This window comes from Papio anubis, chromosome 9, assembly GCF_008728515.1.
Source record: "Papio anubis isolate 15944 chromosome 9, Panubis1.0, whole genome shotgun sequence".
Classification (NCBI taxonomy): domain Eukaryota; kingdom Metazoa; phylum Chordata; class Mammalia; order Primates; family Cercopithecidae; genus Papio; species Papio anubis.
The window spans coordinates 16029405-16101493 of record NC_044984.1 but is presented as its reverse complement, the minus strand read 5'-3'; the positions used below and the strand labels follow the sequence as shown (position 1 = coordinate 16101493).

General features: G+C 35.6%; 2 pseudogenes across 1 annotated transcript; both read right to left on the bottom strand.

Moving 5' to 3' along the window:
- Nucleotides 1-38264: 38264 nt before the first annotated feature.
- Nucleotides 38265-40613, bottom strand: LOC101026011 (annotated as a pseudogene). The gene has a single exon (XR_002515570.2). The product of XR_002515570.2 is annotated as an elongation factor 1-alpha 1 pseudogene (transcript).
- Nucleotides 39947-41554, bottom strand: LOC101025664 (annotated as a pseudogene).
- Between the last annotated feature and the right edge of the window lie 30535 nt (nt 41555-72089).

The window sequence follows — 72089 nt, the reverse complement described above, 5'->3', positions numbered from 1 at the left end:
ATTTGAAAAACCAGCAAATGTTTTATAAAGAAACTGCATACAGAATGTAGGCAAATATTTGTGTGTGTGTTTGTGTGTGTGTGTGTTTCTTCTGAGATCTTGGTGTTTCAAATCCTAGATACCTTAATAGTCTCAAATTTCAGTGTTTTTCTCCCCAGACCACTGAGATTACTGAAAACTCTGGGCCACTAATTTCTGCTAGGCCTCTGTGCTTTATATTGTGAATCAGCAAATATCCTGAGGGGATAAGCAGGTACAAAAGTATGGCTGACATTAATAAAGTCTCCTTCTCATTAGAGTGCTGGCCCTTTAAGCCCTAAATGCCTTAAAATTTCCTCATTAAAAAAATCTAAGTATGTAGTGAGCTTTGACAAAATTAGTCTGATAAATACTACTCCATAATAATCAAATTGCTTTCTCTTTGGTTCCCTTCTCTCTTCCCTATTCTCACTTCCGTCCACATACCTCCACTCTTCTGAGTAGTACTATGACTTTTGTCTACTACTGCTACTGTCGCAGGAATATCACCTTTCTTGGTGGGCACCATCATATCTCCAAGACAGCTCTTCTGCTACTATTAAGTACCTCTGCTGATGCACCAGAAGAACTCTCAAAGTGACATGTGATAAAGCAAAGGATAATTTGTGTCATCTTTTTATTTCTTGAGTTCTACTAACCTTTGGTAGAGAAATGCTAAGGCAAGAGAGATGCACACTGCCATCTCTTTAATGAAAATAAGTTTCTCTCTAATGCCCATGGGCATATGCCCAGAGACATAGGCCCAGGAAAGAACATACCGATGTTCTTTTATTCACCCTTAATATTAAGACCACCATAAATCACATTTTGGTGTCATACTCTCTCGTTCTCAAATTAAGGTAAATAGCTCAAGAATTTCAACAGACTTAGGCAAGCAAAGATTTGGTAGCCTACTTTCTAAGTCAGCTTGGGCTGCTATAATGTAATATTTAGACTGGGTAATTCATCAACAATAGGAATTTATTGCTGACAGTTCTGGAGGCTGGAAAACCCAAGATCAAAGTGCCAGAAGATTCAGGGAATGCTGAGGGCCTGTTCCTCATAGATAATTCCTTCTATGTGTCCTTACACGGCAGAAAGGGTGAATGAGCTCCCTAAAGCCTCTTTTATAAGGGTACTAGTCCCATTCATGAAGACTTCATCCCCTAAAGGCCCCAACTGTTAACACTATTGCACTTGGGTTTGGGTTTCAACATACAAATTTTGGTGGGGCATAAGCATCTAGACTATAACACTGATTATATAATTTTACTAAACCTTAACAAACATATATAGCAATGGTTACAGCCTAGAATTGTGGTTCTCAACCTTGGGTGATTTTGCCATTATGTTCAGAAGAGATATGGCACTCTCTGGAGACATTTTTTATTTTCTCACCTTGAGAGGAGAATGTTGCTACTGGCATCTAATGAGAAGAATCCAAGGATACAGATAAACATTTCCTAAACATGTATAGGACAGTTTTCAGCCCCTTCATTCTCCTCAAAGGGTGATCTGACCTAAAAGGTCAATAGTGCCAATATTTAGAATCCCTGGCCTAGAGTTAAGTTGGATTCTTTCTGCTTGATAGTAACTTGGCAAGGCTTTTTCAAAAGTAATTGGGAGCCAATTATCAAGCGCTTTTGAGTGACAGAGAATAATAATAACTACCAACATTTCAAATTGTCATAATACAGAGTACTAAGTGCTGTTATGTATAACAGTAGTGGTGTAGAATTCTAAGAGCTCAATTTTTGCCTATAAATGACTGACAATACTTGATAACTACTTGATGTTGGACATAGCAAGTTTACAATATACCCAACATTGAAATTTACGTATGGTTTTTATAATATCATTCAGCATTTGAAATATGTAGAAGGAAAGAATACTGATAGTTGGATCGATCCAAGTTTGAGAGCTTTTAGAGCAGATGTGATGAAAAGTAAGGCGGTTTAGGATGGTCAATGTGCTGACAGCGATTGAAATGATGCACACTGGGATCAAGGGTTAAAAAAAGTAAAGCTTTGAAGTCAGATTGGAAAACAGACTAAGATTAAAAATGAAGGGAGGAAGTCTCAATGAGGTCAAACATCAAGCATTTTGAGGAAATTAAAAGTTGGAACAATAAGAACATGTGATAAAAATTAATATATGGGAATTTAAGAAGTTAGAAATGGTACACCTCAGATGATAGCAGCATTCAATGTTTGGCCAGGAGACTAAATTGATAAAATTGAACAAAAGTAAATGCTTATATTTATTTGAGATCTCTTTGACTAGGTAGTTGGATGGTGTATTTGTCAGATAATGATGCTTAATAAATCACCCTAAAATTTAGTGGCTTAAGCAATAAGTGTTTTTCTCTCTCATTGCTACAGTCATTTATGAGGCTCTGTTTCAGGTTGCAGATTGGTTGATTGGCTCAAAACTTTGGTTTTGAATGAGAAATGTTTCACATATGTTTTCCTTTTCATTGCTTCAGCAGCTATGCAAGGCATTTTCTCATGGAGAATGGCGACCACACAACAGAGCAAGCAGAAAAACTCTATCATGGATAAGTAACCACCCAGGCTATCAAACACACTATGTTAGACACTTAAGAACTTTATTGGAAGAAGTAACTATGAGGGGAAAGGGAAAGGGGAAGGAAGCAGGGGTAAGTAAAAAGAACTTCAGACCACAGTGCTGGTCTGACACATCTAGAAAGAGAGGGGAAAGGAAAGAGGATTAGGTCAGAAGAGTCTCACATCAGTCTAAGAAAGAGATGGCTGGAACAATGGGAAGTCTTTGAGACAAAGCTTCCCAGATGAGCCTCACTTCCCATAGGTATAGCTCAGTTTTTGCTTAGGAGTAGCCAGGAGAAAGCGTGGCTTTAATATAAAGTCAAGGATGGACTGAAAGAGTTGATATGTGGGACTGTCGGTCAATTCAACTTCCCCCATTAGAAAATCTAAAAGGTGTGTTTTCATGACTGCCATAGTCCCGCTGTACATTGGTGTGTGGGAATCAACAAAGTTCTCAGTGAAGGAAGGAAATGTACCACCAAGTAGATGAAGATAATAGTGCTGACAGTAATGAGAATGATTAGGGTAAAGTACAGTGATTTGATATAGAGCTCACAGAGATTTTGAATAGTTTATTTGAATGAAACCCATGATGGCTACAAGTGATCTCTTCTTAATAGTTCACGTTATCAGTTTAATAATATTTTACCATATTGTCAACAGATATTATCCATTTCACCAATTTTCATTTTTTGCCACTTTCTAGAAAAGTCAACATTGATCTTTTATTCATTTGTAAAAATCACACTTATCTAGGAATACTTGAATATTAATCTTGAAAACTGTCTGACTAAATATTGCAAATATTCCTTAAACTTAGCTATAATGTATTTGGATATAAAAACATGAGCTTATTTAAGCACAAATCCTTCTTAATAAATTAGAACTTTATATATTTGGTGTCTTTGTATAAATTTCAATTTTCAGAGTTGGTTCATCCAATTGTAGTTCTCTGCTCCAAATTTAAACTTGCGTGACTGAATCATTAGCATTTTTCATAAGTCACAGTTCATTCTGAGATTAAGTTTTAAATGTGTTATTGAATATACACTATTCTTTCTGCCTTTTACATATGCTTAGCACAATGGATGAAGGAGCACAATGGATGAAGAAATGGGATTTGGAGTCAGACAAACCTGTGCTTGATACCTGGCTCTGCCATTTGATAGGGCACGCTTCCACTTGTCCCTTATATTCCTTCATTGGAAGGAAACAGTACTTGCTGGCATAACGCACACTCCTGGCCTCTTCTATAGGAGTAATTCAGTTAGTAAGTAGAAGGAGAAATCGAGGATCCACAGCCTAGCTTCTGCCTTCATCTAGGGAAATGACCTGTCTCTCACATGTCTTAGTTAGCTAATCTTTGCCATGCAAAGGAATTGCATTCCTAAAAGAACAGCCTGTGATAGCCCAGTAATGTCTGCAATTGCCTGAATTTAAAATGTTGTGTCTAATTATAGGACTGAGTTTCACTAAGTTCACTTGCTCACAGATATATTTTGCTTCCTTTAAAATTAGCTTTGCCAGTAATAAAAGTAAAAATTGAATTTACTACTTGACATATTTCACTGATTGTAAACTACACATTATTTTGGGATTTTAATACCTCTAAAGTTAACTGAATCTTACCATCACTCCTAGCTACCCTGTTTTTGTGTTTATTTACCTTTGAACTTCTCTAAAAATTTCATGAATCTTAACACTCATTGGGTCTTAAATTTGGTGAAAGATGCCAAATCACTATATACTTCTTGACGTTCCTTCTCCATTGTCTCAGAATTCAGACAGAGGAATGTATGCTATTCATTGGCTCTTTATTAGCTACATCTCAAAACTTTAAGGAATATTAATTTACCTTCACCTCAATGTTCTCATACACAAATGAAAATTTATTACTATATGCCAGATACTGTATCATGTGGTCCACCTATTTCAGCAAATGTAATCCCTCATAGCATTACCATGAGGGAACTAAAGAAATGAAAAATTTAAACAATTGACTTGAGGGTCACATGGCGAGTAAGTAGAAAAGTCAGGATTGGAAACCAGGCTATCTAGTTTTAGATAAGAAACTTTTACCTAAGAAACTCTATCTCATAGGGTTATCATAAAGGTTAAATGAAATAATCTATGGAAAGCATTTAACACATATTACACAGCACAGAGTAATTGTTTCATAAATGATATGATGCTTATTTTTGTTATCAGTCCTTTTATACACTGAGTTGATCAGACGACCTCTTGGTATAAAGAGAAAAAAATATGTTGAGGTAAGAGAAAGCAAAATCCAAATTCCAACTTTGCAATTAGTTACACTATAATCTTCAAAAATTATTTAAGCTTTGTCTTTTTCAGTTTCTTCTGCAGTAAAAAAGATTTATAAATGTCATAGGATTGTCACAAAGATAGACTTTTTTTTAGCAAATATTTACCAACTTAGATTATGTAGCACACACTACATAATTCTAGGTGCTGATGGTATAGGAAAACATATATTCTAGTAATATAAAATAAAACAGACAAAAATCTGTTTTTCAACATTCCAGGGGTGATAATGTATGACATACAATAAGTACTCAGATTTACCTTTTAAATATTAACATTTTAGGCCCCCCTTCTTAACTTAATGAGTAGTAAATCTCCTAGTCTGTTAAAATATAAAAGGACAATATCCATCTACCTACATGATGTAGTCTTTTCTGATCTGCCTTTTAATTGTATGACTTTTATCTTTCAGATAAGGAAATAACACTCTATAATAATCTTTACCAGGTAATTTTACTTACTGATTTTTTATTCTTTACTTTGTTTCCCAAAGATTTATAGATCTTGTTTTGCATATAGTCATATTTGTAAACTTACCGAAGAATCATTTTTATTTTTTCTCAGTTGAGCTATGATTTGATATAAGAACTTCTGTGATAGCAACAATGGTCTTGTAGTTTGATGTGATGTTTGCTCTAGGTACCTGCCAAGTTCAAATATATTCTCTGATCATTCTATTGTGCCTTATTAGATATGCTTTGAGTAGTGTCACTTTAAACTTTAAAAAATACCAGCCTTATTAACATCAGCACTGACAAACTTTTTCATTACGCTGCCGATCCCATCAATGATTTAGTTAAGAGGAGCTTAAAAATTATAAGTTGTGAACATTTTCCTTCCACTATATTTTAAGCTTTTTAAATATTATAGACTCAAGTGGTTGTGTGCGTGTGTGTGTGTGTGTGTGTGTGTGTGTGTATATATAAATTTTGAAAGTATTTAGTTCTGAAAGTGACTTTTGGAAGTCCTCTAATTTCACCTTCAGTTTTTGCCATTGAATCGTGAGGCTCCTTGCAAGGTCACCTAGGAAATAACAGGAACCGGGACTTGACCTGAGTTCCATGCCATTTTCTCCCTACATTCTGTATACTCTGTACTTTTGTGGAGATCTACCTTTTTCTCTCTTGCTGCCCTTTTCTTCTTGATTCTCACTTTTTTGCCCTATTTCTGTTCTATGTAATTCTATTCTATGTTTTAAACTCAAAGCTTTGTGTCTCTTTTTGCCTCTCCTTGGTTTCTCTGTCCATAGATTACATTTATTTACAGTACCATATTTGTTGTGTGACAAATTAATTGTAAGACTGTTATGAAGCAAATTGATTCCTTGTGTATGAGTTACCAAAGTAGCATAAAATAGCTGTACGAGAAGTTTAAAATCAAACCAAAAAGACTGGATGCTTATAAAATTAGTTAGAATATAGGAAGCACATGAGTTAACTAACAATGTAGGAAAACATATACAAAAGAAAAAAAAGCAAAAAATAAAGGATCTTGGCTTTCAGCTACCTTATTAGCTCTTTGCAAAAACTATTCAATCAAATCCTTTTGTAACACTCTCAGGGAATTATTATTGAGAAAAATAATCTCAGAAAAGTCAGTAATAGATTACTTAATGCCATGAAACTACTTGTCAAGGCTGAGAATTAAATTCAAGTCTATGTGTCTCCAAAAATCCACGTTCTTTTTGAGCTGTTTGCCCTTTCCAATGGTGGTCCTAATCAGTTCCACAGGGGGGAATATAGTAAAGTTGGTTATTTGGCTAATTATATTTCCTAAATCATGTTCATTGAAAGTGAAGAGAAAAAAAATCAAATCAGTTAAATCAAGTTGATCACTTTTTTCCTTTTGATCTTGATACATTGGCTTTATACCTAATTGGCTAGTGGTTAGAACTGATTGGCAGGTGTGATAAAGCTCATTAAATCAACTCTTGTTAAAAAAGAAATGATTGCTATCTAAATATGGTATCAAGTTTAAGGATTCTCATATGTGTCACCATTTCCTCAATCTTCAGGGATGTAAGCCAACTTTGCATATAAAAATTTGCACATGTCGCATGATGGCAATTTCCAGTCATTAGGCTCTGACACACTTTACATGATAGTTTCTAACATATACAACATATAATGCATTGATAATGAGAATCCTGAATTGTGCATATGATTTTTTAAGTAACAAATTAGAGAAGATTAGAGTATTCCTATAACAAAGTCACTTGCTGTCATTTGTAGTACTGAATCTTGAGAGATAATTCTCTTGTGTTTCTGCATATCTTGTGAGCAGATGAAAGATGATCTGACTGCTCTTTGCTCTGGACTATCTTTTAAAGGGTAATTGTATAGTGATCAGCCGTGGAGCGTTATGATAGAGTCTCTCTTTTAAGCAAAGGACAGATTTACAGCCTTGGGAAACAGAATCAATGATTCCCTCTAAAGCAAGGAGAAGGCATATTCATGGTGCAGTGTGAAGGATTCAGAGTCCATGAAAGCAGAAGCCCTCTTGTGAACCCTACTTGTGAGTACAATGGTTACCTGGTAGCCTTCTTGATGCTGTTCTGTAGGAATTAGGAATCAGGGAACCAGAGCAAAAATATAATAATGTGGCTATTTCTATTCTATGAGTAGTAACCTATCCTTTGTCTCTGACCCAGGAGACTTAAGTCTTTTGCCAGCATCCATGAAACTGTGGCAAGCTAACATGTTAGCTTACAAGTAGAGGAAACCCTTGCACCTTCATAGTTACACACTGAACAGAAACTTGCTCCTAAAAATACTTCTAGAAAATAAGAGCAAGCCCCTGCCAGAGGAAGCAGCTTGGAGAGGAGATAAGCTTAAAATTTGTTGATAGGGTTGTTTTGGTGGAGAGCTTGTGGTGCTAGACTTGTTTAACCTTACTTTGTCTGAAGGTTAACTTAAAAATGTTTCATTATTTAACATGCTGTTATTGTATTTCAAACTTTTTTTGGTGTAATATTTTAGGGCCAAATTTAAGCATTAAGTCTAAATTTCTTTTTTAAAATCTTCCCTTATACTTTTTTATTTAACAAAATTTATCATAGTTTAACCAATCTACCAAAGACTGTAACTCCTTTTCAGTAGAAAGACTTAGAAAAGTTCAGACTTCTATCAAAATCATTATTGTGAGACAATATATAATAAATATTTGCAGTATAATAAAAGTAAATTAAACCTCTTGTTTGAAACTGCTATCTTCATTTTATATTTTACAATTCAGTAAAATTTTTATATATTTGAATTCACTATTTTTTATTAGTCATTGCTTTAAAAAAGTAATTGGCTTTTTCTTTAAAAATGTGTCATTTAATGCTTAGTTTTTAAGAGAAATATCATGTGAAGTCAGGATATTTAGAATATAAAATATAACTGGCCTGAAAAAAAATCAGCATAAAAATTAAAATGTTAATTTTTTTAAAACTAACATTAACATGGAACAGAAAAATAAAAGTTTGATTATTTATAATGTCAGATTGCAGAGAAACAAATGTGTTTTTCCTGTTTAGATCATTAACACTTAACATTCACTTATGGTAGATTGTAGTCTCCAAATAAAGTCAATTGTACAGAGAAAATGTGACTCTTTTCTCTGATATAAGGTTTGTTAGAATTAGAAAAATTACAGATTTAAATATCTAATACGAAAAACAGCACATAGTTTCAATCAAAAATTACCTTTCCTCATGATGACATTTGAAATCTCAATGTACTTATAAGGAAGAATTTAATTACCTCCTTAACACTTTAACCCTAGTTTCTGCTGCATTTTTCTGTAGAATGGTTATATAACACTAGACATTAGTGAGTGTGAGCAGAACCTTAGAAAGTGTGACTATCACTTTCATAGATTTTTCTTACAGTGTTTCTTTGGTGCCTGCTATTAAACCCACTTAATCAGCACCCTGATAAATGGTGCATCCACTTAATTGGAATAATTTTCAAGGAGGAGAATTAGTGTAGTTCATTTCAATGACTCCAAACAATGGATAAATTGCACACAGAGTCCATTTAAATAGCACCCCTGATGTTGTCTGTAGGCCTAAAACAGGTGTGAATTGGTATTTGCCAGCATGAACTTCCCACTGTGTAACCTTTTTTCTGGTGTCCTGCTGCTTTCCTGTTCTACTACAGCTGTTAAATTAGGTTATCTTACTTCGGATGAGATCGTTAAAGGTTAAAGTCACTGAAGCTCTCATTCCCCAGTAACATGAGAAATATACCAATAATAAAGGAAAGAAGTAAGCAAATTGAGACAGATAATTGAGGAATTATATTCTGAACAAGAGAAATGAAATGCAGTCAACATACATTTTTTTAAGCTCACGCCACCACAGTATCGGAATAATTCTCAAGCTAATATGAAAAGAATATCAGGACCCTTACATCTCAATGTATACATCTTCTGAAAGATGTAATAGAAGCTTGGAATAGTTTTTCAAGTGAGGAGCTAGGTGGGAAAATATCTTGAATTTCTGGTTTACATGTTGTTGCATATATGGGTATGACCTTTTGGTAATCAAGACAAGCTATTAATTAACACATTTATTTTTTCAGAATCTGTGCTAATTAAACATATTCTATTTTTCCAGTTTCTTTTAAAAGTAAATCCATATGCAAGATGTCTCTTTCTACATGTTTGTTTATTTATCTTGTGAATCTGTTTGTTGAAATCTGTTCATAAAAGAGGTTGAGACTAGGGATCTAAGAGTAGGAGTTAGGAGAATTAAGACTAATTTCCCCTCAATCCCTGATGTACATTCTCACTGTAAACTTTGGCACCCTTCAAAGTGATGAACTTCATGAAACTCTAGAAGGAAGGGGTAGATGACATGCTAGAGATCATTTTATGCAAGTTCTTATTTTGCACATGAGAAATTTAAATCCTAGACAGATTTAGGTTTGTTTCAAGTTGTCTCAGACAGTTGGTGGTGGAGCCAGACTTCTTGGGTCTTTTTCAAGACCTTTCTCATTCTATCCTTCCTGCATATGACAGTGTCAGTTTTATCAAACATCAAGTAGATAATGGGAATTGATGAGTATAAACTGTTTACATGTGCATTGATCTATGGTAGTATTTCTGCATGCTTTAGCATTCTAAGTAATTATTCATGCATTCACCTACTCATTCATTTATTCACCCTTCCAGAAAAAATGCATGAGTTCTTGCCATATGTCAAGACAGTGATAGGCCCCAGAGATTCTAAGAATTTCCATATCCCTGCCTTCAGGGATTTCACAGTGAGATCAGTCCTAGTATTTCGAGAATTATACATTTAATTACTACCCTTTATGACTTTGCTATATAACAGTCATTGTTTACAGGCTTTGCATATCATCTCATTTAACTCTCACTACAAACTTAGGAAATAGATATCATTGGCTACATTATGCAGGTGAGAAAAATTAGATTCAGAGAAGGTGAGCACCACCCTTTTAAACCTGCTCAGCCAGTAAGTCACAGAGGTAAGATTCTTATGTATCTGAACTCAAGGTGCAGGCTCTTCCTGCCTCCTATTCCATCTCCCATGAAGAATGACTGGAATTCAATATGTATCTACCTCATGGCATTATAGGAAACTTTGGTTGTGGAAAATGAATGCATTGATCCTATGAGAAGCTAACCTCAGTCGTTCAAGAGTGGGAGTAGTTTGCCCTAATAGTAGAGCAGTGCTGTAGCTCAGGACGCAGAGCTGAAAGAAAAAGGCAACTCAGGTATTTCTTTTCACTCTAATTAATAAACTCAACCTGAGTATGTGTTCCTCTCAAACCTTTCCTTTTCAATTTTGGAGAACCTAAAAATATGACTCTGAAAATAGAGGCTTAACATTGAAGTAGGACATTTCCCTGGCCCTTTTGCAGGCAGGAACTGGAGTGCAGGGGCACTGGAACTAGCCAGCCACTCTGGTGCTGGCAGGGGCAAGTTCCACTCACTCAGACCCTTTGCACTTCACCCCTCTCAGGATGGGGAGTATGCCAGTGAGTGGGTGCAGAAACTAGGGTGAGCACATTTGGGTGCCAGCAGGAGGAAAACTCTGTTGGCCCCACAGCAGCATCTAGTGGGGAGTGCCCATGACCCCAGAAGTCCCAGAGAGACAGTGTGACAGTCAGTGTTCTTTTAGCTTTGCTGTCTGTGAATGGCTGAAGTGTTAACAGCTCAGTGGAGGTCAGTGTGACAGCCTTTTGCACCCACACCCAAGTTCTTGCCCAGCATCCAGGAGGAGCGAGGTCACACAAGTGAATTGAGGATAGTAAATGTGGGGGATTTTATTGCTGATGAAAGTGGATCTCAGAGGGAGGGGAAGTTGAAAGGGGGACAGAGTGGTTGGAAGGTAATCTTCCCCTGAAGTCAGGCTGTCCCCAGCCAGACTCTTCTTCAAAGCTACACCATCAAGCCATCTCTCTGAAGTCAAGCTGCTTCTCTCTGACATTCAGCTGTAGTGTCTGACGTCTGGCTGCTTCCCCTCTCTCTGCTGGTTGAGCCTGGGGTTTTTATGGGCACAGGATGAGGGGTGGTGCAGGCGATGGGTGGTTTTGGAAAGGAAACATTTGAGCAGGAAAAGAGAGATGTAAGTTGTTCCTTTGGGCACTGGTTCTAGGCTTGAAGGTGGGGCCCTTGCCAGGGACCTGCCCTCTTCTGTCTAGAATTTCCCTGCCTTCTGTCCCTATTAATATCACATTTTTTAGCCTTTCATTCAGGTGTCACAGTTATTTCTTGAAGGTGTAGAAAATGAAATAAATCATCATTACTATTGCTGAGAACATTTATGCGGGTGAACAACAAAGGAACAATGCAAAAGAATTGGGCTAAGGCCAGGCAAGATGGCTAATGCCTGTAATCCCAACACTTTGAGAGGCCAAGGCAGGAGGATCACTTAAGTCCAGTTCAAGACCAGCCTGGACAACCTATTGAGACCCCATCTCTATGAAAAATAGACAAAACTAGCTGGGGGTGGTGGTGCACCCCTATAATCCCAGCTACTCGGGAGGCTGAGATAGGAGGATTGCTTGAGCCCAGGAGACAAAGGCTGCAGGGATTCAGGATCATACCACTGTACTCCAGCTTGAGCCACAAAGTGAGACCCTGTCTCTAAAAGAACAACAACTAAAGAAATGGACTAACAAGAGGGCAACATGTACACCTGAGCAGAAAAAGTGGGCCTGGTTATAGGAACATGGCCCATTCACATATATACACATATATGAAGATGAAGCCTTTGGAGCAAGAAATCACAACATCTCAAGAAGTCACCGCATATCACCTAGAGTGGAGCAGGGTGTAGGGGCTTGGAGTAAGAACTTGAGAGTCAGGACCCAAATAACACTTCTGATTGACATTTCAAATGTAAACATGGAAACAATATTGTAGGTTTAATCATACAATCTATGGAACTGAACAAATATTCAAGGCATATAACATCACACAGGCCGTCACCAAATCTAAATTTATACCCATGGAACATATCCCTCCAAATTATACTTTATCTACTTCAAATATTGCCCCAAAGTAGGCTGTATTGCCTTACAACATTTCAATTCTGATTCCTTAACTGTATATTATAATTTTGGTACACAAAGTGTATCCATGGTTTTAAAAAAGTGAAATAATAATAAAAATGTATTAGGATTAAAAAGAAATTGTAAAAAAAAATCTAATGTAATGGTGTCTTTTTTGAACAGATGGCAAATCTTAACTTTTATTTTTGCAATGCACATATTGTTAACACTTGACCTGGTATGTTCCCTTTGGATAATGATCATAACATGTTAAAGCAAAGAAAAAACAACTAAAACTGTTATCCCGTTAGCAACTAAGATTCATTTGATATAGCCAAGCATCGCTAAATTATCTGGCAAAACATGAGGTATTTTGTATATCTATTTTAGGAACATAAACTAGTCATTACAAAGGATAGTGACAAGCAGGTATGTTGCAAATTTCAGATTAATTAAAATGCTGTTTAACAAGCCCTATTAGAATGCAAATGTTTTTCATGATTGCTGTCACAAGCTGGCTTTTTTTTTTCCCCCTGCGTTTCCTATCCATTTATACCTTTCTATTCCCCCATCCCCAGCCTCCATTCATTTGCATTGAAGTGAACCCAAGCAAAGCAACATTAGCCTAATGCATGAGAACAATGAGGTGAAGAAAAAAAGACAGAAGAAGTAAGTCTAATTACTCTAGTTTCATAGAATAAGCTTTTAAGGCTAAGTTCACACTAGGGCAATTACCCACCTAATTGCTCTAGTTTGAAGCTAGTTTGAATAGATGTTTTCAGCAATGTGAGGAGAAAACATGCAAATTCAGTGGATTGGTTTGATCCCTATTGCCCTTTTTATTAAAGAAAAGCCCCTTGAAGTAGTGAGATGACATTCCTTGAACATACTTCTAATGTACCACAAAGCCTTTCCTGATAGACTGCGAACCGGTGTGGAATCACATCTAAATCCATGTACTAACTTTAATAACCCATCAGGGAACAGAAAAACAAAAGTGTTCCTAAAAGTACTTTGCCTCCATTTGCAGAGATGTATCTAGCAACATGAAATGTAACAAATGCATTATTCTATATTTCAAAATACTTTTATTGTTTGTTTAAAAGAATTCTCAAAAGTGATGTCCTAACATAACTGGTTATAACGTGGCCCTCAGCTGCGAGCTTGATGTATTTATGAGTTGAAACTGATTGATAAAATATTCAATGAGATGCAGTTCTTAAATAATAGCTGATGAAAGAGTCTTTCATTAACAGGCAGGAAGGGAGAAGGAAGGAAGGGAGCGAGGGAAGGAGGGAGAGACAGAGGGAAGAAGGAGGGAGAATGGGTAAAGTGGGTTGAGTAAAGTGAAAATTAAAAATGGTGAGGGGAAGTGAGTCCCGAAGACACTGAATTTCAGACTTCTGGCAAAGCATAAGTTGCTATGGGTTGAAATCTCTTTCAGAATCTTCTTGGATGTGAAGGTACAGAAAGATACAAAGGGAATCATTCAAAGCTTGAATTAAATCGTCTAAGCAAACTTCCTCATTGTAATAATAAAAAAACTACATTTTAGAGAACTGTCGGAGTCACATAAATAATTAATTATACCCCCTGCTCTTAAAGCTAGGTCTTCTGAATGCCAGTCTGTCTAGTAGAGGTTTACACATGGGAAGCTCAAGTAGAACCCCGCCCAGGTCAGTTTACTGGGCTAGGGAGAGAGCAGGGATGCCTCTAAACTGCAGCCTACCTTTAGGGGACCAGAAAGTGAATATCAAAAAAGTAAAGCAGGGCTGCTTAGTCCTATAAGTCAACAAGCAAGAAATACTGAAGAAGACTTATAGAAGCAATGTTACAGAGAATGAAGAAAGTTGAAAGAAAGTATCAGGGGGTCCGTGACAGAGGATGGAAGGATTCTGTTCTTGTCTAATGCTGCAGTTTTATTTTGTTTTGTTTTTTGCACATTATCAATACAAGATTATCTGGATGTATTGGATGCTTTTAAAACAGTAAAGATAGGATGTTTAAAATATATACTTAAGTCCACTCCATCATGTTATCACTTTTCTTCCAATGTCCGCCTCTGTAAGAAGTGGGAGAAAAAAAAGATAGATTATGGCACCAGACAGACAGGAAAAGAAGTGTTTGGCTCTTTAATTCATAAAGCCATGTCTTTATAAAAAGTAACTAGAAAGGTACTTTGCTCAAATTTAAGAGTAAGCAGGAAAAGCATCTATGGTCCATAGTAGTTAAGAAATCATGAGAAAGGCAACAAATTGAATTTTTTTGTCCTTCTCATATTATTTTAAAATGTGTCACTATGCTTAGCTCTTTCAAAGATTTAAGGAAGAGGAAATTAACTGACTTATTTTCTTTGACTCAGTTGGTAATTATTAAGGAAACGCTATTTTAATTTTAGGCAAAGGATGGCAAATATCTAGCCTAAATGTCCCCATAGCCTATTATTTCACCCATCACAGACTTCATTAATTAGTCACTGTAATAATGACATTTGATTGATTGCTGTTAGCTTATCATCCCTGCTTTAGACCAGTAGTCAGAAAACTTTCCTCTAAAGAGTCAGATAGTATACATTTTAGACTTTGAAGGCCATAAGATGTCTGTTGCAATTACTCCATTCTGTTGCTGTAGCCCCAACACAACCACAGATGCTATATAAAAGAGTGCTATTTTATTGCCACGAAACTCATTTACAAAAACAGGTGTTGGGCCAGATCAGGCTGGTAGCTCATAGTTTGTGGACCCTTGATTCAGAGGTATTAAATGTTACTATTCACCTGATAGAAGCAATATGTTCATTTCCGTTAAAAAACTGATGAGAAAACCATCATGAAAACCAGAATCTATAAGCTGACTGCAACCTATCAGTTTCTCCTAATCAGCAGCCCTAAATTTAATGTGGTTAATGATAGTAATGGAAATACTTCACCTATGACAATGTACCTATCCAATAAGCAGGGCCACATGATGACTTGCAAACTGTAGCCACTTTTATCTTTGTGGGCTGTTTATCTGACTACCATATTCAAACTCATAAGAGAATCAGAAAGAGAACTGTCTTTCAGAGAACTAAAAGAGAGAAGTAGAAATGAAAAATAATCACCAATAAGACACGTTCTTTGGAGACCTTTAAATCGTTAGAGAAATAAATGGAATAATTGCTTTCCTTTCTTCTCAAGTAACCCTCACTGCAAATCAGCTCACCTCACATATCGTCAATTCAGCAGCTGATCAAAATCCTGAAAGACACAGTCTCGATTACCATAATTATAAATGTTGAAATCCTGAAAGATTGAAATCCCAAAAAATGTAATTCTGGAAGAAATAATTTTAAAACAGATTTAAAGATACTTTTAAGAGGTGATTTGTTTGACAGTTGTACAAAAATGACAGAATGCGGCAGGGCGAGGTGGCTTATGCCTATAATCCCAGCACTTTGGGAGGCCGAGGCAGGCAGACCACAAGGTCAGGAGATCGAGACCATCCTGGCTGAAACAATGAAACCCCATCTGTACTAAAAATACAAAAAATTAGCTGGGCGTAGTGGCAGACGCCTGTAGTCCCAGCTACTTGGGAGGCTGAAGCAGGAGAATGGCGAGAACCCAGGAGGCAGAGCTTGCAGTGAGCCGAGATGGCGCCACTGTACTCCAGCCTGGGGACAGAGGAAGACTCTGTCTCAAAAAACAAAAAAAAAGAAAAAACAAGACAGAACACTTTGTAGGCCACTTTACACAATAAAATGGACAATAATAATGTACATATTTTTGCAAATTAATGCTCAGGTATACTAATTATGATCTCATGGGTATAACAGTTATAAACAGACAAGTCATATTCATAAAGAAATAGGTCAGCAAGTAAATGTAGAAACATGTATCGCTATGATTGGTAATTTTGTGCTCCCAGCTTTATAATTGCAGTCATCTGAAACACCATGACAGACAACCTAAGTCTTTTGATGAGATTGATCCAAAACCCACAGTGAGTCACCACCACATATGCCATCACTCAAAGAGCAGAGATCTTGAGAAACTGTATCTTCACAAATATAGTTGTACGAAAAGAACATCTCTTTGTTTACTGAGGAAGTTTTCACTTTTTACCTACATGCACAATGCTTGCACACAAAGTCAACATTGTGATCATGTACTTTCGTGGAGTCAAATTCCTGATGTCTAAGGCAGCAGAAGAAAAGCCCATCTCAGCTCTCAGGGACAGACAAATTATCTTTCTGCATCTGTTCTCTCTATGTCCCTGGCCGATTGGATGGTGCCACTCAACAATAAGGACACATCTTCCTTCCTAGTCCACTCAGACTCACACGCTAATCTCCTCTGGAAATACCCTCATAGACCCAAAATGACATTTTATCAGTTTTCTAGGTAACCCTTAATCCTGTCAAATTTTCATTTAAAATTTAGTCCACAAGTCCACTCCTTGTCAACTAGGCACTCAAATGCATCTCCTTAAACAATACTCAATTTCTAAATAAAGATAATAATTGTTTTTTGGCTTTTCCCCCCAAAATGGTAGATTGGAAGCACTGTTAGCATGCTTCCCCTACTTGGAAAAAGAAAACAGTATATAGCGATTCACACTGTGAACATTTTCCAAGAAGCAACACAGGACTAAGAGGGAAACTGAAAGAAACAGCAGACCCTTTGAAATAAGCAGCAGGCTATAGTCCACACTGTGATCCAGGTGGAAAACAAAGTCCCAGAGTGTGCGAGGGCAATAACTGCCTCTGGGATACACACTCCCACTGAGAAAATTCAATCCACAGGGAAAGGTCTTAACCCTACTCAGCGCTGAAGCCGATTTAGTAAGTGGTGGGGAGGATATGAGAAAGGGAGGATATGAGGAGAGGCTCTGGATATGCTTTGCACTCACTCCCCGTCTCCAGCAGGGTTGGAGAGAAGCCATTCCTGATCCTACCTCACAGAGGACCTTGGGGAAGTCTGCCAGCTTACTCAGGCAGCAGTCACAGGTTGAGAGAAGCTCCCAAATGAGATTCACAGTATAATCTTGCATGGGGATGAACCCCCACAGCCAGAACAAAGGAGCAAGTAGGAACTGCACAATAACCATTGGTGTAAGAGGTGGGCACCACTGTTCCGCAGGCACACTGGGAGGAGCATGGCCTAAGAGTTGTGGTTTCTGTCTCCATTGGGGCAGTTTTGAGTTCTGAGTGCAAACTGTTTGGAAACCTAGCTAGCTGTAGTCAGTAGAACACTGTGGATGTGAGGCCTGCCTTGACAAGTGCCTGGGAGCTGGGTGGGGCTTATTGCTGCCTCCTACTCCATACTTCCTGTGTAGACTCCTCTGGGCATCAGAGGCAGCTGCACTCCTCCTTGGAGCATTACTTCAGCAACCAGAGAATTACCCTCTGATGACCATTGAGGCCACTGCTTGTACCCACAAGTAGAGAACCAGAGTCCAAACTAGCCTGAACCAGCCCACACTTGACTTTGCCTCTCCAACCACTCTGGTAGCTTAACACAAAGAACGGAAACTTTTGGAGCTTTATGGCCCTGCCCATTGCCTGAAATAGCAGAGTACCTCCACTGGGTAACAAAAGGCAAGCACAAATTCCACCACTACCATTGCAGCTGGTGCTTCTTTGCAAATGCTGCCTCCTGGCTGGAGGCCAATTGACACAGCCTATTACAGCATCCGCAGATATAATAATACAGTGCCCAGGAAGGAGAAACCTCGTGGAGTGACCTCAGCTGTCACCATTGCCTACGGCACCCTGGATAATCAGGAGGTTCTGAATCTGCTCCTGTGGCCAGTTCATTAATATTACAACTGGCATTTGAGAAAGGCGACCCACTAAGGCTATGTATAACCAAGGAATTTCACAGAGTCTATGTCACTCCCCTGCCACACTTATCAGAGCTGGTACTGGTTAACCACTGCTGGGGGACTTGCAGACAGGTCACATCACTGGATCCCATGCAGACATTCCCCAGCACCAGCCTGAGGCGTGACACTCACTGGTTGGCTGGATCAAAGGAGTAGCAGGATTCACAGTAGTCTGGCTTTCAAGGACTCCTACTCCAAGGGGAAGGAGGAGCGCACCCATATTAAGGGAGTAAGCAACCCATGAGATAAAAACATTCAGCCAGCAGGCCTTCAGTCCCAGAACTTTCTTGGTGGGAAGTTTCTTTCAGTAGAGGCACAGGTGCAGCACTGTGCTCAGCAAAGTTCATGGCTCTATCCCAACAGTCAAGCAGCCCTGGTGCCCATGAAGGATCTTGGAGAATGGTACTTCTTTTTCCATTTGCCGACCACTGCAGACAGTTGGGGATTTTCCCATGGGACCTTGGCATGGGCGCACCTATAGACAGCCCTTGTGGAGCACTTCAGGGTGACTGTATCCTCACAAGAGGAGTGGCCTCCAGATTCAAGCTTCCATAAGGGGTAGAGTCAAAATTCCTCAACATGAACATCAGCATTTCTGCAGATGAAAAACAGGGGCCTGTCTGAGCTGAATAGCCAGAACACTCGGTCAGGAGTGTAACTGGGAGGTGTGATCCCTTTCCTCCTAGCCTGGCAGAGGACCTGAAGTGGCTCCCTCACTTACCTTTGACAAGACTTCAGTACATTTCACCAAGAGCTCCCCCAGCTACTCTGTCAAGGCTAGGATCTCTGCCTACCCTTGATACCCAAGATGCATTCATCCACCTACTTTAACCACAGTTTTTACCCTAGAACACCTTCTCTACTGCCTGAAACCTGAATTGTTCTATCCAGTAAATAAAATACTGGGGAAAAAGTAAATAAATAAAAAAAGCAAACCAATGAGGAACAAGATAAGCTTCAAGAGACTTCTGTATTACAACTCCACAGAAGACAGAGAACCTGCACACACACCAAGCACATTGCTACCACAGTCAGCATCTGAGAAAGTCATCATACAGACAACATAACCAAGGAACTCTTAATGAATCTTCACCCCTAATAGCAACCAGAGCTAAATTAGGTTACAATAAACTATAATTATTAAATTCACATCCTCGAGGGGGAAAGATAATTTTTTTAAAAACACAGTTGAGCAAAAATAAATTTAAAAATGTTTTTTAAAAAAATAGTCAAATGAAGTGAGAATAAACCAGAAAAATAATTCTGGCAATAAGACAAAACAGGGTTCTATAATACTCAAAAGAACACATAGCTCTCTAGCAATGGATTCAAACCAAGATTAAATCTTTGAAATACCAGATAAACAATTTAAAAGGTTGATTATTAAGTCACTCAAAAAGATACAAAAGAAAGGTAAAAACTAATATAGAGAAATGAAAAAAATCAGGATATTAATGTACAATTTCTATAGAGATAGATATTTTCAAGGAAAATCAATAAAAACTTCTGAAAATGAAAAATCACATTTAGGGAATTACAAAATGCAGTGGATAGCTTTAACAATAGATTAGACCAAGTAGAAGAAAGATTTTCAAAGTTCAAAGGCAAAACATTGAATTAACCCAATCAGGCAAAAATAAAGAAAAAAGAATTGAAAGAAATAAAGTCTCCAAGAAATATGAGATTATGTAATATAGCCAGACCTAAAAATTATTGTTGTTCCTGAGGGAGAAGAAAAAGCAAAAAGTGTGGAAAACTCATTTAAGGAAATAATTGAGGAAAACTTCTCCAGCTTTGCTAGAGATGTAGACATTTAAGCACAAAAGAAATCCTGGGTGATTCACTGCAAAAAGGACATCACCAAGGCATATAGCCATCAGGTTATTTAAAGCCAATGTGAAGAACTTTAAGAGCAGTGAGATAAAAAGCATCAGGTTACCTATAAGGAAAACCTATCAGATTAACAGCAGTCTTCTCAGTAGAAACCTTACAAGCCAGAACGGACTAGAGTCATGTCTTTACTCTCTTTAAACAGAGTAACTGTCAGCAAAGAATTCTCTATCCAGCAAAACTAAGTTTCATAAATGAAGGATAAACAGTCTTTCAGATGAACAACATGCTGAGGGAATTTGTCATTACCAAACAAGCACTATAGGAAATGATAAAAACAAAATCTAAATCTTGAAACAAAAGATTGATATGCACCACAATAAAACTTCATGAAAGCATAAAATTCACAAGCCCTGTAAAACAATAACACAGCTGCTCTGCCTATGGAGTAGCTATTCTTCTATTCCTTTACTTTCCTAATAAACTTACTTTCCCTTTACTCTAAAAAAACAAACAAAAACCGCTAGCACAATGAAGAAAACAAAGAATCTGGGTAACAATCAACAAGATGACTGGAACCTCATATCTCGATAATAACATTGAATTTAAATCGTCTAAATGCTCCACTTAAAAGACAGAGATTGGCAGAATGGATTAAAAAATTACAAACCAAGGCTGGGCGTGGTGGCTCACGCCTGTAATCCCAGCACTTTGGGAGGCCGAGGCGGGTGGATCACAAGGTCAGGAGATCAAGACCATCCTGGCTAACACGGTGAAACTCCGTCCCACTAAAAATACAAAAAATTAATTAGCCGGGCGTGGTGGCGGGCACCTATAGTCCCAGCTACTCGGGAGGCTGAGGCAGGAGAATGGTGTGAACCTGAGAGGTGGAGCTTGCAGTGAGCCGAGATCGTGCCACTGCACTCCAGTCTGGGAGACACAGCGAGACTCTGTCTCAAAAAAAAAAAAAAAATTACAAACCAAATATCTGCTGTCTTCAAGAGTCCCCTAACATGTAATGATTTTAATAGACTCAAGGTAAAGGAGTGGAAAAAGATATTTTACGAAAATGGAAACCAAAACCCAGCAGGAGTAGCTATTCTTGTTTCAGATGAAACAGACTTTAAAGCAACAACAGTAAAAAGAGACAAAGAAGGTCATTATATAATGATAAAAGGATCAATCCAACAACAAGGTATTACAATCCTAAATATATATGCACCTAACTCTGGAGCTCCCAGATTTGTTAAACAATTACTAGTACACCTGAAAAAGAAATAGACAGCAACACAATCATAGAAGGGAACTTCAGTCCTCCACTGATAGCACTAGACAGATTATCGAGGCCGGAAGTAAGCAGAGAAACACTGGACTTAAACTGCACTCTAGAATAAATGTACCTAACAAAATTTACAGAACATTCGACCCAAGAACTGCAGAATATACATTTTTCTCATTAGCATGTGGAACACTCTCTAAGATAGATCCTGTTATAGGCTGCAAAACAAGTCAATAAATTTTTTTAAAAATCAAAATCATATCAAGTGTCTTTGCAGACCACGGTGGAGTATAAAACTATAAATAAATTCCATAAGGGACCCTTAAAACTACACAAATACATGCGAATTAAACAATCTGTTCCTGAGTGGTTTTGGAGTTTACAATAAAATCAAGATTGAAATTTTAAAATTCTTTGAAATGAATTATAATAGTGACACAAGTTGTCAAAGCCCCTGGGATACAGCAAGAGCAATGCTAAGAGAAAAGTTTATAGCACAAAATGCCTGCATCAAAAAGTCTGAAAGATCACGAATAAACAACCTAATGTCACACCTCAAGGGATTAGAGAAACAAGAACAAACCAAACCCAAAGCTAGCAGAAGAAAAGAAATAACGAAGATCAGAGCAGAACTAAATGAAACTGAAACACATAAATAATAAAAAGGATCAATAAAACAAAAAGCTGGCTCTTTGAAAAGATAAACAAAATTGATACACCATTCACTGGATCAACCAAGAAAAGAGGGGAGAAGATTCAAATAAACTAAAATAGAAATAAAAATGGAAGCATTACTGCCAACACCGCAGAAATACAAAAGATTATTTGAAACTACTAGTACTTTTTCTATTTGAAACTACTAGTCCTTTTTCTTTTGTACCCACTGGTAGGACCTAGTAGTACAAAAGATTGTTTGAAACTACCAGTATAATTTGGCTGTGAATCCATGTTCCTTGTTTTTTATTTTTGTTGTTGGTGGTGGTGGTAATTTTTTTTTTTTTATATTACTGATTGAATCTTTCTCATTCTATGAAGCTAGCATTACCCTGATACCAAAACCAGGAAAGGACAAAACAAAAAAAGAAAACTGCAGACAAATATCCTTGATGAATACAGATGCAAAAATCCTCAACAAAAATCCTAGCAAACTGAATCCAACAGCTTATCAAAAAGATAACTCACCATGATCAAGTGGGTTTCATCCCAGGGTTGCAGGGTGGTTCAACATCTGCAAGTCAATAAATGTGATCCACCACTTAAACAGAATTAAAAACAAAGGCCAAATGATCATCTCAATGGACACAAGAAAAAGCATTCAGTAAAATCCAGGTTTTCTTTATGATAAAAACCCTCAACAAACCAGGCAGAGAAGGAACATACTTCAAAATAATAAATACCATGTATAACAAAGCCTCATGATTTAGTTTGGTTCTGTATCCCCACCTAAATCTCATGTTAAATTGTAATTCCCAGTAGTGGAGGTGGGGCCTCTTGGGAGGTGACTGGATCATAGGGTTATTTCCCATGAATAATTTAATACCATCATTTTGGTACTGTCATCGTGATAGTGAGTGAGTTCTCATGAGATCTGCTTGTTAAAGGGCTTTGTCTCCTCTGCTCTCTCTCCTTTGCTTCCACTTTTGCCATGTGATGTGCCTGTTCCTTCTTTGCCTTCTGCCATGATTTAAAGCTTCCTAAGGCCTGCCTAGAAGCAGATGCCACTATGCTTCCTATACAGCCTGCAAACCGTGAGCCAATTAAAGCTCTTTTCTTATAAATTACCCAGTCTCAGGTATATATTTATAGCAACACAAGAACAGCCCAATACACCACAGGCAACATAACACTGAATGGGGAAAAGTTGAAGGCATTCCTGCTAAGAATTGGAACAAGAGAAAGATGCCTACTTTTGTCATGTCTAGTCAACAGAGTACTGGAAGTCCTAGCCAGAGCAATCAGGCAAGAGAAAGAAATAAAGGACATCTATATTGGAAAAGAGGAAGTCAAGCTATCTGTGTTTGCCAATGATCTGATTATTTACCTAGAACATCCTAAAGACTCCTCCAAAAAGCTGCTAGATTTTAAATGAATTCAGTAAAGTCTCAAGTTACAACATCAAGGTATGTAAATCAGTAGCACTGCTACATGACAACAACAATGAAACAGAATCAAATCAAGAACTCAGTTCCTTTTACAATAACTGCAATAAAATGAAATAAAATACCTGGAACATACTTAACCCAGGAGGTAAAAAATCTCTACAAGGAGAAGTACAAAACTCTGCTGAAAGAAATCAGAGATGACACAAACAAATGGAAATACATCTTATGCTCATGGATCGAAAGACTCAGTATCATAAAAATGGCCGTATTTCCCAAAGCAATCTACAGATTCTTTGCAATTCTTATCAAAAAATATTATTTCTTGCAAAATTAGAAAAAAATTGTGAAATTCATATAGAACCAAAAAAGAGCCCAAATATAGAAAGTATTCCTAACCAAAAAAGAACAAATCCTCAGGAATCACATTACCTGAGTTCAAATTATACTATAACTCTATAGTAGTAACGAAGACAACACGATAACTGTATAAAAGCAAAACATAGACCAATGAAACAGAATAGAGAACCCAAATATAAAGCCAAATAGTTACAACCAACTGATCTTTGACAAAGTTGACAAAAATAAACAACAGGGAGAGGACACCCTATTCAATAAATGGTGCTGGGAAAATAGGATAGCCACATGTTGAAGAACAAAACTAGATCCCTATCACTATATACAAAAATCAACTCAAAATGGATTGCAGATTTAAATCTCAGTCCTGAGACCATAAAAATTCTAAAAGAAAACCTAGGAAAATCTCCTCTGGACATTGGCTTAGACAAATAATTTATGACTAAGCCCCAAAAAGCAAATGTAACATAAAAAATACATGAATTGGATCTAATTAAACTGAAAAGCTTCTGTACAGCAAAAGAAATAATTATCAGAATGAACAAATAACCCACAGAATGGGAGAAAATACTGGCAAACTATGCATCCTGCAGAGTTCTAATATCCAGAATCTATGAGTAACTCAGTTAGTAAGAAAAATGAATAAATTATCCCAACAAAAAGTAGGTATATGGCATAAATAGCACCTTCTCAAAAGAAGATATACAAATTACCAACAAGCAGATAAAATAAATACTCAACATCACTAATCATCAGGGGAATGTATTTTTTTTTCTTTTTTTATTATACTTTAAGCTCTGGGGTACATGTGCAGAATGTGCAGGTTTGTTACACAGGTATACACGGGCCATGGTGGTTTACTGCACCCATCAACCCATCATCTACATTAGGTATTTCTCCTAATGCTATTCCTCCCCTAGTCCCCCAGCCCCTGACAGGCCCCGGTGTGTGATGTTCCCCTCCCTGTGTCCATGTGTTCTCATTTTTCAACTCCCACTTATGAGTGAGAACATGTAGTTCTCATGTTTCTGTTCTTGTGTTAGTTTGCTGAGAATGATGATTTCCAGCTTCATTCATATCCCTACAAAGGACATGAACGCATCCTTTTTTCTGGTTACATAGTATTCCATGGTGTATATGTGCCACATTTTCTTTATCCAGTCCATCACTGATGGGCATTTGGGTTGGTTCCAAGTCTTTGCTATTGTGAACGGTGCCACAATAAACATACGTATGCATATGTCTTTACAGTAGAATGATTTCTAATCCTTTGGGTATATACTTAGTAATGGGATTGCTGAGTCAAATGGTATTTCTAGTTCTAGAGCCTTGAGGAATCACTGCGCTGTCTTCCACAATGGTTGAACTAATTTACACTCCCACCAACAACATTAAAGTGTTCCTATTTCCCCACATCTTTTCCAACATCTGTTGCTTCATGACTTTTTAATGATCACCATTCTAACTGGCATGAGTTGGTAACTCATTGTGGTTTTGATTTGCATTTCTCTAATGACCAGTGATGAAGAGCTTTTTTTCATATATTTGTTGGCTGCATAAATGTCTTCTTCTGAGATGTGTCTGTTCCTATCCTTTGTCCACTTTTTGATGAAGTTGTTTTTTTCTTGTAAATTTATTTATGTTCTTTGTAGATTCTGGATATTAGCCCTTTGTTAGATGGACAGATTGCAAACATTTTCTCCCGTTTTCTAGGTTGCCTGTTCACTCTGATGATAGTTTCTTTTGCTGTGCAGAAGCTCTTTAGTTTAATTAGATCCTATTTGTCCATTTTGGCTTTTGTTGCCATTGCTTCTGGTGTTTTAGTCATGAAGTCTTTGCCTATGCCTATGTCCTGAATGGTATTACCTAGGTTTTCTTCTAGGGTTTTCATGGTTTTAGGTCTTACATTTAAGTCTTTAATCCATCTTTAGTAAATTTTTGTATAAGGTGTAAGAAAGTTTCTGCTTTCTGCATATGACTAGCCAGTTTTCCCAACACCATTTATTAAATAGGGAATCCTTTTCCCATTGCTTGTTTTTGTCAAGTTTGTCAAAGATTAGATGGTTGTGGATGTGTGGTGCTATTTCTGAGGCCTCTGTTCTTTTCCATTGGTCCATATATCTGTTTTGGTACCAGTAGCATACCGTTTTGATTACTGTAGCCTTGTAGTATAGTTTGAAGTCAGGTAGTGTGATGCCTGCAGCTTTGTTCTTTTGGCTTAGGATTGTCTTGGCTATGTGGGCTCTTTTTTGGTTCCATATGAAATTTAAAGTAGTTTTTTTCCCAATTCTGTGAAGAAAGTCAATGGTTGCTTGATGGGAATAGCATTGAATCTATAAATTACTGTGGGGAGTATGGCCATTTTCACAATATTGATTCTTCCTATCCATGAGCATGGAATGTGTTTCCATTTATTTGTGTCTTTTCTTATTTTGTTGAGCAGTGGTTTGTAGTTCTCCTTGAAGAGGTCCTTCGCATCGCTTGAAAGTTGTATTCCTAGGTATTTTATTCTCTTAGTAGCACTTGTGAATGGGAGTTTACTCATGATTTGGATCTCTGTTTGTCTGTTATTGGTGTATAGGAATGCTTGCGATTTTTGCACATTGATTTTGTATCCTGAGACCTTGCTGAAGTTGCTTATCAGCCTAAGGAGATTTTGGGCTGAGATGATGGGGTTTTCTAAATATACAATTGTGTTATTTGCAAACAGAAACAATTTGACTCCTTCTTTCCCTAAATGAATACCCTTTATTTCTTTCTCTTGCCTGATTGTACTGACCAGAGCTTCCAATACTATGTTGAATAGGAGTGGTGAGAAAGGGAATCCTTGTCTTGTGCCGATTTTCAAAGAGAATGCTTCCAGTTTTTGCCCGTTCAGTATGATATTGGCTGTAGGTCTGTCATAAATAGCTCTAATACCACCTTAACCTTGCCAGAATAGCCACCATCAAAAAGTCCAAAACCAATAGATCTTGACATGTGTATGGTGAAAAGAGAACACTTATACACTGCTGCTGGGATTGTAAATTAGTACATCTACGGAAAACAATTTCTCAAAGAACTAAAAGTAGATCTAGCATTCAATTCAGCAATCCCACTCTTGGGTATCTCTTCAAAGGAAAGGAAATTATATAAAAAAGACACCTGCATACATATGTTTATTGCAACACAATTCACAATTGCAAAGAAATGAAAACAGTCTAAGTGCCCATAAGCTGATGGGTGGATAAAGAAAATGTGTGTATATATACACATACACAGACATGCACACACAGAGACACATACATACAATGGAATACTAATCAGCCATAACAAAGAATGAAATAATGTCTTTTGCATCAACTTGGATGGAGCTGGAGGCCATTATTCTAAGTGGAATAACTCATGATCAGAAAACCAAATACTGTACGTTCTCACTTAGAAGAGGGAGCTAAGCCTTGAGTATGTAAAGGCATACAGAGTGGTACAATGGACACTGGAGAATCAGTAGGTGGGGAGGGGAGAAGAGGATAAAGGATTAAAAAACTACATACTGAGTAAAATGTATACTAGTACTCAGGTGATGGGGGCATTAAAATCTCAGACCTCTCCACTATACAATTTATTTAAGCAATCAAAAACCATTTGTACCACAAAAGCTATTGAAATAAAAAATGAAACATTAAAAACAAAAACAAATAAAGACAATAATAATTTAATAGTTGCGCCTAACATGATGCAACTAACCTGAATACAACCTTAACCATCCTAACCCTTTTCCTGCAATTCAGCTTTCAGGATTTCAACATTTGGGATTTTAATCTTTTGGGATTGTAATTTTTGAGATTTTAGATGTTAGGAACTTTAAACTTTAGGGATTTTGATTGTTGGGGATTTCGACCTTTTGAGATTTCAACATTCAGGATTATGGTGTTTGGGATTGTGTCTTTTAAGATTACGATCCAAATCCCATTCATTTATATTGATATAATGAAAGTATGTAATCTTTATCCAATATGGTGTCAAGTAAATGGCAAAAAGGTTTGAGTTATTTCTTTAATTCTGTGGATAACAGCAAAAGATTATTTAGATATACTCAGCCTTGATTGAATTAATTGAATCACCTATTAAACTGCAACATGTTAAATAAAAATATTATTTCATTATAACTCTGATTTGTTAATAGCAGCATATTGTGGGCAGTGCACGGCTCACTAACAAGGCTCAAAGAAGTCAATCACTATATGCAGTAACAAACAAATAAGTTAGCGCAAGTGATAGTTGCTACTTTCACCGATACCTGGTTTACATTGTAGATAGCAGAAACAGTGGTATTCCCTAACAGGTACCTTTGGAAGATCAGTACAAACTCGATGATCAGGCTATATGTCTCTTAGGTTTTAGTGGTATATGAAGGAAAGTCAGCCACCACAGTGGGATTGACAAGAAAAATGTAACAAGTAAAATAAAAAGAATCTATCAGGAAATTTAGAGCAATGTATAGCCAAGAAATGAATTGATACTTGGCAATTATTAGCAGACTAACCTTAATTGATATCAAGTTAAATATACTAAATGCTTTTTTTGTGTGTGTAGGAAGCTTACAGAAGGAGGAAGCATTTCTTTTTCACACCTGCTTACTTTTAAGGCTGTTATGACATACCGTAGTCCTTGTATATTGAAAAAGCGAATTTTGTAATCAGTGGTCTGAAAAGTAAAGATTAGATAAATAAAAGGATGAAAATATAGCATTCTTTTATATTTAATGGAAGATCAATTCTATAAGACAAGAAACTAAAATAAAGCATAATAATTAAAAAGGAAGAAAAATAGTTATTTACCAAAGAGAATAAAGTTGTTTCTGTGGAAAACTGAAGAAAACCTAAGGACATAATGAGAACTAGTAAGAGAGTTCAGCAAGATTGTAAATGCAATATTAACATAACACAGTTCCATTACAGAAACTATACAATGAAAAATGTGACTCCCCATTAACATCTTTTTCTTGGCACTCCCACTGAAGTGGTTGACTTTCCTTCAAATACCACTAATATACTAAGAGGTGTATAGCCTGATCATCAAGGTTATGTATATCATCAATAATGTTGCCATGCAGAAAGCAAATATAAAGTAGCAAGTACAATAATTACTTTTTAAACCATCCAAAGAATAAAAATGATGTTATCTAAGAATAAATCTGAAAAATAAGTTCAAAATTATATGGATAAAACTACAAAATTTTATTCAGTATTATTAACAACACCTAAATAAACGGAGGGTTATACTGTGGTCATATATGGAGTGCTTAGCATTAGAAAACATCAATTCTCACAAAAATAATCTGTAAATACAAGAAAAATTCCATCAAAATGCCACTAGGACTCTCTGTAAAACATAAAAATTGACTAAAATCCACGTAAGCTGAACATTTGACCAAGAATAATAAAGAATATTTTGAAAAACAAGAATGAGATGGGAAGAAATGTTCAATAGATATTGAAAGTTATTGTAATTCTAAAGAAATTAGAGGTGATTAATACTGAGTCAGAACAGGTAAAACTATGGAACATGATAGAAAATTCTGGAAGAGAGTCGCATAAATACTATACAGAAACTGGTGTAAGTTATAGAGTGGTATAAAAAATGAGAAAGAAAAACACAGACATTTTGTAAGCCCTTAAATACTCATTCAGGAAAAAACATAGACTTATAAATAAATTGAAATTGTTGTATCTATGAAAAGTAAACAAACGAATAAATAAATTAGATTATTATCACAAATAGTTACAAATAGTAATATTACAAACAGTTCTAATTAAAACTATTTAGAAATAAATTACAAGTAAATTAAAGATAGATGTGGAAAACAGGAAAAAGAATAAATGAAATTAAGAAAATTATTTTTATGGGATAGGATTGCTCATTTAAAAAAATCCATAAAAGAAAAATTGATTATATAAATTTTAAATTTTTGAATGACAAGCATATGAGAATATGTAAAAATTTACCATACACTGAGTTCATTAATAAAGCATATAATCCACAGAGGAATAGTACTCAGGATACACCATTAGTAAAATCAAAGCAAACAACAGCCAAATGAGAAAATGATTTGACTTGGCAATTCATCAAAGGTAAACATGTATGGTCTATAAATATGTGGAGATAATTACAAATTTATTAGAACTTAAAAATACAAATTGAAACAATAATGAAGACTTTTAACACCCATTGAGTTAGCAAATTTGAAAGTCTCCTGATGTCAACAGTCCAAAGGGATATGAAGAAATGGAAATGTTCTGAGTAAGTAAATTGTTAAAAATCTATAGAGATCCATTACGCTAAAAATGTATAAAAACCTAAAACTCAGGAAGCACATTGCTAGATATATAATCTAGGAAAAGATCTTGCTATATAAAAGAATGTTTGTTGGTTTTAATGGTGAAATCATGAAACTGACTTAATGTAGAATCATAGAAAAATCACATATTCACACAGCTGAATACAATACACTTAACAAAAATGAAGTAGATTTACATTAATCAACAAGATAGATACTTATTGAAAAAATCCTAAGCAAATAATCTTTAGGTAATTTTAAAGCATATATAGTAAAAATATGAAAAAATAAGTTAAGATGATGGCTTCTGCCCAAGAGAAACAGTGGGAAATCAGAGAGCAGGGAATAAATGTATGTTTTAATTTGATCTATTGTGCTTCGTTATGGAAGGAAGAAACGAAGGAAAGCAGAGACAGTGGAATGAAGCAAAAGAAAATTATTTGTGTCATAGATACAGGAGTGCATATAATATTCTTTACACGTCTGAAGTATATCATTACTTTAAAAATTCTTATACATAAGCCCTGTGTTTGCAGTATTCACATACTAAAAGTGTAGTTAAGACAATGATGCAATAAACTGATACAAGTGTTGGGGCTCAGAAAACAATATACCAAATGAAGGACTCAAAAGCGGAAGTTTTTCTGTGACCTTCTCCTGTCCCACTGTCTCTGTCACATTCCTTCTCAAGGCTAATCGTAGAAGCTGGAATCTTTCTTGCCCAATACAGGTCATAGAAACCAGAACTCATTTTCCCCAAAGCCAGCCATAAATCCTAAAACCGTAACATTTTTATTTTCTATTTTTTTCCTCCACCTTTCTATGTAAAAACAGGCCATTAAAACTTATCTGACCAACTTTGTTTGACTGTAGGTCAAAAAAACCCATTCTGGAGAGGGTCCTGCCTCATATCCAGAAGAAAGAAATGCTGCACAGACAGGTCAGGAGGAATCTAGACAGACAGGTCTCATGGGGTTTCTCCCCTCCGTCTATTGCATTAGACCACACCCTTTTATTCCAATCATCTTTCTACGTGACTGCTCACACTTTGTTGAACCTAAGCATACAAATGAACAATTTCCCCTATATCTTTGAATCTTCGTTCTGAAGGCTCCCGTGCATGCAAATTGAATAAATTCATATGCCTTTTCTCCAATTAATCTGCCTTTTGCAACTTGAGTTTTCAGGGAAACTTTGGAGGGTCAAGGGGGAACTTCCACTTTCCCCCTACACGAGTGTATATTCAACATACCTACAAACGTGCCTGGAACGACAATATAAACCCGGACTGGAGACTGGTCCAGGCTTATTCCAGAATAAGAGCAAGAAGATCACAGGTTTTTCTCTAGGTTTTAAGGAAGTAAAGAAGTTTAAGTTGGTAGTAGAAAGATGTTCGTCCTATAAATACTCAGATCAAAATGTCTAGCTTGGAAGATTTATTATGGACGAACTATTAAGAGACCCATTATAATAAAGGACTTAATCGTATTATAATGTGTAGGTATTTATAAATGAAATGTGCTAGAAAATGTGTTAGAAGCTGTTAGTTTACCATAAATTTAGATTTTTTCCTAGTAAATTTTAAAGAGCTCAAGTCCTATTGCCAAGTGAATAGTATATTAAAAGTAGTTGTTACACTTTTCTGTGTATTTTGAAACAAAGTAAAGAACTTGCGTTATATATAATTGGCATAGCTCATTACAAAAATATGCTTTACCTCTCAGATAGTATTACTATTCAATTATTTATTTAAAACTTTATATTCTTTTTGTGGTATTTTTAATTCACATTGCCATACTTTCTAACATTAAAATATTTTGAAATAAGTATAATTCCTACATTATCTGGAAATTTTGGATTCTGCAAAAGTAGTTCTTTTCAAGTGAATAATTATTTGTGTTACATTGGTATGGATACCACAAATCTTGCATTTAAGATTATTCTGTGTATGGCTTAAATTATAAGTTTTATCTCAATAAAATTTTGCTAAAAATGTGATTCATATTTTTATTTTGTCTTAATTCTAACGTGTAAAGGAGAAAAGTTTTCCAAAGTTCTGAGTGAACTGGTTACTTTTAACAAATGTGTAACCTGTATAAAGCTTTTCGTTATTAAACTACCTAGGTGTGTAATCCATTCTAGTAAATATTTAATGACAAGATTTTCAAAAAAACCATATTATATCTACAATTATTACTATAAAAATATATCTATATATAAATATCTCTGTTTTATATATATGTCATGCTATACACACATGTGCTTAAATATACCTATATACATTTATGTATATGCTTTATTACAAATGTTAGTAATATTAAGAAATTATAAATAGCAATGTATATACACAATATATCTGCCTTAAATTCCATATAGAAAATTAATTCTTATAGAATGTTTTCATCATTTTTGCTGAACTTTCATATGACTAACCAGCCTATAATTACAACTGATAAATGTTGACTAATGTTGTTGTTTACATTCATGAATAAGACAAACATTAATTAATAAAGGCATATGTCAAAACTACACTTTTGTCAATGATGTCAACAATTTCTTTGCTGAATCAGATAACAATTTCAAATGCTGGAAGAATATTTACTCAGTTTTTTGTGTTGTTGATAATGGAATGGCTATATCCACAACACACTTTTAAATTTACTCTATATTATTCACATTTTCCCCAATATTTTAAGTTTAGTCCGTCAACAAAACTATTCCCCTAGTTTAGCATTTGCCTGTTTCCATGATATATTTGTATTCTGTTCAGTTTCAAGCTATCAACTCAACTATACTGAAAATGGAGTTAGAAAGACGTATGCCTTACTACTCCATAGTATTCCTATAATGCAATAAACAAATATAAAAAAAATCAAGAGCATAGATAATCGTAAAATGCAGTAAAACAATTAAGAAGTCATTTTGAGTACTTGCAATTACTTTGTTTTTAATTTATTTAATTAAAAACTTGTATGGTTTCATTTTTAATTGTATCTGAGTTTAATAACCACATTGCCAAATTCCTAAATACTTACCAATGAGTTCTTGCTAGATGGTATAACTTGGCTTTGTGTGTACACACACACACACACACATTCATGTATGTTTGCAAGGGCCTACAAACACACATACAATATTGTGCTCATATAATATCATAGTATTTACTGCTTCAATTTGTCTAAAATGTTATATTGATATTGTCTTATTGGTATTTCAATGTGTTTGCTAACCAGGTTTGCAATGACATGGGCAAATTAATTCATGAAAAAATTGAATTGTCAGTTACCCCAGTTTGATTCAGGTTGATATGGACAAATTAGAGGATGTAGACTTTATTTCATTATATATCATTAGTTAGGTCATCTTGAAGATATCCTCAAACACTGCTTTTCCCCCTTGCAATCTGCTGAAACCTTAGACATAAAGGAATTACCCCCACTGGAAAGGTAAGTTTCCCTACAGAGATATGTCCTCTGTCTGAAGTTTCAAATTGTGCCCTGCTGAACTGAATATTCTATGAACTATTAAGCATACCGTTATGATAAAAGAGCAATAGTCATTAAGGTCATTGCACTTGAGGCTTCCATTTGAACTTCTTTTGGATTCAAGGCAAACAAAAATCTTTTGTTTTACCTACTTTCTTCCCCAGCCCAGAGGCAATGTAAGGGAGGATGAGAAATAAAACCCTTTCTCCCTAGATTTTTGAAAACTTTAAAATCTAATGATGGAAAAGGGCTGCAGTTTAAAACATGAAAGGTCAAGGTAGCCTACTAGAGACTCAGAGAATATATAACTTCTTATGGGAATCTCCCAGGCGTGAGATTATTCTGAGATTTCAATCTTATAGTTAAATAGTAATATATCAAAAAGATGGTGAAAATAGTTGCTTTATAAAATGTTGAGGAGTCAGTCATTTACCTCTCACAAAATGTCAGCAGCTTTATTCACAGACCTTACACTTAGAAAACTTGAGATATGAGTATTTAAGAAAACACCCTTCAAAAATAGGCAAACCTCCCTTTAAGATTAACTTGGAATGAAACATTAACTGAGTAATTTGCACAAAGCAACCATTTGTCTATTTTTAACCTCTGATAGAATCTATACAGAAACAAATGGGTTGTCATATTCATGCATCTGCCCTCAGACAGTTACGTGTGTACAGTCTCAGGGGATATAATAAGAAATTCATCAGAGATTCTGAGAAGTTGAACTACAAACTAAAGCATCCTGGATTCCATTCATCCATCAGCCCTGAGCGCTTGGCATCACTGTTGGTGTCTGATGTATCTGATGCTCTGACCCACTATCAGGCAACCCTGGAGACTTTTGTGCAGGTTCTACTCACTTTTCACTAACAATGTTTGTCCTCAACTGTTGGCATCTTAGCTTTCTGCACTGAAGTCTTTTTACACACACTTCAATAGCTTATAGGTGTGGGGGAATTGATGGGATGGCCCTCAACCAGTGCTGAACTTGAGCTCTGCCTCCTGTCCTTTGGGTGGACAATTCTAAAAGGCATGCTATATTCTTCTTAGACTGAGCTCAATCACCAGTTGTCCACACTGGTCAACTTGATGAACTTTTCTTCCTTCCTTTATTCTCATCTCTCTTTTGACTCTCGCTCCTGCTCTTTACTGTTACCTTCTAAATGCTATCTGGAAATAAATCAGACTCTGCTTTCAGGGGAATTCAAACTAAAATACAGTCAAACCATCATATATGTATTTGTTACACAAGGTTTATCTCCAAAGGGAATTCATTTTTTTTTTTTTTCTGTACTCTCACCCTCATTGAAGAATAAAACCGTCCTTATTTTGGTACTATATGTCATTTCTTTTTCTTCAATAGTTGTACAGATTTCAGCTACCATTATGTTGGCCCCAATCTATCCATGTATGAAACTATGGAGCCATCTCAACTTGCCCTATTAAGAATGTACTTTATTCTTCAAACTTTTTTGACTACTCTCCCCATCCAAGTTTTTCAAGTCTGTGTCCCTGGCCCTAGAAACTTTATTTGTATGTGACAGCATGCAGATAAAGAAATAGAATAACAGGAGATAAAACTAGACCACTAGTACTATCAAAAGTATCAGTTACATTCTGAGGGCAATGCCCTTTTCTTTATGTCAAACATAAAGGAAAAATTCTAGTAGTAGCAATATTCTAAATCTTGTAAAATTTACTTAATCATTAACTCTGCAGAATAAATTGATCCCAGTAGCAAAACTAAAACATAAATTAACTGTAGAAAACTATAAAATATTTACCAGTAGTAAGCTATTTTTGCTTTTCTTAAGAGAAACTGACAACACATTTTTTAGTGACCTCGAAGATTCTTTACTCTCAGTGATGCTGTATTTCACGTATGTCCTTCTTTTTAAGAAAATATTTATTACCATATTGATAATAAATTTTTTATTATATATTATTTGCTACAGTTTTTCTGTCTTTTAGGCTATTTTCTTTAGAATGTTATTATTCAGTTAACAAATATTAGTTGAGTGTCAACTATGCACTAGTGACTGTATTATGTATTGGAAAACACATATAAAAATAAATTTTGGATCTCAAGTCCTTCATACTTTGGTAGGGGAGGCACATAGCAAACAGGAAATTTGTATGTAACGTTTAAGGCCTCTATAATGTATAATGGAACCACATGTAAGGATAACACGGCTGTGAGTTAAGCCACTCTACCTCTTTTTTCACTCTGCCTTTTGAGAGATACATTCTATCTAATAACTAGTAGCCATTAGTTATTTTTCCTGATTCTCCCTCCTCCCACCCTCCACCTTCTGAAAGGCTCTACTATGTGTTATTCCCCTCTCTGTGTCCATATGTTCTCATCATTTCACTTCCACTTATAAGTAAAATTACGCGGTATTTGGTTTTCTGTTTCTGTCTTAGTTGTTCCTTTTTCAGAAAAAGAAATTTACATATTTCTACACTATACTAAAACACTGTTTCTTTTTCATTTTGTTTCATTTGAGATATCAACTCAACTCAGCATACATAGTTCTACTCTTAAATGCAATGAGGTAGACAAGAATACACATCTCCAATAAGGTAATATTTTTCCTAATATAGAGGAACTATGTTTCTGTTAAGCAATTATTAGAAAGATCCTCATTAAGTACTTATGTACAAACATGGAAATATATGTGCATTTTAAACTCTTTAATTCTTATGCCAAACTCCTTGTTTATTTAGATGTATGAAAGTAGATGTGTTTTATTACCAAATATTATTTATTCAACACAATACATTTCTAAGTATAAAATGAAGATAATAGGACTAAAATATTTTTGAGAAGATAATTTAAACGTTGATGTAACTCAAAGCAATCTAATACACACCCTTGCACTATATGTAATTGACTTTGGATTTGGGATGGTGAGAGATAGTTTCTTAAAATTGCAATAACTTTTAACAATTTTAATGCCTTTTGAAAGAAGGAAATAGTATTTCTATAATGGTGAAAAATTGGATAATTTTTAGGAATAAGAACTCTCCTTAATGTTTTTGCTACTGTGAATATCTTTAAAGATGAGGAGACAGAGAGATAGAGATGTTTAGAGAGACTCAGCAAATCTTACACAATAGCGCTGCAAATTTCTGAAAGGAGATGGTTATAGTATCAGGTGTGCTTTGGGGGTTGGAAAAGTTACTTTCTTGTTTCTTGCAACCCGTTCCAACTACCAATTGTTCTTTTAAGACAATTTATAAAGGTAAACTGTGATATTTAATATTCCATATGTAAGAAATCTGAAACATTGAGAATTTTGCACAGAATATTCTTGGCTAAAAGTCAGACGTCATCTGCTGCATGCTTAATGGGTAGTGATCTCACATGTGTACACGTATTTTATCTTCACATTTATTTTCTAATAGGCAATCAAAGTGGAAAAATGGAAAACCAAATTAAAGAAGATTTATCTTCTACTATTCCAATAAGATAATTAAAACCTTTACATTAAGGCAACGAAAGACACAGTTCATTGCCTCATTAGAGACTCAACAGAAATCATAATGATAATGATTATTTTGATTATTCTTGATATAGATGAGCAGAATAAATATTTACCATCTATTTTCCTATTTATTCTGTTTATATGTTGATGTAGGCATATATTTTCTTGTTTAAGTAATTGTTCTCTGTCTTGTATTGGACTGTAGTGAACACTTAATTACTGAAGAAGGTATTTTTTTGTTTGTTTGTTTGGACCCAAGACAGAAGTCAATTTTCCTTAAAAAGAAGAAACATTTAAAAATTTCACCATCTTGGCATATGTAGAAAATATTAACAGCAAAGGGAGGGATAAGAAAGAAATCAAGAGTAAACTGGGACAAGTAAGAGTAAAGATAATATTTGGTAGTAAGCAGATAGCTGAATGCATTACAGGCAATCAGTATCTTTCAAATAGTTAATAACTTCTCAAATAAAATATGAGTGTTGAGATATTACAGACAGATAATAGTAAAAATTGACCTAATTTGAACAATTACCCTTTATACCAAGAAAGGATTAGTAGAAATATGGTGAGAGAGGGAGTCAGAGGAGAGAGAGAGAGAAAGAAACAGACTGATTAAAAATAGAAAATTAATTTTGAAGTCTATAAGCAAATCTTGTTAGTTCTGATTTCTTTTTTTTTTCTCTTATTAAAGTTTGTTCTACTGGGTCTCAAAATTCTGTGACAGATTTTTGGTCAAGTTGTTTCCATTTAAAAACTACTGATTTTAGGCCGGGCATGGTGGCTCATGCCTGTAATCCTGGCAATTTGGGAGGCCGAGGCGGGCAGATCACCTGAGGTCAGGAGTTCAAGATCAGCCTTGGCAACATGATGAAACTCCATCTCTACAAAAATACAAAAATTAGCTGGGCATGACAGCAGGTACCTGTAATCCCAGCTACTCAGGAGGCTGAGGTGGAAGAATCACTTGAACCTGGGAGGTGGAGGATGCAGTGAGCTGAGATCACGCTGTTACACTCCAGCCTGGGCAACAGAGTGAGACTCTGTCTCAAAAAAAAAAAAAAAAAAAAAAAAAAAAAAAGTACTGATTTTAAAAACTAATAACTTAAAACTGCCACACACACACACACACACACACACACATACACACATGGTCCACAAAACATTCTGCTCTCCTTCTGAAGGTTTTACGATGCATTGTAATCATTAACCATTCTTTTACTATTAAACTTAAATACGGAAACAAAAAGTTCTGAGATAGTTCTTTCACCACTGATTAAAACTGGGGTGGCAGGTACTAGGGATCATATTCACTAGCCTTCTGAGCTTTCTGGGCAGACTTGGTGACCTTGCCAGCTCCAGCAGCCTTCTTGTTCACTGCTTTCATGATACCCATGGCAACTGTCTGTCTCATATGACCAACAGCAAAGTGACCCAGAGGTGGATAGTCTGAGAAGCTCTCTACACACGTGGGCTTGCCAGGAACCATATAAACTATGGCAGCATCACCAGACTTCAAGAATTTAGGGCCATCTTCCAGCTATTTACCAGAACGGCAACCAATCTTTTCCTTCAGCTCAGCAAACTTGCATGCAGTGTGAGCCGTGTGGCAATCCAGTACAGGGGCATAGCCAGCACTTATTTGGCCTGGATGGTTCAGGATAATCACCTGAGCAGTGAAGCCAGCTGCTTCCATTGGTGGGTCATTTTTGCTGTCACCAGCATCGTTGCCATGATGAACATTCTTGACAGACACATTCTTGACATTGAAGCTCACAATGTCCCCAGGAAGAGCTTCACTCAGAGCTTCATGGTGTATTTCAACAGACTACTTCAGTTGTCACATTGACTGGAGCACCATACCGGGTTTGAGAACACCAGTCTCCACTCAGCCAACAGAAACAGTACCAATACCACCACTTTTTGTAGACATCCTGGAGAGGCAGGCGAAGGGGCTTGGTAGTTCGATGAGTTGGTGGTAGGATGCAGTTCCACTGGTATTGCCATTCTTATGGGTGGCTTTCCATCTCTTGAACCAAGGCATGTTAGCACTTGGCTCCAGCATGTTGTCACCATTCCAACCAGAAATCGGCACAAATGCTACTGTGTCAAGGTTGCAGCCAATTTTCATAACATTAAGTGCTGACTTCCTTAACGATTTCCTCATATCTCTTCTGGCTGTAGGGTGGCTCAGTGGAATCCATTTTGTTAACACTAACAATGAGTTGTTTCACCCCCAGTGTGTAAGCCAGAAGGGCATGCTCCTAGGTCTGTCCTTCTTGGAGATACCAGCTTCAAATTCACCAACACCTGCAGCAACAATCAGGACAGCACAGTCAGCCTGAGATGTCCCTGTAATCATGTTTTTGATGACGTCTCTGTGTTCTGGGCCATCAGTGATACTCGTGTAGTACTTACTGGTCTCAAATTTCTACAGGGAGATACCAATGGTGATACCACGTTCACGCTCCACTTTCAGTTTATCTAAGACCCAGGCCTACTTGAAGGAGCCCTTTCCCATCTCAGCAGCCTCTTTCTCAAATTTTTGAATGGTTCTTTTGTCGATGCCAATGCATTTGTAGATCAGATGGCCAGAAGTGGTGGACTTGCCTGAACCTAAGTGTCCAATTATGACAACGTTGATATTAGTCTTTTCCTTTCCCATTTTGGCTTTTAGAGGTAGTTTTCTCTCCTCTCTCTCTCTTTTTTTCTCATGGGTTAAGTGTCTTTTTAATTGAAAAGCTAACAAACTGTCCAGTTACATTTCTCCCAAAAACCAGTGAACTGGGTAGTAACTGAGTCTCTAGGCAATATATTGAAAGCTAAGAGGATTCAAAATAAAATCAAAGAAAAACAAAACAAGTCCTCAGATGCAATGAAGGGAGCCCTGCTACAAACAGATTAATCAGTACAGTGGTACTCCTTGACTGCAGGACGCTGGAAGACATTCTAGTAACTCCACTCAGAACATTTACTTCAAGAAGCCTTTTTCCAGTTTTCAACTCACGAATAAAGATAACATTTTGTTAATTCTAGTACAGAAAAATTTTTTTTGCAAATTGATTTATTTATAGTGCCAACTTTTCAAATGTCACTAAGGTAACTGGACAATAAACTAGGCAGACATTGCTTTACAAAAAAAAGAGGGAAAGGCCAAATTCCACCTATAGAGAACCTACGGTTCAGTTTTATTCAGAGCAAAGGAAAAAGAAACTTTTGATCCTACTAGAAGAAACTCAGCCATAGGTTTGGAACCTGTACTCAAACTACACATGCAATGAGGACAATATTCTGCTAATACAATTGACTTGCGGCTGCATTTGTCTACTGTTTGTCTAATATTAACAATTATCAACAGAGCAGGGCAACTAGTATTTGGAAAAATCCTTACAGTGTTACAGAGTCAGGCATAACATTCCACTTCTCTTCACATCGCTGGTTCTCTTTGCGTACCTGGGCTCCCCCATCTTCAGTAAAGTAATTTTTTTTTTTTTTGGACGGAGTCTTGCTCTGTCGCCCAGGCTGGAGTGCAGTGGCCGGATCTCAGCTCACTGCAAGCTCCGCCTCCCGGGTTCACGCCATTCTGCTGCCTCAGCCTCCGGAGTAGCTGGGACTACAGGCGCCCACCGCGGCGCCCGGCTAGTTTTTTGTATTTTTTAGTAGAGACGGGGTTTCACCTTGTTAGCCAGGATGGTCTCGATCTTCTGACCTCGTGATCTGCCCTCCTCGGCCTCCCAAAGTGCTGGGATTACAAGCGTGAGCCACCGCACAGGGCCCAGGAAGGTCATTTTTGATATTGAAGGTCTTGCGAATCTCCGCAGGAGTTTTCCTCTTGACCATATTGGCAACACTCTTGCAAGTAACATCAAGCAAACCTTTGACGTCTAAGTAGTTTGCAGCCAGAATGAGTTCAAAAAGTGTTCCTTGGTCAACTTTCAGGAATTCTTGGTCCCAAACAGAGATATCGTCTGTTCACTTTTCTTTGTCCTCATCATCTTCGGGAGGAGGAGGGTCATCCTTGTGGTGGGTGCGCCACTGAATGACTTTTTAAAATATTGCTGCATTAGCATTCGGTAGAGGAACCGGGTCATCATCTCCCTCATCATGCATTCCCAAATCTTCCAACATGGTCTTGATAGTCACAGATTGCTCGACAATTCCCACATCATCTTCAAATATCTCTCCACCAGAACTCTGCAACTTAATTGAAGGCAGGGTGTTCAGTGTTAAGGAGACGGCGGGCCGGAGGCTGACGAGAGTTGGGAGGCGACAGCTGAGGAAGAGAAAGGCGGAGGAAGAAAGTGGCGCCATGTAGCATCTTTAGAGGCAGTTTTCAAGACACTTGCCCTCTGCCAGCAACCTGTTGCGAAAAGGCTAGCTCTGTTTTCATATCTCACCGTTCTAGTCTTACCAGTTTTTCTTTCCAAGAATATTGCAACAGCATCCTAACTGGTCTGGTTGATTTATCACTTATTCTCCTGTGGTCTTTTATTTTCATTGTAACCAAAGGAGTCTACTTACAACATAAATATATTGGCTACATCTAAATGCAAGGGAGGCTGAATATTAATGAGCACTGGTATTCTCATTCCCTGTTCTCTCTTATCTCCTGGGAAATTATTTCGGGTTCTACGTACCCATTCTCACAGCTTCCGTGTGCTTTGCACGTAGGACCTTCTTCAGAGGACTATCTTGTGTTCAGAAGTGCCAGCGCCTGACACTGAAGTGTGAAAGCCCAGCTCTCTTACCTTAAAGCGGTACAGACTTTGCAATGTAATTTATATTACAGAACACCCAAAGAATTAGGATGAGGCGTTGATTTCACCTGAACTTGCACTTTTGTTTAGGTTTTCTGCTTCCCCCTCCTCCTTATCAGCTTCTTAATGAATCATCTACACAAGAATCCACAGCTCAGGTGAGTCGAACCTAAAGATGCACCCGTCTTTCCCCTCTGTTCCTGATGCACGAGTTTCCCTGCTCTTCCTTGAACCTGCACCGTGCCCCAACTTCCAGGACCTGTAGATGGTTTTCTTTCTGTCTGGAATGCCATTTTCCCACGTGTCCACACAGTTCACATCTTTACTTCCTTTGTGTCTCCACTCAAATATCACTTTTTCAGGGATGTCTTTCATGACCACTCTGTTTTCTACCCTATCCCAGTCCATACATTTATCCCCACTTACCATTCTCCACAACATTCATCTTCATTTATTTATGTTTGCGAACTAAGTGTTTTCCACACGTGGGCATACATCCCATGTGTCTTCATTCCCCAGCTGCATTCTAGCACACAGTGCAAGAGCCTGATTACATAAAAGGCATTCAGCACATGTTCTAAAATGAAATGTACAAATGAGTCACTATGCAAAACTTAACTACACAGTAAACTGAATAAAATTTTTATTCTATAATTAAGCATTATGTTGCCTGTCTAATGTCCAAAATTAAAGAAATCCTAAATGAATGATTACAGATAAATATCTGGACTAGTTGTGCCTCAACAATTGATTGCAGAAATAATTGCCATCTTCATTGTAGACCTGATAAGCACCGCATGCTGTAGAATGTTGCCTTAACCAAGCTGACATGGGAGCTGTGATAAATGTACTGCATAACATTTTATGAAATCACAACTTCTGATAATAGTACTGAACATTAGTTAAATACTCTGCCTGAAACAGGCCAGAAAGTTGAATATATCTGCTGAAGATAAAATACATGGTACAGGGATCCTCTCACAGAGCTTTGCACTGTTAAGAGAATAAAAACCTTTGTGACATAAAATAACCTTCAGAATTAAATTACAATACAAGGAATTGAAAGACAGTAAAACTTTCTCAATAGTTTTATGGGAATGAGCAAGCTTAGAAGGGAATGAGCTGTAAAGATAATGCTGAGGTAGTAAACACATTAATAAATTAAAAGAGAAAGAGAATCAAAACATGAAATCAAGAGTGAATTTTAAAGGTAACTTGATCAGAACATGAAGAAAGGCCGCTGGAGACAGGAAGCTGCCCGAGAATGCTCTGCAGTCAGACTGCAGCTCTGGGTATATATTATCCTTTCTCTCTATTTTTTTTTTTTTTTTTTTTGTCCTGAAGAGACAGACGTCCTTTGTTACTGGTTTGACTGTCTCTTGGGAACACTAAAAACTGTATGGTAACCTGCAGTAAAGTTAAGTCAAGTTCTCTCTGAGAGACACAGAGTTACATGGAGTCAGGCTGTCTGTCCATTATTATCCACAATGTGAGTGCCTAAGTTTTAATCTGAACAAGGGACTTATGACTGAACGTATATCACTATATTGGCGTATCATATTGACTTTCTGATAATGTTCTAAAGCCAGTTGAGTAAGAGAGAGAAAATGCCACTGGGTACAAATTGTGGCATCAATTCTCTGCCAGACTGATCAATTGGATTTATATATTACCTCCAGCTACAATCTTAAAATCTATAGTTTTACTCTCTCTTCAGTGCACAGCTCACAGTTTAAATAATTGCGGATTCAAATGAATTTTAAAAGGATCGAACAGTCTTAAATTAAAAATGTGTGAACATTGTTGTTTTAACCACTCTTAATTATTTACTAATTTAACTCAATGGATTCACCTTTTCTCTCTTTCTCTCTCTCTCTTCACTGTTCTTTCTTCCTTTCATTCTCTAATTCCTCTAAGAGCAAAGACTCCATGTTCATCCTTCAAATAATTTATAATGATTTTAATCAATAAAACTAATATAATATATACATAGATTTACAGATACCTTAAACTGGCTTATCAAAAACTATCAGAAGTTCTAAATTACAAGTTCTTTGCCCTCAGACCTAACTGCCTCTCTCTTGTAGTTATAATATTTGAAAATCCATTCATTAGATATCAATGTTGTATAAGAAAAATTAAAAATACATTTACTGAAAAATGCTTCCAGCAGAATAGAACACTGTAGCCCTTTTTTGAATGAAATCTTTGTACAAAATTGCAAAGCTCAGACAGTAGCCCAAAACATAATGCCACTTGCAGGAAATTCAACATGTGTTAGAAAAATTAGGCAAAAACTAATAACATAAAGGTTTTAATGTGTCTCAGAATTTTTCTCCACATTTTGGATGTTAAGAAACATTACATGAGAAACAATCTTTTGTTAGAAAAAATATAAAATGTGAATAATTTCAAATTGCTTCAAATGCTGAGTTTTGATAGCTTCATATGTCACAATTTAAACAGATGTTTTTTAGAATTATATTAATGATCCATATTTACTGGATATTTATGATTCACCAGGAAATATGCTAAGTCATTAATATATGTTAATATAAACTGCTTTCATGAACATCCAGTACATTAGGGGTTCTTATCTCCATTTTCCAGATCTATAAACATAGACCTAAAGAGATTAAATAGATTTCTACACTATAAGGGACATTGGACTAATATGGTGGACTCTACTCCCTAATAAATACTTAGAAATCCACAATTTTCAGAAACTGTACAGAATCTCACTAATGCCATGAGTCAATGCTGAAGCAAAAACAGCTCAATGGAGTCAATGGCTCTGTGTTTATGAAATAGATTTCCTCCTCATTAGGGATTTAGGATGAAATCCCTAAGGTCTCTATCTGGTCAGAGATACAGACATAAAGGCTATTTTAATGTGTCTTAAAATTTTTTTCCACATTTTGGACATTAAGAAGCATTACATGAGAAACAATCTTTAGTTAGAAGATTGTTCCTCTATATCTAGTCAGAGCCAGATACAGACCTTAGGGATTTCATCCTAAATCTCTAATGAGGAGGAAATCTATGTCGTAAACCTGTAGGATTATGAACTCGATCTATTTACATTCAACAGGTAAGTATGAAGAGCTAGGTTATTCATAAAAGGAGAACTAGGAAAATTAAAAGAAAAATACCTGTCAATTTCCTTTGGCCAAATATAAATTGACAAAATAGAAACCTATTCATAAACCTGTAGGATTATAAACTCAATCTATTTACAGTAAGTAGATCATTACGAAGGTCTACCTTATTCATAAAAGGAGAACTAGGAAAATTAAAAGAAAAACATCTGTCGATTTCCTTTGACCATGAAAATATAAACAGGCAAAAATGAAAAAATAAAATAGAACCCTCGGGTTAGTCCACTTCCTGTGTGGGATCCAAATTTACAACAGACTTATACTGCCTAGAGAGAAAGCAGGAAGGACAGTGAAGCCTCCCAGAATGAGTGCTTCCTAACCCAAGGAATGCAGGTTTCCTAAACCAAAACCAAAACCAAAACAAAATCTTCACAAGATAAACTCATAGCAATAAAGTATACAAAGAAATGAACCATTATGAGAGAAAGTAAAATGATAAAAGAATCATAACATTTTCAAAGAATAGAAATAACAATAAAAAGGGATCAAAACATCATGTAGAAAACACAGGACAATGTCACATTAGACTAGAATGATTTTAAAAAGAAGCAAAAAATAGTCATAGAAATTACATAGTTTATTAGTCTGCTCAGGTTACCATAACAAAATACTACTGAATGGGTAGCTTAAGCAACACACATTTACTTTATTGCAGTTATAGGTGCTGCCCATCTAAGACTATGTTGCCAACATGGTTGGTTTCTGGTGAGACCTCTCTTTTCAGCTTTCAAATGGCACCTCCCATGTGTCATCACATGACCTTTTCTCTGTGTTTATGTCCAGAGAGAGAGCACGCACTCTGGTTTCTCTTCCTCTTCTTCTTTCTTTTTTTTTAAATAACTTTATAGTATTTTATTATTTCATTGTACAATAATTTAGGTAAACATGATTATATGATTTTTACGTGATTTCTAATTTTGTGATTTCAGATCATATTATAATTAATATTCTTAATTTTTAAAATGAATCCATAATTATTACCTTAGGATAAAAATCCTACAATTGGGATTTCTAGGCTAATTGGTAAGAAAAAAGTTTGAAGGCATTGATATGCATTTGCCAAATTATCCTGAAAAATGTTTAACTCTTCCCAACAACGAACACATCTGACTGCTTTCCCTCACCCCATGCTCACTAACAAAGGTCTTATCATTAAGAGCATAAAAAGTGTTTATATTTAATACAGTACAAAATGTTATTTTATTGTGTTCTACTTTTTTTTTTAGCTTTTCTTTTTTTCTCTCTCTTTTTTTTAATTATACGTTATGTTCTAGGGTACATGTGCACAACGTGCAGGTTTGTTACATATGTGCACATCTGCCATGTTGGTGTGCTGCACCCATTAACTTGTCATTTACATTAGGTATATCTCCTAATGCTATCCCTCCCCCCTCCCCCCACCCCACAAAAGGCCCCGGTGTGTGATGTCTCCCTTCCTGTGTGCAAGTGATCTCATTGTTCAATTCCCACCTGTGACTGAGAACATGCGGTGTTTGGTTCTCTGTTCTTGCGATAGTTTGCTGAGAATGATGGTTTCCAGCTTCATCCATGTACCTAACAAAGGACATGAACTCATCCTTTGTTATGGCTGCATAGTATTCCATGGTCTATATGTGCCACATTTTCTTAATCCAGTCTGTCATTGATGGACATTTGGGTTGGTTCCAAGTCTTTGCTATTGCATATAGTGTGGCAATAAACATACATGTGCATGTGTATTTATAGAAGCATGATTTATAATCCTTTGGGTATATACCCAGTAATGGAATGACTGGGTCAAATGGTATTTCTAGTTCTAGATCCTTGAGGAATCGCCACACTGTCTTCCACAATGGTTGAACTAGTTTACAGTTCCACTAACAGTGTAAAAGTGTTTCTATTTCTCCACATCCTCTCCAGCACCTGTTGTTTCCTGACTTTTTAATGATCGTCATTCTAACAGTTTTGAGATGGTATCTCATTGTGGTTTTGATTTGCACTTCTCTGATGGACAGTGATAATGAGCATTTTTTCACGTGTCTGTTGGCTGCATAAATGTCTTCTTTTGAGAAGTGTCTGTTCATATCCTTTGCACACTTTTTGATGGGGTTGTTTGTTTTTTTCTTGTAAACTTGTTTGAGTTCTTTGTGGGTTCTGGATATTAGCCCATTGTCAGAGGAGTAGATTGTAAAATTTTTCTCCCATTCTGTAGGCTGCCTGTTCACTCTGATGGTAGTTTCTTTTGCTGTGCAGAAGCTCTTTAGTTTAATTAGATCCCATTTGTCAATTTTGGCTTTTGTTGCCATTGCTTTTGGTGTTTTAGACATGAAGTCCTTGCCCATGCCTATGTCCTGAATGGCGTTACCTAGGTTTTCTTCTAGGGTTATTTATGGTTTTAGGTCTAACATTTAAGTCTCTAGTCAATCTTGAATTAATTTTTGTATAAGGTGTAAGGAAGGGATCCAGTTTCAGCTTTCTACTTATGGCTAGCCAGTTTTCCCAGCACCATTTATTAAATAGGGAATCCTTTCCCCATTTCTTGTTTTTGTCAGGTTTGTCAAGGATCAGATGGGTGTAGATGTGTGGTATTATTACTGAGGACTCTGTTCTGTCCATTGTTCTATGTCTCTGTTTTGGTATCAGTACCATGCTGTTTTGGTTACTGTAGTATAGTTTGAAGTCAGGTAGCATGATGCCTCTAGCTTTGTTCTTTTGGCTTAGGATTGTCTTGGCAATGCAGGCTCTTTTTTGGTTCCATATGAACTTTAAAGTAGTTTTTTTCCAATTCTGTGAAGAAAGTCATTGGTAGCTTAATGGGGTGGCATTGAATCTATAAATTAGCTTGGGCAGTATGGCCATTTTCACGATATTGATTCTTCCTATCCATGAGCATGGAATGTTCTTCCATTTGTTTGTGTCCTCTTTTATTTCATTGAGCAGTGGTTTGTAGTTCTTGAAGAGGTCCTTCACATCCCTTGTAAGTTGGATTCCTAGGTATTTTATTCTCTTTGAAGCAATTGTGATTGGGAGTTCACTCATGATTCGGCTCTCTATCTGTTATTAGTGTATAAGAATACTTGTGATTTTTGCACATTGATTTTGTATCCTGAGACTTTGCTGAAGTTGCTTATCAGCTTAAGGAGATTTTGGGCTGAGATGATGGGGTTTTCTAAATATACAATCATGTCATCTGCAAACAGGGACAATTTGACTTCCTCTTTTCCTAATTGAATAAATTTTATTTCTTTTTCTTGCCTGATTGCTCTGGCCAGAACTTCCAACACTATGTTGAATAGGAGTGGTGAGAGAGGGCATCCCTGCCTTGTGCCAGTTTTCAAAGGGAATGCTTCCAGTTTTTGCCCATTGAGTATGATATTAGCTGTGAGTTTGTCATAAATAGCTCTTATTATTTTGAGATATGTCCCATCAATACCTAGTTTATTGAGAGTTTTTAGCATGAAGGGCTGTTGAGTTTTGTTGAAGGCCTTTTCTGCATCTATTGAGATAATCATATGGTTTTTGTCTTTGGTTCTATTTACATGATGGATTACATTTATTGATTTGTGTATGTTGAACCAGCCTTGCATCCCAGGGATGAAGCCCACTTGATCATGGTGGATAAAGTTTTTGATGTGCTGATGGATTCATTTGCCAGTATTTTATTGAGGATTTTTGCATCGATGTTCTTCAGGGATATTGGTCTAAAATTCTCTTTTTTGTTGTGTCTCTGCCAGGCTTTGGTATCAGGATGATGTTGGCCTCATAAAATGAGTGAGGGAGGATTCCCTCTTTTTCTATTGATTGGAATAGTTTCAGAAGGAATGGTACTAGCTCCTCCTTGTACCTCTGGTAGAATTCGGCTGTGAATCTGTGTGGTCTTGGACTTTTTTTGGTTGATAGGCTATTAATTATTGCCTCAATTTCAGAGCCTGTAATTGGTCTATTCAGGGATTCAACTTATTCCTGGTTTAGTCTTGGGAGAGTGTACATGTCCAGGAATTTATCCATTTCCTCTAGGTTTTCTAGTTTATTTGCATAGAGGTGTTTATAGTATTCTCTGATGGTAGTTTGTATTTCTGTGGGGTCAGTGGTAATATCACCTTTGTCATTTTTTATTGTGTCTATTTGATTCTTCTCTCTTTTCTTCTTTATTAGTTTTGCTAGCGGTCTTTCAATTTTGTTGATCTTTTCAAAAAAACAGCTCCTGGATTCATTGATTTTTTTGAAGGGATTTTTTTTTGTCTCTATCTCTTTCAGTTCTGCTCTGATCTTACTTATTTCTTGCCTTCTGCTAGCTTTTGAATGTGTTTGCTCTTGCTTCTCTAGTTCTTTTAATTGTGATGTTAGGGTGTCAATTTCAGATCTTTCCTGCTTTCTCTTGTAGGCATTTAGTGCTATAAATTTCCCTCTACACACTGCTTTAAATGTGTCCCAGAGATTCTGCTATGTTGTATCTCTGTTCTCATTGGTTTCAAAGAACATCTTTATTTCTGCTTTCATTTCCTTATGTACCCAGTAGTCATTCAGGAGCAGGTTGTTCAATTTCCATGTAGTTGAGTGGTTTTGACTGAGTTTCTTAATCCTGAGTTCCAGTTTGATTGCACTGTGGTCTGAGAGACAGTTTGTTATAATTTCTGTCTGAGAGACTGTTTGTATAAATTTGTTATAATTTGCTGAGGAGTGCTTTACTTCCAACTAAGTGGTCAATTTTGGAATAAGTGCGATGTGATGCCGAGAAGAATGTATATTCTGTTGATTTATGTTGGAGAGTTCTGTAGATGTCTATTAAGTTGGCTTGGTGCATAGTTCCTCTTCTTATAAGGACACCAGCCTTATTGAGTTAGACACCTACCTTCTAACCTCATTTAACATTACTTCCTCACAAGTCCTGTCTCTGAATACGTTTATAATGAGGGGTAAGTCTTCAAGATGAATTCTGAGGGCACGTAATTAAGTTTATAATAGTTCTTAACATTAAAAACAAACAAACAAATCCATGACTTGAAACATAGATCTGAGTTAATCATCAACCATGCAGCATCAAATTATAAATGATAGGTAATACGAAAAGAAGTTGTAAAGAAGACATAAAATCACTCTTAAGATTTTGTTATTCCTTTTAATGTTCTGCATTTCCACTGCTTTGTGAAATCTTTATTTCAAAAGTATCTTTATCTCATTCCCTCCAGTAATTCCTATGAAAATATATTGGTAAAATTATGTCCTCCGGGTTTCTTTTCCAAAAGCCAATTGAAGCAATGTCTGAATAAATAAGTAAATTTGCAGAAATTCATGGTGGACCATGTCTTAGTAGCACAACTAAGCTAGAATCAGAATTAATACTATTACAGTATTGATCTAAAAATGCTTAGAAATAAATACTATTACAATACTGACCAAAAATGCTTAAAACCAAAAATTATTTTAAAGGAATAAGTTGGCCAACAAGTAACTTATTTTCTAAAAAAGAAAATTCAATGTTATACAAAGAAAGACAAAATCTGAATGCATAACAATGTAATATTCATTATGTATTAGTCCATTTTTATTTTCATCTGAAGAAATACCTGAGACTGGGTAATTTATAAAGAAAAAGAGGTTTAATGGACTCACAGATCCACATAGCTGGGGAGGCCTCACAATCATGGCAGAAGGTGAAGGAGGAGCAAAGGCACATCTTATGTGGCAACAGGCAAGACAGCGTTTGCAGGGGAACTGCCCTTTAGAAAACCATCAGATTTCATGAGAATTATTTACTATCATGAGAATAGCATGGGAAAAACCTTCCTCCGTGATTCAATTACCTACCACTGGGTCCCTCCCACAAAACGTGGGGATTATGGAAGCTATAATTCAAGATAAGATTTGGGTAGGGACACAGACAAATCATATCACATTACATACAATATCAAGTCAAAAAATAGTAGAAATAAGAGACGATTCTGTGAATATAGTGGAATTGAAGGTGCCAGTAATCTCTCTCCACTTAGATAACAACTGCATGGCCAGAAGCTGTCTGATTAGACTCTGGAGTCTAATGAAGCTTTGCAACTTCCAGAGGAAGACTTAAATGGTAAATCTCCATTACTTTTGGCTAAATTCAACTCCTTTCTCAGCAGCAGCTTTGCATTCCTCACCCTCCAACCTCTTGGCAGACAGCCCTACATGTGTTCCAGAGCAATTTTCACACAGTTAGCAGGAACCAAGGTGAGTGTGATGGTTAATATTATGCGTCAAGTGGATGGGTCATGGAGTATTCAAATATTTGGTCCAGCATTATTCTGTGTGCTTCTATGGAATATTTGGAATTAGATTAACAATTAAGCTGGTAAAATAAGTAAAGCAGATTTCCCTCTTTAATGTGGGTGAGTCTTATTCAATAAGATTAGGGCTTAAGTACAACAGAAAGGCTGATGCTACTCCAGTGAGAAAGAATTGTACCTGTCTTACCGTCTTCAAAGTAAAACACTGGACCTTCCTGGGTCTTGAACTTGCTGACTCACCCTTCAGATGTTAGGACTTGTCAGACTCTATAACTGTGAGCCAATTATATAGATAGATAGATAGACAGATTATATATATGTGTGTGTATATATACACACACAGACATACAAACACCATAATATATTACTTTAATATATACTATATATTATATATGTAATATTGCATATATATTACATAATTATATATAAAACTAATTCTGAGTAATACAGTGGGCGACAAGTATTCTGCCCTCCATGTATCAGTGATTCTAACCTCATGTCTGTATTCTAACCTCATGTTTCTGATCGTGGAGGTACAGATGCAGAAGCAGGCAGCCATTTTGTACCCCATACCCTTGTTATAAGCTTCTCCCCTTAAGCTGAAGTAATTTTCAGGGATTTGAAAGGCTAATGCATTATCTACTCTTTTTCAGTTTTTTTGTTTCTCTTTTCTTCTTTTGGGGATCAGTCATTTAATACTAGGATATTAAAAGAAAAACAGCATATAGGGAAAATTAGAAGGTCTCCATGCATGTCCAGGGAAAGGTGCAGGCTCAGAAAACACCTCAGAAGATTTCAGGTTTACACTTCAGGTTGATCCTCAGTATAAAGACAGTCGATAACAATAAAAACATAATGCAACGAAAACAAAACCAAACAAAAAACATGAGAAAGGGGGAAAAATCTGACTACCAGAGTTACATTATTAGATGGAATGTACTATTTTTATCAAAAATATTACAGAGCATGCAAAAAAATGAGAAACTAAGGCCCATTCAAAGGAAAAATACAAACCTACAGAAACTGTACCTTAGAAAGACCAGCTGGCAGAACTACAAGATAGACTTTAAAATAAAGTCTTAAAGATGCTCAAAGGTCTAAAGGATAATTCAGAGAAAGTAAAGAAAATGATGTATGAACAAAATGAAAATATAGATAAAAATATTGGAAAACTTAAAAAAATCAAAGAGAAATTTCAGAGTTGAAATGTAGAAGTACTGAAATGAAAAATTCACTAGAGGGATTCAAGGGCATATATGAGCAGAAGAAAGAATCAGTGAACTTGAAGATAGGACAATTGGAAATATAGTCTTAAGAACAGAAAGAAAAATAACAGAATAAAAGTGAACAATACCTAAGCCAGCTGAGGACATCATGAAATGGGCAAACATCCGCAATATAGTAGTTACAGAAAAGAGAAACAGAGAGAAGTAGTGGCGAGATTATTTAAAGAAATAATGCTTAAAAACTTTGCAAGTTTGATGAAAGACATGAATATAAACATTCAAGAAACTTAATTAACTCTAGGTAGAATGAATACAGAGGACCACATGGAGACACATTGCAATCAAACTGTTGAAAGACAAAAAAAAAAAAAAAAAAGAGAGAGAGAGAGAGAGAGAGAGAGAGAGAGAGCCTTGAAAGCAAGAAGATGAATGACTTAATAACAAACAAAGGATTTTCAATGAGATTATCAGCAGATTTATCACCAGAAATTTTGGAGGATGAAAGGGAGTGGGCTAATATTTTCAAAGTGCTGAAACAAAAAACCCTATGGACAAAGAATCTTATATCCAGAAAAAGTGTCTTTAGAAATTGACAAAAGAAAAACCACTAAGAAAGTTTGCTAAAGAAAACAGCTGTAGAATTTAGCTAAAGAAGTTTGTTACCACTAGATGTGTCCTGCGAGAAATGCTAAAGGGATTACTGAAGGTTTAAATAAAAATAACGCTAAACAGTAACTCAGTCATGTGAAGAAATAAAGATCTCAGTAAAGGCAAATGCATAGGAAATTACAAAAGCTAATATTACTTTAACAATGGTTTATAACTCAATCTTTTTGGTATGTGATTTAAGAGACTAATACATTTTAAAAACTATTAGTCTAAAAGCTAGTATTATTTTACCTTTGGTCTCCAATACCACATTTTGTTTTCCACATAATTTAAGAGAGTAATGCACTAAAAATGGCAGTTTCTGTTTCTGGACACACAGTATATGAGGATGTAATATTGTGACATTAATAACTCAAAGGGGTGAGGAAAGGGCTGTGAAGCAGAAGAAAATTTGTATGTTATTGAAGTTAAATTGGTATACATTCAAATTAGAGTGCTTTAACTTTATGATAATAAATGTCTCCATGGCAACCACAAAAAAAAAAATCCTTATACAACATACACAAAAGGCAATGAGAAGGAAATTAAAGTCTTTTGCTATGAAAAATCAATCAAACAAACACAAAAGAAGATAGTAATGCAGAAGATGCAGGACAAAAAGCTATATAGCATACAAGAAACAAACAGCACAATAACAGCAGTAAGACCTTTCTTATCAGTAATTACTTTGAATAGAAATAGATTCAACTCTCCAATCAAAAGAAAGCTGATAGAATTGATTTTTTTAAAACATAATCACTAGACGCTACTATATATGGTGTCTATAAGTGATTCATTTATTAATTCAATACATTAATTTAAAGTGGAAGGATGTAAAAAGTTATTTCATGCCATAGGAACCAAAGGTGAGCAGGGGTGGTCATGCTAATATCAGACGGAATAGGCTTTAAATTTAAAAAGCTACAAGAGACTAAAAAGGATATTATATGTTAATAAAAGATTTAATACAGCAGGAAAATAGAAAAATTATACACACATACATAACTAATAACAGACCATCAAAATATATGAAGAATAATTGAAAAAAATTTGAACGGAGAAACAAACCATTCTAATAAATAGTTCTAATAATAATAGTCAAAGACTTCAATACTCACCCTCTATCATGGACAGAATAATAATACAGATGAATAACTCAACAAATGAACTATACCTAAGATGTAGAGACATACACAAACACTCTGCCAAATAGCAACAGAAAACACATTCTTTTCAGGTGCATAAGGTGTATTTTCTGATCAGATATTAGACCAAAAATTCAGTCTCTATGGATTTTATTTATTTATTTATTTGAGAAAGAATCTCAAAAAAGACAGAGTCTGTCACTCAGACTGGAGTGCAGTGGCATGATCTTGACTCATTTCAATCTCTGCCTCATGGTTATAGTGATTCTCCTGCCTCAGCCACTGTAGTAGCTGGGATTACAGGTTTGAGCCACCACATCAAACCAATTTTTGTATTTTTAATAAAGACAGTGTTGGCCGGGCGCGGTGGCTCAAGCCTGTAATCCCAGCACTTTGGGAGGCCGAGACGGGCGGATCATGAGGTCAGGAGATCGAGACTATCCTGGCTAACACGGTGAAACCCCATCTCTACTAAAAAATACAAAAAACTAGCCGGGCGAAGTGGCGGGCGCCTGTGGTCCCAGCATCTCGGGAGGCTGAGGCAGGAGAATGGCGTAAACCCGGGAGGCGGAGCTTGCAGTGAGCTGAGATCCGGCCACTGCACTCCAGCCTGGGCGACAGAGCCAGACTCAGTCTCAAAAAAAAAAAAAAAAAAAAAGACAGTGTTTTGCCATATTGCTCAGGTTGGTTTCAAACTCCTGACCTCAAATAATCCGCCCACCTCAGCCTCCCAAAGGGTCGGAATTGTAGGTGTGAGCCACCGCACCTGGCCTTTATAGATTTTAAAAGATTAATGTTGTGCAAACTATCTACTTTGACAACTATAGGATGAAATTAGAACTGAATAACAGAGGAAAAAATGGAAAATTTACATGTTTAGGGAAATTAAACCATAGATGTTTAAACAATCAATGGATAAAATAAATAACAAGAGAAATGAGAAAATATTTAGATGAATGATATGGATAAAATAAGTAACAAAAGAAATGATAAAAATTTAGATGAATGATAATGAAAACAACATACCAAAATTTATGAGATGCAACACAACCAGTGCTAAAGGGGAAATTTATAGCTATACATGCTTACATTTAAAAAAGAGAGAGATTGCCGACAAACAACCTAATGTTACAACTTAAGGAACTAGGAAAATAATAAAATAATCCAAAGCTAGCAAAAAAAAAAATGAGATAAAAATGATTAGAGAAAACATAAATTAAATAGAAGATAGAAAAAAAATTGAAGGCAGTCTATTACTAAAATTAGAAATAGAAATATGTAAAATAAAATATTAAAATTGTAAAAATTGGGGCCCAGCGTGGTGGCTTATGCCTGTAACCCCAGCACTTTGTGAGGCCGAGGTGGGTGGATCACGAGGTCAGGAGATCGAGACCATCCTGGCTAACACAGTGAAACCCCATCTCTACTAAAAATACAAAAAATTAGCCGGGCGTCGTGGCGGGTGCCTGTAGTCCCAGCTACTTGGAGAATGGTGTGAACCCAGGAGGCGGAGCTTGCAGTGAGCCGAGATCACGCCACTGCAGTCCAGCCTGGGCAACAGAACAAGACTCTGACTCAAAAAAAAAAAAAAAATTGTAAAAATCACTACAAACTCTACTGAAATAAAAAAGTATTATGAAAGAGTACCATAAACAACTTATGATAAAATATTGGATAACTTAGACAAATTAGACAAACTTCTACACGTACGAAACCTACAAAAACTGAGCCATGAAGAAATAGAAAACCTAAATAGACATACCTAACAGGGAGATTGAATCTGTAATTTAAAAAAAATGAACAATGAAGAAATTGAAAATCTAAATAGACATACCTAACAGGGAGATTCAATCTGTAATTTTAAAAAATGAACAGTTCTGATAATTTAACTCAGAATCCTGTCAAATATTTAAAAATTAAAAAGAAGGAAATACTTAGGAATTCATTCCATGAGGCCAACACTATTTACATATGAGAGCCAGACAAGAACACTGCAAGAAAAGAAACAAACACACAAACAAACAAACACAAAAACAGGCCAATATACCACATTAACATTGATGCAAAATTCCTCAATAAGATACTAAAAAACCAAATTCAGCAGCATATTAAAGCAATTATATGTTATAACCAAGAATGATTTATTCCTGGAATGCCAGATGATTCAACATTGAAAAATCAATTATTCGAATATATCAGATTAACAGGATGAATGGGGAAAACCCACAGCTTTCTTAGTTTACACAGGAAAAAAATCAAAATGCTTTCATCATAAAACCTCTCAACAATCTAGGAACAGATGGAAATTACATCCATATAATAAAGTCTATGTATAAACAACCCACAGTGATCCTCATACTCAATGATTGAAGACCAAATCATTTTCTCTAAAATCAAGAGCAAGGCAAGGATGCTTGCTTTCATCATTTCTACTTAACATATACTGAAAGACCTAGCTAGACCAATAATGCAACGAAAAGAAATAAAAGTCATACAAATTAAAGAAGTAAAATTATTTTTATTCACAGATACTATAATATGTAGAAAACCCTAAATATTGCACAAAAAATCTATTAAAACAAAGAAATGAATTCAGCAAAGCAGAGTACAAAGCCCAAATCAATGGCATTTCTACACACTAACAACTAAAAATCTAAACAGAAAATTAGGAAAACAATTTCATTCATAATCACCTTAAAAAGAATGCAATACTTAGGAATAACTAAGGACGTGAAAGACTTGTATAATAAAAACTACAAAACACTGTTGAAAAAAATTTTTTAAATAAAAACTGGAAATATAGCACTTTTTCATAGATTGTAAGGCTTAATATTGTTAAGATGTCAATACTACCCAGTTATCTACAGATACAATGAAATCCCTATCAATATCCCAACAATATTCTTTAATTCAAAACGATTAAAACAGTGATACCAGCATTACAGACAGATGGACTAATGGATTAGAATAAAGAACCCAGAAATAAGTCCTCACATAATATGGTCAAAGGATTTTTAACAAGAATGCTAAGACCATTCCATGGGTGAAAGGCCAGTTTTTTCAGCTAACGGTGCTAGAAAATTGAATATTATTTTCAAAAAATTAAGTTGAATCCTTACCTGCAACCATATACAAAATTAACTAGAAATGTATTAAACATTTAAATGTAAAAGGTAAAACTAAAAATCCTAGAAAAAAACACAGAAAAAATATTTATGATATTAGATGTGGCAGTGATTTCTTAATCACAACACCCAAGGCACAGGCAACAAAAGAAAACAAAAGTTTTAAAAGCTACTTTTGTATATCAAAGAACACATCGATCAACAGACTGAAAAGGTGGCCTACAGAATGGGAGAAAATATTTGCAAACCATGTATCCAATAAGGAAACAATATCTAGAATATTTAGAGAATTTCTAAAATTCAACAATGAAAAATGAAAGAACCCAGTTAAACAAAGAACAAAGGACTTGAATGACATTTCTCCAAAGGTGATATACGATTTTAGTATATGTGCTGCCGAAGCAAGCACCAAAAGGGATATACGTATAATCTTTTTGACACAAGAAAATATGCTCAATATCACTAATCATTAGGGAAACACAAATCAATACCACAAGATACCATCTCACAGTTATTAAAATAGCTACTATTAAAACAAAGAAAGAGAAAATAAATATTGGTGTGGAGGTGGAGAAACTGGAACTCTTGTGCACTGTTAATTGGAAGGTATAATGGCTTAGAAATAACAGATGATGAAATTATAAATATTAAATAAAAAACATTAAACTAACAATTTTAAAGACCTTCAATAATGTAAAGAAAACAAAATATGTGATGAAAAATTAAAGACCAAATATTTAAACTTCAAGAGATTAAAAAACACAAACTCTGAAGTGATCACTTCACTTGACAGACAAGAATAGATTAGATATTGCAGAAATAACGATGAATGAAGTTAAAGAATTAATGTTAGAAACTGTTTTAAATAAAGAAGGGAGAGCAAAAAGACTAGGAAAAAAAAAATCTATCAACTGTGAACAATTTAAGCAATTGCACCAAAGTGTAATGTGTATTTTAGAAAAGGGCTAAGGATCACGTATTTGATGATACAATTGCCAAATTGTTTGAAAACCCATATACCTAAGAAGCTCAGCAAACCCCAAGCAGAATAAACAACAACAAAATACCAAAATGTATTATAATAAAATTGCTGAAAACCAATATTTAATTGAAAACTTACAGGCACACCCAAAGAAAAATATATATGTATATTTATGAATTTCAGCAATTTTCTCAACAGAAATTATGCAAACAAGAAGACAATATCAACAATGCTGAAAAAATACTGTAAATCTACAATTGCATCTCTAGCCAAAATACCTTTCAAAAATAAAGGAAACTGAAAGCTTTTTAAAAGGAAGGCTGGAGTAATGAATGATTCAGTCTTAAATGATACGACACACTAAAAGAAGTGGAAGTAGTAATACTAGTGGAAAATTAAATTTACACAAAGAAAGAAAAGTCCTGGAAATGGTGAAAATAGGATTAATGTGGCATATCTGAAATCATTTTTAAATTATTTAAAGGATAATTAACTGTGCAAAGCAAAATATAGTGGTAACATTTTGCAGGATTTATAAAGAATGAAACAGTAAAAAGTATTAAAATGACAGCATAAATGATGAGATGGGGAAATTTCAGTATAGTGTAAGGTGATATGTGAACTTGTATAATGCTATTTAAAGATGTACTCTCATAAATTAAAAGTATATGTTATAATCCCAACAGTATCCATTAAACAAAACAAGCAAACAAAACAAGAACAAGTAGAGATAGCAAATAAGCCAATAGAAGATATAAAATAAAATGCATAAAAATATTAATAATTTTAAAAGGGGAAAATTTACAAAAACAGATGAGAAAAACAGATGAGAAACAGCAAAATGAGATATTTAAATGAAACAGATTGATGTTATATTAATAGAGTCAAAACAAAAAAATTAAAAGAAATAAATCTTTAAACTGAATAGAAAGTAAGGTCCAATTACATGCTGCCTACAAGAAACTTGGCTTGACTCTTGACAAAAATAAATTAAGAGAAAAAGAATAAAAATCTTTTATTATACAATATTTGCTCACAAAAAATGTGGAATAATTATATTGACATCTAAAGAAATGTCAGAAAAAGAGATATTACCAAAGATAAGGAGGAAAATTTCATAATGATAGTCAATGCTTTGAAAGAGATCATTCTAAAAGTGTATATATTAAACAACTGAGCTCTAAAAATAGTGCAAAAATAAATAGAAATTAAAAGAGAAATAGATAAATCACAATCAGATTTGGAGATTGAAACATCTGTCTTTCTCTCTGGATTTTTTTTGAGTAGAAAGAAGATTACTAAAATTATAAAAACCTAGATAGCATTATAATATAACTTGATCTAATTGACATAATCAAAGTACTACACCCAAAAAGTAATAGAATACTCACGTTTTCCAAGTTTACATGAAACATTTACTAAGATATATTATATAACAGTACATAAAATAAGTCTCAAAAATTTAGAAAAATTGAAAATATATAAAGTATATTCACTTATCATAATGAAAATTTTTTAAAAGGTAAGGGAAAATGTCTGAAAAATCCCAGATTTATGGAACAGTCTTCTAAATATTCCATGGTGAATGTCCCAAGAGAATAAGAAAATACTTTATATTGACTGATAAAGAAAACACAGTGTATCTCTAATTGAAGAATGCACCTACAGTTTAGAAAAAAAAATATGACTTTAAATGATTATATGGGAAAAAAGAGATTTAAATATTAAAGAATTTTCTACGAAACAATAAAAGAAGAAATAATACCAATTATACACAAATTCTTCCAGATTAAATTGGAGGGGATATATCCCAAATTATTCTATAAGGTCCTAATTATCCTGATGCCAAAACCAAGAGTACTAAAATTAAAAAAAAAAAAAAAAAAAAAAAAAAATCCCTTATGAACCTAGATGTAAAATAACCTTGACAGTGATTTAGCAAATTAAACTCAATAATATAGAAAAAGGATAAAGGCCGGGTGCAGTGGCTCACGTCTGTAATCCCAGCACTTTGGGAGGCCGACGAGAGGAGATCACCTGAGGCTGGGAGTTTGAGACCACCCTGAGCAACATGGAGAAACCCTGTCTCTACTAAAAATGCAAAATTAGTCGGGTGCGGTGGCTCATGCCTGTAATCCCAGCTACTCGGCAGGCTGAGGCAAGGGAATTGCTTGAACCTAGGAGGTGGAGTTTGCGGTGAGCCAAGATCGCACCATTGCACCCCAGCCAGGACAACAAGAGAAAACTCCATCTCAAAAAAAAAAAAAAAGAAAAGAAAAGAAAAGAAAAAGGATAACATATCAATAAGTGGGAGATTATCACATTAATGCATGGGTGATAGCATTTAAAAATCAGTCAACGAAATTCTTCCTACTAAAACACTAAAAAATGACAATCATCTTCACAGACATAGCAAAAGCATTTGACAAAAATCCCTAAGACATTTTCCATACAAATCCAGCAAAGCTGGTATGAAAAGAAGCTTTCTCAACTTGATAAAAAGGTCATCTATGAAAAAATACTGGCCGGGCGCGGTGGCTCAAGCCTGTAATCCCAGCACTTTGGGAGGCCGAGATCGGCGGATCACGAGGTCAGGAGATCGAGACCATCCTGGCTAACTAACACGGTGAAACCCCGTCTGTACTAAAAAAAAAAAATACAAAAAATTAGCCAGGCAAGGTGGCGGGCGCCTGTAGTCCCAGCTACTCGGGAGGCTGAGGCAGGAGAATGGCGTAAACCTGGGAAGCGGAGCTTGCAGTGAGCTGAGATCCGGCCACTGCACTCCAGCCTGGGTGACAGAGCGAGACTCCGTCTCAAAAAAAAAAAAAGAAAGAAAGAAAAAATACTGTAGATATTATAATAACAAACAATAAAATACTAAATCTGTTTTCCCTAATATCAGGAACAAGAAAAATATCTACTTTAAGCACTTTTTTTTTCAACATTGTATCAAAAACTGAAGTGTCAAAGATTTTACTCCACTTGAAAGCTAATACGCTTCTACAATTTTATTGATGATAGCAGAAGATATGAGACTCTGGGTCAGAGACAAAGAACTTTATTCCTCAAAACACAATGAACAGAATAGTTATCATCAAGATGGCTAATTAGAAGTGTTCAATGCTCTTCTTCACAAAGATCAAACAAAACAAGAAATAGATAACTTCAATTTGAATGGAGTGTTTAAGAGAGACATTGTTTGGAATTTTGCAAAGAAGTGACAGACTCTGAAACATGGAAACTTAGGGTGGCATCATAGAGAGAAAAGCAAAGCACTTAGCAGAGACTGGCCCAGAGCCATTAGGGACTCCTCATTGTGGTAAATAGGTAAGTGGGAGATCTCCAGCAGTCCCCATGACTAATTAATAATACTACCACAGATGCCTGCAATTACTACAGAAGAGTCTTACAATTTTCAAGGGCCCTGAGCTTACTATATAGGGGGCCACCTGGAGTCCATGTGATGAATTGCCCCAGACAGAAAACCGCTGGCTCCCCTTCCTCCCCGGGACCCAAGCTGCTGTAGCAAGGTATCATTTGGAAAACGGAGCCACTGCTGAAAAGCATGCTGTCCTGGGGGCTAGTAGCCCCTGCATCTCGGTATCTGTGCGGCCCAGCCATCATCTCACCATGTGCACCCAATAAGCTGCAACACCATGACTCCAGCTGGATCCAGCAGTATAGCTACATTTCTTGTACCTCAGCCCGTGCAACACGCTGTGCCCCCCAAATCAGGTGATTTAACATAGCAGAGAGCTGCCTTCAAAACCATAAAACCTGAAATGTGTGCTTTCCAAGGCCTTGGAGCTGGCTTCCTGGCATCCACCACCACCACCGGCAAACCTACATGATTAGCTAGTGGAGTCATTTAGCAACATGCACACACCGCCTAGGGCTCAAGAACTGGCCTGTCAGGCACCTACTGCCAGTGACTTCATCTCTGGAAAAGTCACACCACTGCCTCCATAAACACCTTCGGTCTACTCCACTAAGGCACTTGCAAGTATCACTGACACTGATTACAGATGAAAAAATTACACAAAAATTACACTACTGAATCCACATAGAACCAAATCTTAAGGAACTCACCCAACTGACACTATAGATCACATATAGGAAAAAGTATTTCCCTGTAAAGGCTGTTTCATAAAATTGAAAGAAGCAATTGTTTCACCAGATGCAAAGATTTTAATGTTGTGACACAAGAAATACGAAAAAGCAAGGAAACAACACCCCAAAAGAACACAATAATTCCTCAGTAGTAGACCCTAAAGAAAATAATTATGAAATGCTTAAAAGAAATTCAAAATAATAATCTTAAGAAAACTCAGCAAGATATAAGAGAGTATAGATAGATAATTCACTGAAATCAGGAACACAATTCATTGTCTGAATGAGATTCAACAGAGATAGACATAAAAAGGAAACAAACAGAAATCTTGGAGCTGAATAATTCAATGAATGAAATTTTAAAATATAATAGTGATCTTCCACAATAGTCTAGATCAAGAAGAAAAATTTCTCACCTTGAAGGCAAGTATTCTGAAATACTCCAGTAGCCAAAAAACAATAAATAACGAAAAAATGAATAAAAGAAAAGTGTTCAGAACTTACAGGGCATCATTAAGCTAGCAAATACTAGCATTATGAAAGGTTCGGAAAAAGAAAAGATGGAAAAAGCATAAAACATTTATTTAATGAGATAATAGCTGAAAAATTCCAAAGTCTTGGGAGAAATATAGACACCTAGATCCAGAAATCTCAAAGATCCCAAATAGATTCAACAGAAAAAGGTCCTTTCCAATGCACATTATAGTCAAACTGTCAGAAGTCAAGGAAAAAGACAGAATTCTAAAAGCATGAGAAAAGCATCAAATAACACATAAGAAAATACCCACTAGATGGACAGTACATTCCTTAGCAGAAACCTTACTGTCCAGGAGAGAAAGGGAAAATATATTAAAAGAGCTGAAAGGATTTAAAAAAAAAAAAAGGCCTACCACGATTACTAGTCTCAGCAAAACTACACTTCAGAAATGAAGGAGAAATAGTCTTTTCCAGAAAAGCAAAATCTGAGGGTATTCATCACCACTAGACTAATCTTACAATAAATGCTTAAGGGAGTCTTAGATCTAAAAGCAAATGAAAGACACCTATCCCAATTTAAACATGTAAAAATATAAAACTCATTAGTAGAGCAAATACACAAATGAGAAAGAGAAATGATGCAAATGTAATTATGACAGAAAACCACCAAACCACAAAGAGAAGCAATAAAAGGAGGAAAGATAAAAAGATACTGAAAACAACAAGACGACATTTTTTTAAAACTACAGCAGTAAATCCTCACCTATTAATAATAACCTTGAATGTGCATGAATTATTTTCCTCATTTAACAGTTAGGCTTACTGAATGAATTAAAAAACTAGATCCAACTATATGCCTACAAGAAACTCACTTTACCTAGAAAGACAAACATAGACTTAAAGAGACAAAATGGAAAAAGCTATTCCACACAAACATAAATTTAAAATGAGCAGGGTTAGTTCTATTTACATGAGATAAAATAGACTTCAAGTTAAAAACTGTAAAAAGAAACAAGGAACATCATTATATAATAATAAATGTATCAATTTAGCAAAAATATATAATAATTATATATATTTACATATATATAAATTGTATACACACACACACACACCAAACACTGGAACACCTAGATATATAAAGCAAATAATAATCAATTAAAACAAAGAGATAGATTCCAATACAATAACAGCTGAGAACTTCAACACCCCACTCTCAGCACTGGCCAGATCATAGAAACAAGAAATGAACAAAGAAATATTATATTTAAACAGAAATATAGACAAAATAGACCCAACAAACATTAGCAAAATACTTCACCCAGCTGCTCTAGAATACACATTCTTCTAATCAGCAAATTGAACATTATTCAGGATAGACCCTACATTCAGCCACAAATCAAGTCTCAACAAATTTTAAAAATTAAAAATCATATCTAGTGTTTTTTTCTCACTATAATGGAATAAGACTAAAAATGAATAACCAAGAGAAACTTTGGAAACTTTACAAACATCTGGAAATTAAACCAAATACTCTGAATGACCAGTGGGTCAAAGAAGAAATCAAGAAGTAAATTAAATATTTTTTTGAAAAACTGAAAAGAGAAACACAGAACACCAAAACCTATGAGACACAGCAAAAGAAGTATTATGAGAGAAGTTAAAAGAGATAAATGCATACAGAAAACGCAGAAAGATTTCAAATAAACAACCTAACGGTTCACCCCAGGAAACTAGAAAATAAAAAACAAATGAAACACAAAATTAGTAGAAAATAAATAATACTGATGAGAGCAGAAATAAAATTGATACAAAAAAACAAACATAAAATCAATGAAATAAAAGTTGGTTTGTTGAAAAAACAGAATAAAAACCTTAGCTAGACTAAGAAAGCAAGGGAAAGTACTCAAAATTAGAAATGAAAAAGGAGGCATTACAATTGAAACCACAGTAATACAAAGAATTATTAGAGACTGTTATAAACAATTATATACAACCAAATTGAAAAACCTAGAGAAAATGGATAAGTTCCTGGGCACATAAAAACCTACCAAGATTGAATTCATTTTGGGTTTGTTTTGTTATTCTATTTCAGAAAAATAGAAAACCTAAACAAAACAAAACAAAAAAAAAATGAGTTAGGCCACAAATCAAGTGGTCTAATGAGTGTTGAGATTGAAACAATAATAAAAAGTCTCCCAAAAAAGAAAAACCCAGTACCGAATGGCTTCACTGATGAAGAAAGAGGTTTAATTGACTCACAGCTCTGCATGGCTGGGGAAGCCTCGGGGAACTTACGATCATGGCAGAAGGGGAAGCAGGCATGTCTTACATGGTGGCAGGTGAGAGAGAGAGTGTGAGAGAGGGGACCTGCCAAACACTTATAAACCATCAGATCTCGTGAGAACTCACTCACTATCATGAGAACAGCATGGGGGAGACTACCCACATGATTCAATCACCTCCCACCAGTTCCCTCTGTCATCATATGGGGATTATGGGGATTACAATTCAAGATGAGATTTGGGTGGGGACACTGCAAAACCATATGAGTAAGTAAACCTGCTCTCTGCTCAGGAGACACTATCTAGATCTTTCAAACTTATTCATTATATGCACATTTTTTAAAAGAACAAAATCTGTCAGTACCTCTGCTCACAAAATGTGCAGAAACAAGGGATACATGTGAAGAATTTTCTACCAATAATATTTAGCTACCATTTCCATGCCATTTCAGCTTCTGAAAAATTTCGCTGGACAGACCACAGCTGGGTCAAGGCTATTTAATCACTGTATTATTTTTATTTAAGTATGGTTACTGTTAAGCAAACTACAAGTCTGTCAAGGCTCATAAACAGGATGAGGCCAACCTATATGACTGTAATACAATGGCAGATCTTAGGTTTCTGGACCCAACCCAAATTCCATAACACTTTTGACTCTGTTAGAAAACCAGGTGGCTTTGTGCTTATGTTTCTGTATCAATCTTTCCACTTGGCTTGAGGCATTAATCCTAATATAGCAAGGTGTGTTAACAAATACAGAAACACCGCCTTGGCCTGAAAATAGGAATATTGGGCAAATTCTATTATCTGTAACAACCATGGCCAGTAAGATAATGCAACCTAAATGGTCTCCATAACTACAGTAGCATCATTAATCACTTCAACTAAAATCAGGAACAAATTTTATACTATCTTTTCTAATTGCATAATTCCTATAGTAGGGAAAACTCTCAAAAGGACATGCATAAATAAGCAGTGTGTTATCTTCTGAGAGGCTCCTTTGCTCTAGCACTCTCCTGAGTAACCAAGGCAGGCCTCATTTTGGAGATATCTGCACAGTCATTTGAGTGCATAATCCATTCATGATGTCTCCTTAAATACATAGAAGCTATTTTATGAACATTCCTAAGGTGTTTTCAGGATGGATGCAAGTTTATGCCTAGATTCTATGGAAGACATTTAATCTCAGGGGCACAAGAAAGTATTGATGAGTGCTCCTAAGTCGGACTTACATCAGTTGGAGGGCATAGGATGACTGCCTCTAATATGGCCTCCAGGATGGCTGGTATGTACTCAAATTGCCAGTTCAGTTCAAATAATTGTCTAGTAGTAGTGTCTGGAGTCACTCCAATCTGTCCTGCTTGTCCACACCATCAGCAAGGTGGCTTTCATTTTCCTCAAAAAAATAATTGAGAATATAGGTAAGGAAGATATCCGGAAGTATGGGATAGGTGCTTGTGAGAAAAGATGTTTCGTAAAAACGGGGCCATTTTGTGTTGTTCCCAATAGACTCCTCTGTAGTTTTAAGGGGAATGAGGATCAGATTCTAGACAGATCTCTCTGTAGATGGATAGCAAATCCAGGTGTCAGTTAAATTTCAGCTTGTAACAGTTTGGAGTGGTGCGCAAGGTTATTTTCCTTCATGAGAAAGGCTACTGATGGTTCCTAATGACCAAGATTATTAATGCCAGATTCTCCTCTCCAGATACCTAGCTTATTGTTCTTCCTGTACCTATATGAAGTTGACATATTCCATTTTGATATGCATAATTTTACCTTTTTTAATAATCGTCTCCTATTTACACTTAGAATTTTCACTGAAAACGTTCTGATTCAAGAGGGAGAAAGGCATTCTTAAGTAACTTACAGAGATCCATTTTGTCCCCAACTTTGGTCCACAAATGTCACTGTAGAAGGATTTAGAGAATAGTGCTCTCAACCAAGTAGTCATTATCCTTATGATGTAGGACCATAACAATCCAGTAAGAGCAAATTTTAATCCAATCCGCTTTTTACTGGAATTCCACCCATAGCATGTAACCAACTAGGCTGGCCTAGAGTTAGTGTTAGGGAGAAAAAAGATTCATCATTCCCAGAAAATAACAGGGTGAGATTACTAATTTAAAAAATAAATACATATAACTTTTTTCCCTCTTTTTCTTGATGCTTACACAGAAAGCAGCTGAGAGGAGATGATCCCTTTCCGGACACATGCATATTAAGTGACCCAAATACATTACTAAGATATATCAAACAGGATTAGTTGAAGGAGGTAGAAATAGATTTTTTTTTTTTTAGGTTAGAAGGTTATTTCAGTGCTTCCCAATATCAGATTCATGTTGATGGTATGAAGTGTGAAAGATCTATTAAATATCTTAACTATCAGGTAATTGTAGATATCTCTTTAAAAATACCGTTGTCAAACAATTGATCTAGAAAATAAATGCATAACACAAATTAGTTTTAAAGGCCATAAACATACATCTATTTAGTCTTCTATTTTACTTTATAATATTTTATAGTTTTCAGTATACACATCTTACACAACTTTGGGTACATTTGTTTCTATGTATTTTATTTTCATTTTTAATGGGATTGGTAAATTTCTTTTTCTAATTGTTCATTGTTAGTATTAACATAGAACTAATTTTTGCATACTGAACTTACATTCCATGAGCTTACTAAATTGACTCATTAGCCAAGAAGATTTTATGTAGATTCCTCATTCCTTAATGTTTGTATGTACATAATCATGTTGCCTGCAAATATGAACAGTTATATTCTTTGCAATACAAACTTTTTACCTCTTATTTCTTTTGCTTGTCTTATTTCACTGGCTAGGATCACTAGTATAATGTTGAGGAGAGGTAAATAACCATTATTGTTGTTTTCTCTCTGGTCTTAGGTATACCATTAGGAGAAGAGTGTAATTTTATCTATGGTTTTATGGGATTTTTCCTTTCTATCAACATCCTTCATCAGATTAAGATGTTTTCCTTCTATCCTTATATTCCTATTTTGCTGAGAAGTTATTTTATTATCCTTACTTTCTTTTTTAAAATATGAATTGGCAGAGACTTTTATTAAAATATTTATTTGCATATTTTAAAGTCCTCTTAGGGTTTTTCTCTTTTCTCTTTTATTTTATTATGTGATGAATCACATTGTTTGATATCTTGGATTTTAAAGCAGCCTTGCATTGATAGAATAAATCTACTTGTTTATTATGTATTACCTTTTACATATATCATTGACTTAAATTGGCTTAAATTTTAAAGTGATTTTCACATCTGTGATTATGAGGGATTTATAGTTCTCTTCTCTTGTTAATTGCCTGATTTTAGTATAAGGATATACCAGCCTTGTAAATACAGTTGTACCATGTTTCCTAATCATAGTTTATTTTTTTGAGGGGGGAAGTGTTTGTATTGGTAATGCTCTCCCTTAAAAGATTGATAGAATTCACCTGTTAATCTATATAGCCTTTTCTTTGTGAAAACTATACTTTCAATTTCCTTAATTGGGAAAGGAGTTTTCAAATTTTAAATTTTTTATTGGTCATATTTGGTAATTTGTGTGTTTCAAGAAATTTATCAATTTTAATTTTGCTGTCTAATTCATTGCAATAAAGTTGGTTTATATTCCTTCATTTTGATATTAAAGTCTGTAGAATCTGTAATATGACCACTCATTTTGTCCTGATATTAGTAATTTATACTTCCTCCTGTATTCTTGGCAATCTACCTACAGGCATATACATTTTATTAATCTTTTCTAAGAGCCTGCTTTAGGTTTCATTGATTTTCTTTATTTTTAACATTTTTAATCTCATTGAATTATACTCATCTTTATTATTTTCTTTCTTTTACTTACTTTGAACTTAGATTCTTTTCTAATTTCTTAAGGAAGAGTTTCAATCATTGATTTTAAATTGTTCTCATTATTTTATTTCATGTAACAATATGTCTTGTCCTCTAGGTACTTCTTTAGCTGTGTCTCAAAAATTTCTATGTGCTGTATCTCCATTATTATTTTGTTCCCATCTTTTAAAATTTTCATATCATTCCATATTCAGCTACTACATTTTTAGAAGTGTGATGTTTAATTTTCAAATATTTTGGGATTTATGGTTATATTATTTTTATTGATTTCTAATTCATTTCTGGTGATTCTGAAAGTTACCTTTCTTTGCTGTTTCAATTTTATGATTGTTCTCTGCAGGTGGTAATCTTAAAAGGTCTGCACATTGAATGGAAATTATTACATTGAGTGGAAATTATGAGATACTTTTAAAGAAAATAATCATGTAGATAGTGAAAACTAAATGTCAAAAATATAAAAAGTTTTAAATCTAAAAATATTAATAGAAAGTCATTCATATGTTTTTCATATTATAAACTTCAGGTCACTAATCCAAATATACCAAATAATAAAGGTTATTATTGAACTTTGGTGCCTTTATTTATTTATTTATTTATTTATTTATTTAGAGATGGAGTCTTGCTCTGTTGCCCAAGCTGGAGTGCAGTGGCATGATCTCGGCTCACTGCAAGCTCCGCATTCCTGATTCACGCCATTCTCCTGCCTCAGCCTTCCGAGTAGCTGGGACTACCACGCCCAGCTAATTTTTTGTATTTTTGGTAGAGACGGGGTTTCACCATGTTAGCAAGGATGGTCTCAATCTCCTGACCTCGTGATCCACCCACCTCGGCCTCCCAAAGTGCTGGGATTACAGGCGTGAGCCATCTGGCTCGGCCTGGTGTCTGTCTTAAAGGTACTATAAATTTATTATGGAAAGTTTTCTATTAATTATTGGAAAGACTGGGAAAGATCAAAGACAGATTAAAATTTAGAAAATATAGGGCCAGGTGCAGTGGCTCATGCCTGCAATCCCAGCACTTTGGGAGGCCAAGGCGACAAATCACCTGAGGTCAGGACTTTAAGACCAGCCTGGCCAACACTGTGAAATTCTGTCTCTACTAAAAATACAAAAATTAGCCTGGCATGGTGGCATGCACCTGTAATCCCAGCTGCTTGGGAGGCTGAGGCAGGAGAGTCGCTTGAACCCAGGAGGCGAGAGTTGCAGTGAGCCAAGATCACACCACTGCACTCTAGTCTGGGTGACAGAATTAAAGTCTAAAAGAAAAAATAAGAAAATATCTCTTCCTCTTTTATATTTCATGTTACTGTCCCTAAATCAAATATATTCAGCTCTCCACATCTGTGGGTGTTGCACCCACAGATTCAACCAACTGCAGATTGCAAACTTTTTTTTAAATGCAGGGTTGTATCTGTACTAAACGTGCACAGACATTTTTCTTATCATTATTCCCTAAAGAATACCATGAAACAACTACTTACATAGCATTTACATTGTATTAGGTACTAGAAGTAATTTAGAGATGACAAAGCATATGGGAAGGTGCGCATAGGTCTTGTGCAATAACTGTGCCATTTTATATAAGAGACTTGAGCGTTTGCAGATATTTGTATCTGTGGGGTTATTATCTCTAATAATTGTGTTTTTCACCTTCTGCAACTAAGTAAAACTGGTTCGGAGTTAAGAATCTTAAAAAAGTAAAACAACTTGGTGCAGGGTGATTTTGTGGGTTTTCTTTGTTTGATTTTCATTATCTGTATCCCATTACTGATTCCATAGGGTGTGCTTATGACATTTAAAATGCAAAATACTAAAGTCTTAAGATAAAAGAGCCATTTTGACTTGAATATTAGTGCCATGAACTAATTCATGGCACTTGAATTACAACTTGAATATTAGTGCCATGAACCAAAATGCAATTTTAGTTTCTACTAGTAGTCAAGTTGTGTGTAAGCAATTTTTGAAATTTCTCTTTTCTGTCTTAATTAACGTAGTATAATAAATGTGCCTTTTTATGATTTAAGAACTTTGTGTTCTTGAGAACATATTGTGAACAAAAATGTTTGTGTCCTGCTTTATTATAAAATAGAAATGTACCGGATTTCTCTTTCTATTTTATAAAGTGTTATTTTTTTTTTTAACTTTTATTTTAAGTTTGGGGTACAAGTGCAGATTTGTTACATAGGTAAACTTGTGTCATGGGGGTTTGTGGTACAGATTACTTCATTGCCCAGGTATTAAACCTAGTACCCATTAAGTGTTTTTCCTCATCCTCTCCTTCCTCCCACCCTCTAGCCTCTGAAAGACCCCACTCTATGTGTCTGTTTTTCTCATCATTTAGCTCCCACTTATAAGTGAGAACATGCGGTATTTAGTTTTCTGTGTCTGTGTTAGTTTACGAAGGATCGTGGTCTCCAACTCCATCCATGTCCCTGCAAAGGACATAATCTTGTTCTTTTTCATAGCTCCCTAGTATTCTCTGGTGTATACATAACACATTTTCTTTATCCAGTCTATCACTGATGGGTATTTACGTTGGTTCCATGCCTTTGCTATTGTGGACAGTGCTGCAGTGAACATACATACGCATGGAACTTTAGAATAGAATGGTTTATATTCCTTTAGGTATATACCCAGGAATGGGATTGCTGGGCCAAATGGTATTTCTGTCTTTAGGTCTTTGAGGAATTGCCACACTGTCTTCCACAATGGTTAAACTAATTTACCCTCCCACCAACAGTGTGAAAGTGTTCTTTTTTCTCCACAACCTTGCCAGCAATTGTTATTTGTTTACTTTTTAATAGTAGCCATTCTGACTGGTGTTAGATGGTATCTCATTGTGATTTTGATTTGCATTTCTCTAGTGATAAGTGATATGATCTTTTTTCACATGATTGTTGGCCACATGTAT